Source organism: Heterodontus francisci, chromosome 15, assembly GCF_036365525.1.
Source record: "Heterodontus francisci isolate sHetFra1 chromosome 15, sHetFra1.hap1, whole genome shotgun sequence".
In the NCBI taxonomy this organism is placed as follows: Eukaryota; Metazoa; Chordata; class Chondrichthyes; order Heterodontiformes; family Heterodontidae; genus Heterodontus; species Heterodontus francisci.
Genome location: NC_090385.1, coordinates 7,560,393 through 7,632,481, shown reverse-complemented (window position 1 = coordinate 7,632,481; position 72,089 = coordinate 7,560,393). Strand labels below are relative to the sequence as shown.

Below are 72,089 nucleotides of genomic sequence, written 5' to 3'. Positions count from 1 at the left end.
ATATCAAAAAAAAGCAGTGGCCCTAACACTGAACCTTGGGGAGCACCACTGTCTCCCATCCTTCGGTGTGAAAGACAGCCATTTACCATGACTCGCTGTTTTCTGTCCTTAAGCCAATTTTTTATCCAAGCTGGCACTGACCCTCCTAATCCATGAGCTTCAATTTTTTTCACCAGCCTTTTATGTGGCACTTTGTCAAACATTTTCTTAAAATCCATACAGACAACATCTATTGTATTTCCTGCATTTAACTTCTCTGTTACTTCATCAAAAATGGAATTAGATTAGTCAAGCACAATCTGCCTTTTACAAGTCTGTGCTGGCAATTAACTCAAAACTCTCCAAGTGCCTGTTCATTTTTTTCTCCTGATAATTGTTTCTAAACCCTTACCCACCACTGATGTTAAACTGGCCAGCCTGTAGTCCTTACAAATGTCCTTAGATCCTTTCTTGAATAAGGGTGTCACATTTGCCACTCTCCAATCCTCTGGCATGCTTCCATTGAGAAATAAAAACGCCATGAGAAAAGTGGTACATCCACGGCGAACTAAAGAGATTAAGGATAGTATTAGATTAAAAGAAGAGACTTATGATGTTGCCAAGAAGAGTTGTAAACTTAACAATTAGGAGAGTTTTAGAAGCCAGCAGACAATGATCAAACCATTGATAAAAAGGGAGAGAATAGAATACAGGAGTAAACTAGCCAGAAATATCAAACAGATTGTAAGAGCTTTGACTGCGTGTGAAAAGGAAAAGAGTAGTGAAAGTAGATGTTAGTCCCTTAGAAGTGCTACACTAGAAATTATAATGGTAAATAGGGAAATAGCAAAGATGCTAAACAAATATTTTGTATCTGTCTTCACAGGAGAATACACAAAAATTATACTGGAAATAGTGGGGAGCCAAGGGTCTAATGAGAGTAGATAGAGAACTTAAAGTAATTAATATTAGTAAAGAAAAAGTACTGAAGAAATTATTGGGACTGAAAGATGACAAATTCCCTGGATCGGATGGCCTACATCCTAGGGATCTGAAAGAGGTGGCTGCAGAGGTAGTGGATGCACTAGCAAATGTAACATCACTATTCAAGAAAGAAGGGAAAGAGAAAACAGGGAAATACAGGCCTGTTAGCCTGGCATCAGTTGTTGGGAAAATGCTGGAATCAATTATTAAGAAAGTAGTAACAGGGCAGTTAGGAATTCATAATATGCTTAGGCAGAGTCAACATGGATTTATGAAAGAGAAATTATGTTTGACAAATCCATTAGCGTTTTTGACAATATAGCGGGTGGGCTAGATAGAGGGGATCCAGTGGACGTAATATACCTGTATTTTCAAAAGGTATTCGATAAGGTGTCATATGAAACATTGTTGCACAAGATAAGGGCTCATGGGGTTGGGGGTAATATATCTTCATGGCTAGAGGATTGGTAAATGAGCAGAAAACAGAGAGTAGGAATAAACGGCTCATTTTCAGGTTGGCAGACTGTTACTAATGGGTTGCCGCAAGGATCAGTCTGGGTCTTTAGTTGTTTACAAACTATATTAATGAATTAGATGAAGGAACTGAGCGTACTATATCCAAATTTGCTGACGATACAGAGTTTGGTGGGAAAGTAAGCTGTGAAGAGGACACAAAGAACCTGTAAAGGGATACAGACAGGCTAAATGGATGGAAAACAAGATGGCACATGGAATATAATGTGGGGAAATATGAGATTATTCACTTTGGTAGTAAGAATAAAAAAAACTGAAAATATTTTAAATCATAAGAAAATATTGAATGTTGGTGTTCAAAGGAATTTGGGTGTCCAAGTACATGAAAAACAGAAAGTTAACATGTAAGTACAGCAAACAATTAGGAAAGCAAATGATATGTTGGCCTTTATTGCAAAGGGATTGGAGCACAAGAGTAAGGAAGTCTTGCTACAATTGTACGGGGCTTTGGTGAGATCACATCTGGAGTACTATGTACAGTTTTGGACTCTGTACCTAAGGAAGGATATACTTGCCTTAGAATGGATGCAACAAAGGTTCACTAGATTGATTCCTGAGATGAGATGAGGAGAGACTGAGTAGAATGGGCCTATACTGTCTGCAGTTTAGAAGAATGAGAGATGATCTCATTGAAACATGAGAAGGCTTGACAGAGTAGATACTGAGAGGCTAGGTTTTCCCTGGCTAGAACGTCTAGACTCGGACTCATAGTCTCCGAATAAGGGGTCAACCATATAGAACTGAGATGAGGAGAGATGTTTTCACCCAGAAGATAGTGAATCATAGGAATTCTTTACCCAGAGAGCTGTGTAGGTTCAGTCATTGAGGATATTCATACAGAGATTGATAGAGTCTTGGGTACTAATGGATTTAAGGGATATGGGGCAATGCAGGAAGATGGAGTTGGGGTAGAAGATTAGCCATGATCTTATTGAATGGCTGAGCATGCTCGAGGAGCCGTATGGTATCTTTGGTTCCTATTTATTATGTTCTTTTTCCAACAGTGACCACACTTCAAAGGTACTTAATTGGCTGCAAAGCATTTTGGGCTTCCTGAGGTCAGAAAAGTGCTATATGAATGCAGTTGTTTTTTCTTTTATCCCTTCAATAGCAAGTGGAGTAACTGCACCGCAGCCAAGAGGTTACAAAGTCGAAGGGTAGCATTGCCTCCATGATCAACTCGCTCTGTTGTCTATGCATATTATATATAATATCTAATTGCAAAGCAGCACTCCCTCAGAACTGCCTTTAAGTGTTGTCCTGAAATGTTGAAGTGGGACTTGAACTGAAAAAAACCTCCAATGGAGTTACAGATATACCAACTAAACCAGACTGTCACACACAGGAGGTATTCTACCCCCAGCACGTTCAAGTGCATTGGAATAGAACTAGTCTCTTTTCCATTGGGTCCGTCTTCATTGACTCTCATTCCCATCCAACTAAACCTCATTACATCATCCTCAAAATCTTTCTGACGACAGTGTTGACCTGCTCTTCTTGACATGTTTGTATTTTGAAGTTTGAGATGGTTGTATTTGTTTCAGATCCTTGTAAAAATGATGGATTTCAGCAATTTCTTCTCCATCCATGTATTTGCAGGGGAATCGATTATAACTGGGACTCCTGCTGTAGGCGCTATTGCTCCCCCAAGTGTAGAGCATAAATGCCAGCATAGACCAGTTGGGCTGAATGGCCTTTTTTGGCATTGTGCTACAGTTACCATGTAATCACCTGCAACAATGGCGGTAGATATTGAGAATGCCCTCAAAGGGATAGTTACCAAACCTCCCTGGAGGCTCCAGGAATTACACATCAATCTCAGGAATAAAAGGGCTAAATTATGAGGACAGGTTGCATAGATGAGGCTTGTATTCCCTTGAGAATAGAAGATTAAGGGGTGATCTGATTGAGGTGAAAAAAAAAGAAAATGCAGAAGAGCACATCTTAGGCATTGAAAGTGCATGACTCGTGCATTTATTTAGTGCTTTTAATGTAGTAAAATGGCCCAAGTACTTCACGGGAGCAATATCAAACAAAATTTGACACTAAACCACATAAAGAAATATAAAGACAGATGACCAAAAGCTTTGTCAAAATGTTAGGTTTTAAGAAGTGCTTTAAAGGAGGAGTCAGAAATGGACAGTCACCAAGTCCCGTTCCCCTTTCAACCCTGTGCTTGCTGACTTACATTGGCTCCCAGTCAAGCAACGTTTTGATTTTAAAATTCTCATCCTTGTTTTCAAATCTCTCCATGGCCTCACACCTCCCTATCTCTGTAATCTCCTACAGCCCCACATCCCTCCGAGATCTCTGCTCTCCTCTAATTCTAGCCTCTTGTGCATCACTGATTTTAATCGCTCCACTGCTGGTGGCAGCACCTTCAGCTGCTTTGGCTTTAAGCTCTGCAATACCCTCCCTAAAACTCTCTGCCTCTCCACCTTGTTTTCCTCCTTTAAGACACTCCTTAACACCTAAAATAAAAGCCAAATACTGTAGATGTTGGAAATCTGAAATGAAAACAGAAAGTGTTAGAAATATTCAGCAGGTCAGGCAGCATCTGTGGACAGAGAAACAGAGTTGATGTTTCCAGTCTGCTCCTTTCATCAGAACCTGAAACATTAACTCTGCTTTTCTCTCCACAGATGCTGCCAGACCTGCTGAGTATTTCCAGCACTTTCTGTTTTTATTTACTCCTTAAAACCTAGCTCTTTGACCAAGCTTTTGGTCATTTCCTTTTCCGTTTCATACTTTGTTTTATAATGCTCCTGTGAAACACCTTGGGATGCTTTATTTATGTTAAAGGTGCTATATAAATATAAGTTGTTGTTGAGAGGCAAAGAATTTTAAGGAAGGAATTTCAGTGCTTAGGGCCTAGGCGGCTGAAGGCATGAAGGCCGAAGAAAATCAGGGATGTGCAAGAGGTGGGAATTTGAGGAACACTAAGAGGGCTGGAGGGCAAAGCCCGGCTCGGGTCTGCAAATGAAACCCGACCCGAGCCCGACAGAATCCCACCCGGCCCGAGTCTTTCATTTTTTCTCGCGCCCGACCTGACCCAACCACCAGAATATAATCAACTTTATTGGAGAGGTTGTGGATGGAATTGCTCACTGCAGACTAGCGTAGAGTGTTTCCTGCCTTGACGTCCTGGTTGCCACTGTGTCTGACCCGGCCCGAGCCGAGCCAGAATGCCGGACCCGGAAGAGCGACCCAACCCGACCAGAACCCAATGGTCTCGTTGGGTTCGGGTCGGGTAGCCATGCTCTACTGGTGGGGAGTTATGGAGATAGGTTAGGGGCAAGTCCGTGGAGGGATTTGAACACGAGGGTGAGAATTTTAAGATTGAGGCTGGGAACTTGCCTCGCAGGAAGGTGCTACAGGAAAATACTTTTTTCATAGCTTCTCCATATAACAGGAATGTCTGGCACTTGAGTAACACACAACTCATTACTCACGTGTTGATGTCCAATCAATCAAGTTTATTTTTAATGGTAAATAATTATCACTTCTAGGTAGCTACTCATCAAGCACAAATGTGATTATATTGCAGATGCTTTGTTTACTCTTGCACTTAGCAAGATAATAGATTAAGAACTGGTTCGCCCAGGTCATTTGAAATGAACAAAATGTTTCTTCGACCCTTTGCTGCTGCAATGGATTAAGATATTTCAATGGGCATGGGAATTTCAAATATTTAAGTGTGTTTATCTTATGTGCGCTGGTCTATATGTGCAAATGGATATATAAAATTGCCCATTTCAACACAATATAAAGGAATATTTGCAAGAAAATATTCTAACACATGATTACAGGAAACAGGTTGTTTAGCTATCAGAAAGGTTTAGGGTGACTGACTAAAGATTATCTTTCTTTCATATCCAGACTTATCCAAACATAGCCTAGCATGACCTTTGCATTTTGCAGGGATGCTAATGCTCTCAAACAGTCTGTTAGTTGTAATCCCCCATCAAAGTTAATGCTATGCAGCAGTCAGGAACATATGTTGTAGCAGATAGTTCGCTGATAAGAGCCGATGGGTTGTTTGGTACGGAAGAGGGGAAGCTTTTAATCCATTGCGTTTGAAGTACCTGGTCTGCTTTCTGCAATTTTGTGGAGTTGCTATTTTCAAACCTTGTGCGTTAGCTCAATCTATATAATCTGAAGCATAACATAATACCTCATAATACATAACATTGCACCTTAGTGATCATTGGTACTTGCTGCAAACACAGCACATTGAAACAAGAAGGGTGTCGGTGAGCGATCTCTTATACTTTCCATCTGCATGTGTCAATCACTGTGACAGCTTCTGTGTTGAGGTGCCACTATGAGGAAAATGGGTGAGCAGTAAGAAGCTGCCCCAACGAGTGAGGCACTCAACCCAACATTAAGGCACAAAGGTGATCTGCAACATTCACCTCGGGAAGTGATCACCAAACCCAGTGGTGCCCAAACAGCAAGCCAAAGAAAGAACTTGTTTTTATACAGCGCCTTCCATGATCTCAAGCTGTCCCAAAGTGTTCGACAGCCAATGAAGTACTTCTGAAGTATAATCACTGTTGTAATGTAGGAAACGCAGCAGCAAGATCACATACATTGAGCAATGTGATAATGACCAGATAATCTGTTTTTGTGGTGTTCGTTCAAGGATAAATATTGGCCAGGACACCGGGGAGAGCTCCCCTGCTCTTCTTCGAAATATTGCTCTGGTATCCTTTATGCCCACCTCAGAGGGCAGACGAAGCATCAGTGTCCGTGTCCTAACTAGCACCAAGTTTCGTTTCCCTATCACCGCTGTGCTTGCTGACCTACATTGGCTCCCTGTAAAGCAACATCTTGATTTAAAAATTCTCATCCTTGCTTCCAAATCCCTCCACAGCCTCACCTCATCTCTGTAATCTCCTCCAGCCCCACAACTCTCCAAGACATCTGCGCTCCTCTAATTCTGGCCTCTTGTGCATCCCTGATTTTAATTGCTCTACCATGGTGGCCGCATCTTCAATTGCCTAGGCCACAAGCTCTGGAATATCTTCCCTACACCTCTCCACCTCACTTTCCTCCTTTAAGACACTCCTTAAAACCTATATCTTTGACCAAGCCTTTGGTCATCTGACCTAATATCTCCTTTTGTGGCTCAGTGTCATACTTTATTTTATAACCATAAAACCATAGAAAATTAACACGTCTGTGAAGCACCTTGGGACGTTTTATTATGTTAAAGGTGCTATATAAATGTAAGACGTTTATTAACATCTCATCCTCCAACAGTGCAGCACTCCTGTCAAACTGCACTGGGAGTGTTAGCCTGGATTTGGTATTCATGTCTCTGCAGTGGGGCTGAACCCACAACCTTCTGACTGAGAGGCAAATTGCATTACCCACTGAGATATGGCAAGCCAGAACACAGCTGGGTTAGAAAAGAATTATCTTCAAAATGCTGTAGAATGGACAATACAAAGACAGTACACTCCAACCAGGAGACCTGAGGGTCACCCTAAATTGGGCCTCGGGCATGAATTGATTACTTTGACTGAGCTGTCTCTGCCCATTGTGCCTCTAGAGGCAACAGGCTCATTTGCCTAAATGTGGATCAATAACTGATCATAGGGGCAATTAGTAACTGACCACAGGAGGAATCAATAACTGACCATAGGGGGGATCCAGTAACTAACCATAATGGAATCAGTAATTGACCATACGGGGAAGGGGGAAGGGGCATCGGCAGCAGGGTGGACATAAATCAATAACTAACCATAAGTAATAGGCTCCAGCTAGGGGGTTATATTTGACCCCTATGACAGCATTTGGACATTGGATGTAGACAGGATAAGACTCAGCCCTGATGCAGACAATGTTGACCATCTCAAAAACACTGATGGTCGAGGCTCAGGTGTGATCGAACACTTGGAGGAAGATCTGGAAACTTTAGGAACATAGGAACAGGAGGAGACTATTTAGCCCCTCAAGTCTGTTCTGCCATTCAATGAGATCATGGCTGATCTGTGACCTAACTCCATATACCTGCCTTTGCCCCATATCCATTAATACCTTTGGATAACAAAAATCTATCAATCTCACTAATGTCCTTCCCAGGTCTGGCCTACATGTGACTCCAGACCCACAGCAATGTGGTTGACTCTTAAGTGGCCTAGCAAGCCACTCAGTTGTATCAAACCACTACAAAGCCTAAGAAAAGGAATGAAACTGGACGGACCACCTGTCATTAACCTAGGCACCAGAAAAGACAACAGCAAACCCAGCCCTGACGACCCTGCAAAAGGAAAAAATCAACTTGACCTCGTCCTCACTAATCTACGTGTCGCAGGTGCATCTGTCCATGACAGTATTGGTAGCAGTGACCACCGCACAGTCCTTCACACTAAGGATACCCTCCATCGTGTTGTGTGACACGACCAGTGTACTAAATGGGATAGATTTTGAACAGAACAACTCAAAACTGGACATCCATGAGGAGCCGTGGGCCATCAGCAGCAGCAAAATTGTACTCAATGACAATCATGGCCCGGCATATCCCCCACACTACCATTACCATCAAGCCGGGGGACCAATGCTGTTTCAATGAAGACTGTAGGAGGGCATGCCAGAAGCAGCACCAGGCACACCTAAAAATGAGGTGTCAGCCTGGTGAAGCTACAACACAGGACTACTTGCATGTCAAACAGCAGAAGCAGCATGCAATAGACAGGGCTAAGCGATCCCACAACCAACAGATCAGATTTAAGCTCTGCAGTCCTGCCACATCCAGTCGTGAATGGTAGTGGACAATTAAACAACTAACAGAAGGAGGTGGCCCCACATATATTCTCATCCTCAAAGATGGAGGAACCCAGCACATCAGTGCAAAAGACAAGGCTGAAGCATTTGCATCCATCTTCACCCAGAAGTTCCAAATGGATGATCCATCTCGGCCTCCTCCTGAAGTCTTCAGCCTCACAGATGCCAGTCTTCAGCCAATCCGATTCACTCCATGTGATATCAAGAAACGACTGAAGGCATTGGATACTGCACAGGCTATGGGCCCTGACCGCATTCCAGCAATAGTACTGAAGACTTCTGCTCTACACCTAGCTGCACCCCTAGTCAAGCTGTTCCAGTAAAGCTACAACACTGGCACCTGCCCAGCAATGTGGAAAATTGCCCAGGTATGTCCTGTGCACAAAAAGCAGGACAAATGCAACCAGGCCAATTACTGCCCTATCAGTCTACTCTCGATCATCACCAAAGTGATGGAAGGGGTCGTTGACAGTGCTATCAAGCGGCAATTGCTCAGCAATAACCTGCTCAGTTTAGTTTCTGCCAGGGCCATTCAGCTCCTGACCTCATTACAGCCTTGGTCCAAAGATGGACAAAATAGCTGAACTCCGGAGGTGAGGTGAGAGTGACTGTCCTTGACATCAAGGCAGCATTTGATTAAATATGGCATCCAGGAGCCCTAGCAAAAATGGAATCAGGGGGAAAACTCTCCGTTGGTTGGAATCATACCTAGCACAAAGGAAGATGGTTGTGGTTGTTGGAGGTCAATCATCTCAATCCCAGGACATCATTGTAGGAATATCCTAGGCCCAACCATCTTCAGCTGCTTCGTCAGTGACCTTCTCTCCATCATAAGGTCAGAAGTGGGGATGTTCGCTAATGATTGCATAATGTTCAGCACCATTTGTGACTCCTCAGGTACTGAAGCAACCCAAGCCCATATGCAGCAAGACCTGGACAACATCCAGGCTTGGGCTGATAAGTGGCAAGTAACATTCGCGCCACACAAGTGCCAGGCAATGACTGTCTCTAACAAGAGAGAATCTAACCATCTCCCCTTGACAATCAATGGCATTACCATCGCTGAATATCCCACTATCAACATCCTGGGGGTCACCATTGACCAGAAACTGAACTGTATCAGCTACATAAATGCTGTGGCTGCAAGAGCAGATCAGAGGCTAGGAATTCTGCGATGAGTAACTCACCTCTTGACTCCCCAAAGCCTGTCCACCATCTACAAGGCACAAGTCAGGAGTGTGATAGAATACTGTCCACTTGCCTGGATGGGTGCAGCTCCAACAACATTCAAAAAGCTTGACACCATCCAGGGCAAAGGCACCCTATCCAAAGCTTTAAACATTCATTCCCTCCACCACCGACACACAGTGGCAGCAGTGTGTACCATCTATAAGATGCACTGCAGCAACTCACCGAGGCTCCATCGACAGCACCTTCCGAACCCATGAATTCAACTACCTAGAAGGACAAGGACAGCGGATGCATGGGAACACCATCACTGGCAAGTTCTGCTCCAAGCCACACACCATCCTGACTTGGAACTATATCACTGTACCTTCACTGTCATTGAGTCAAAGTCCTGGAACTCCCTTGAAGAGCACTGTAGGTGTACCTACACCCCAAGGACTGCAGCGGTTCAAGAAGGCAGCTCACCACCACCTTCTCAAGGGCAATTAGGGATGGACAATAAATGCTGGCCTAGCCAGCGACTCCCACATCCCCCGAACAAATAAAAAAAAAATCTCTCTTCATAATTTAACCCTTGGAGTTCAGGTGTCATTCTGGTAAATCTACACTGTACTCCCTCCAAGGCCAATATATTCTTCCTAAGGTGTGGCGCCCAGAACAGCTCACAGTAACTCCAGGTGTGGTTTAACCATGGCTTTGTGTAGCTGAATCATGACTTCTACTAGCTTGTATTCTAGTCTTCTCGATATAAAGGTCAGTCTTCCATTAGCCTTTTTGATTATTTTCTGTACCTGCTCATGACATTTTAATGATCTGTGTGCCTGGACCCCCAAGTCTCTTTGGACCTTCACTGTTTCTAGCTCTTCCCCCTTTAGAAAATACGCTGTTCTATCCTTTTAGGTCCAAAGTGGATGGTGTCACACTTGCCTACATTAAAATCAATTTGCCAGGTTTTGCCCATTCACTTAATCTATATCTCTGTAATTTTATGCTTCCATCTACAGTGCTTACAATGCCGCCTATCTTTTTGTCATCGGCAAGTTTGGTTATGTGGCTTTTTATTCCATCATCTAAGTTGTTAATAAATGTGGTGAATAGTTGAGGCCCTAACACAGATCTTTGTGGGACACCAATAGTTACAATCCGCCAGTTACAGTACCTGACCATTATCCCTACTCTTTGTCTCCTTCCATTCAGCTAATTTCCTGGCAAGTCAGCAATTTACCTTCAATTCCATGGGCTTCGACTTTAGCCAACAGTTTCTTAAGAGGGACTTTATCAAATGTCTTCAGAAAATCCATATAAATAACATCCCTATCCACTACTTTAGTCTCCTCTTTGTCTTCCTCTTCCACCCAAGTGAGAGTCCGCAACTCCAAGAGAGCAGGAGAAACTGACATAGAAGCAAACTTTAGTGGTGGAGGGGAGGAGCGTTATTGAAAAGAAAAGGACCAACCTCCACCTCCAACTCATCCCACCCACCCACCCATTATCCCCAATGTTTCGAAAGCAAAGTTTTTCCTAAGTAATTGTGTCTGGTCGGCATCCTTCCATCTGTGAAAGATGATGGACAGGCAGCAAACAATCCATTTAGGTGGGTTGTCTTCTCTTGATACACCTTTGCTGATGACTGTGAAGGCCAATCCTTGAGAGGCAGGTTCTGCCACAAGTGCCACACTTGAAGCTGCCAAGTGACGCTGAGAGTTGTTGTTTTTGACGTTGGCGCCTGTTGCCAAGCTGTTGTAGCCACTGGTCATCGTGGTAGTGCACACCAGTCCACAGGATGTGTTGCCATTTCCTTCTTTCGCCAGCTAGTGACTCCCAAGTGTGATTGGCCTGCCAGGATATACCCATAATGTGCCACAGACAGCAAAGAAGGAAATGATTGATCTTCAATTATTGTGTCTATTAATTAGAAAATAGAAAGTAAATTTTCTTCACTATCCTGTACGTGGAAATGACTTCTGGGATCATTACCATGGAGATGAAGTTTATATTGGAGATATAAACCACCCCAAAATCATACAGCACAGAAGGAGGCCATTCAGCCCATTGTGCCTGTGTTGGCTCTTTGAAAGAGCTATCCAATTAATCTCACTCCCCTGCTCATTTCCTGTAGTCCTGAAAATTTATCCTTTTCAAATATTTGTCTAATTCCATTTTGAAAGTTACTATTGAATCTGCTTCCATTGCCCTTTCAGGCAGCGCATTCCAGTTTACAATAACTCACTGCATAAAAGAACTTTCTCCTCACCTCCCCTCAAGTCTTTTGCCAATTGTATTAAATCTGTGTCCTCTGGCTGCTGACCGTTCTGTCAGTAGAAACAATCTGCCCTGAATAAATCTATCAAAATGCTACATTAGTTTGAACACCTCTATTAAATCTCCTCTGATCCCTCTCATACAGATAAAACACAAATACACTGCACAAATACTGCAATGCACTTCACAGATAGTATCCTCTTGTTAGTATTTCTCCCAATTCATCTTGATGGTTGTTGAGTTTTATTCCTCCTATTTATTCTTGGCTGTAGGCTATGCACATAAGCCAGTAATTCTGTGAATTCATTACTCCTCAACTTCAAAGTCAGTAAATGTGCCTTGGGCCCAATGGCAAATGATCTTTAGATCATCTATTTGGTTCAACATTTATGACATGAAGGGACATAAAGGCCACTTCAGTTTGCCGCATTATTTATTAGTAGAAGCCCTCCCACAGGTTTCTAATCTCTGAATATCAGAAGACTGGTTCACTGTGAAACTGCTCTGCTCTTATTGTTCCCTTTTGAAGGGGCAAAACAAAAGTTGCTCAACCTCCAAAATTCACAGTTATTGAGTGTTGATTTAAGGGGTGTTGTAATTTAAGATGATTAAAGGATTTATAGAGTAGATTGAGAAAAACGATTTCCTCTTGTGGGGGCATCTAGAACAAAGGAGTATAACATTAAAATTAGAGCTAAGCCATTGTTGGAAAATCATGGGCAGTGTGCCTCAGTCTCTTAGAGATTGATCCCCCCCCCCCCAACCCCTGTATTTACCACTGCAAAATTAGAAAGGCACTCTGTTAATCAGAACAGTCAAACTTAGTTTGATTACACTCTTGTGAACACCTTAGCATCTTTTCCCATGTTGAAGGCGCTATATAAATTCAAGTTATTGTTAGGGTTGTTGAAGTGGATACATTGAGGGTTAAATTGGCCTTGGACCATCAGCGTCTACATCTTTGTTACCTCCATACTTGACCATTCAACGCTTTGTTCGGCCTTTGTAAACCTTAACTCATTCAAAACTCTGTTTTCCGTATCTTAAATTGCACCAAGTCCTGTTCATCCGTCACACACTCTGTGACCGACATTGGCTCCTGATGACAATGCCTCAATTTTAAAATTATCATCCATGCTTTCAAATCCTTCCATGACCTCGCCCCTCCCTGTCTCTGTAACCTCTGCCAGCCCAGCAGCACTCCAAAATCACTGCATTCCTCCAATTCAGACCTCTTGCATATCCCCTATTTCATCGCTGCACCATTGGTGGTCATGCCTTCAGCTGTGTGCGTCCTAAGCTCTGGAATTTCCTCCCTAAACATTGCTGCCTCTCCTTCTTTAAGACATTTCCAACCTATTTCTCCCATCCTAATAGCTCCTTATTTGCATCTGTGAAGCGCCTTGGAATGTTTTACTACATTAAAGCTGCTATATAAATGCAAGTTGTTGCTGGGCAGCAATGCAAAACAGGAGCGAGCGAATTGGCAGCCTGCTTTACTCTGCAGTGTCAGTGGAAAAGAAAACTTGGCCTTCAGAACATTGCCATGGGACCTTTACATCCACCTGAGGAGGTAGGCGGGGCCTCAGTTTAATGCCTCAACTGTAAGATGTATAAAATGTACAAATGAAGTTCTGATGTTAATATTGCATGAGTGCACCAACACTGTTACTTCTACCACCTTAAGCCCGAGGCTGAATGAAAGTATACAGCCCACAACTTAGCAACTTGGGTAGGGGAATAAACTGGCTATAGTTCACTGAAATTGGAGCCATGCAGAGAGGAAGTTGCAGTTTGAAAAGTACCTTGGGATCCCTTGTGTACTTTGCTACAGCAGGAGGCTAGTCCGTGGTCAGTTGTGGCTCAATGGATGGCACTATCACCTCTGAGTCAGAAGCTTGTGTGTTCAAGTTGCACTCCAGAAAAACTTCTGTGAAACAATCTAGGTTGACAATCCAGTGCAGTACCGAGCTCATGTGCAGTGCCACCAAAGGTTTGATGATATTGTCAGTGCTGAACGGGATTGGATAGACTTCAATTTAAATGACATGCTTTTAAGATTTTGAATGCCTCAAATTGTTAAAGCATTAAACACATCCTTGGGCAGTGAAAATGCTCCTGTCTTATCAATTATTTGCCACTTTCATCTTTCCAAAGATGTTCACATTGTGAAGTTTCAGTTGAATTTGGCTGTGAAAATGACCTCCAAGAAGGTTCACACTGGAACAAGAATAAAGGGAGGGAGAAAGTGAAAGAGAGAGAGCGAAAGAGTGTGAGACAGAGAGAAAAAACAACAACTTATATTTATAAAGTGCCTTTAACCTAATAAAACATCTCAAAGTGCTTCACAGGAGTGTTATAAAGCAAAATTTCACACCCAGCCTCTTAAGGCAATATCAGGACAGATGGCCAAAATCTTGGTCACAGAGGTAGATTTCAAGGAATGTCTTAAAAGAGGAGAGAGGTAGAGCGGCGGAGAGGCTTAGGGAGGGAATTCCAGAGCTTAGAGCCTAGGCAGCTGAAGCAAAGCCACCAAAGGTGAAGCGATTAAAATCGGGGATGCTCAAGAGGCCAGAATTAGATGAGCACAGATATGTCAGAGGGTTGTGGGACTGGAGGAGATAACAGAGATAGGGAGGGGCGAGGCCATGGAGGGATTTGAAAATGAAGATAAAAAGAGTATATGAGAGAGAAAGGCAGAGAGAAAAAGAGTGTGAAAGAGAGAGACAGGGCAGGCATGAAGGTAGCAACTCAAGACAGAGTGTGAGCTGGGGAATTTGGTAGGTGTGGGAATTCGATGCTTTGAGAGAGGAGGTACTGCTCTGACCTTTTACAAGAAAGGAGGGTTCTGAAAAAGGGAGCCGGAGACCAGCAATGAGACATGGAAGCATTAATTAGCTGAGCAGGCATCTGAGTGGTTGCTGAGCTTTAAGTTGTTTTTTATTTCTCTAAAAAGAGGCAGTAGTTTATCTGGGACTGGGGAGACATAGTATTGCATTAAATTTATAGCTTAACTAGTTAAAACAACTGATATAACTACAGATAATTGTTGAGTGATATTTCTAAACCTAATTTGTTAATGAAAACACAGTAAAGATGGCAGGGCAGGAGATGTGTTGCAGCTGTCGCTTATGGGAGCTGGTGGAACACAGAGTAAGGGGCGCACGGAGAGGAGACTTTGCCTGAGTGAGACATAGTCAGAGTGTAAAGGTGGAAATTTGGTTTATGTGGGAATTCAGTGCAGAGGGGGAAAGAGGTGCTCCTTTTTCAGCCTCCAGTAGCTGTAGAAGATGCAAGTTGCTTCCCAGAAGTAGACAGCAACCTTGAGACAGTGCCATCACAGGAAAGCTATAAGGTGATTGGTTGGTGAGTAACAGCTGTTAGGGAGTATCTGTAAGTAGCTAGGTAAGTACACTGCTGTTAGGGTGCATGTGTTAATAGCTCAAAATTAGAAAAACATAAAATTAAAATAACGAGGTATCGCAACTTGAGTACTGTGTGCCGTTCTGGTCACCTCATTACAGAAAGCATGTAATTGCACTAGAGAGGGTACAGAGGAGATTTACGAGGATGTTGTCGGGACTGGAAAATTGCAGATATGAGGAAAGATTGGATAGGCTGGGGTTGTTCTCCTTGGAACAGAGGAGGCTGAGGGGAGATTTAATTGAGATGTACAAAATTGTGAGGGGTCTGGAGAAAGTGGAAGGGCCTATTTACCTTAACAGAGAGCTCAGTGACCAGGGGACATAGATTAAATGTGAATGGTAGAAGGATTAGAGGGGAGATGAGGAAAAGATTTTTCATCCAGAGGGAAGTGGGGGTCTGGAACCCACTGCCTGAAAGAGTGGTAGAGGCAGAAACCCTCAACTCATTTAAAAGGTGTCTGGATGTGCACCTGAAGTGTCATAACCTGCAGGGCTATAGAACAAATACTGGAAAGTGGGATTAGGCTGGGTGGCTCTTTTTTCCAGCGAGCGCAGACACAATGGGCCAAGTGGCCTCTTTCTGTGCCATTAACTTTCTATGATGTACCACAACAGTCATGGGTGAATTTAATCTACATGTAGATTGGGCGAATCAGATTAGCAAAGGTAGCCTGTAAAATGAGTTCATAGAGAGTATTCGGGACAATTTCTTAGAGCAGTGCATTCTAGAGCCAACTAGGGAGCAGGCTATTCCAGATCTGCTAATGTGAAATGAGACAGGATTAATCAATAGTCTCATGTTAAAGGAGCCTCGAGGCAACAGCAATCATAACATGATAGAATTTCACATTCAGTTTTTTAAGTGGAGAAGTGTGGATCTAAGACTAGTGTTTTAAACCTAAATAAAGGTAATTACAAGGGTATGAAGCTAGCTAAAATGAACTGGGAAACTAGATTAAAAGGTGGGACAGTCGAGGTGCAGTGGCAGATTTTTAAGGAGATATTTAATAACTCTGAGCAAAGATTTATCCCAGTGAGGAAGAAAGATTCTTTGAGAAGGATGCATCAACCATAGCTAAATAAGGATGTTTAGTAGCAAATTAAAAGAAGCACTGTACAAATCTGCAAAGATTAGTGGTAGGTCAGAAGATTGGACAGATTTTAAGAACCAGCAAAGAATGATGAAAAAGAGTACGACAGAAAACTAGCTAGTAATATAAAAACAGTTAGTAAGCATTTCTACAAGTATTTAAACAGGAAAAGAGTAACTAAAGCTAGTGCTGGTCCTTTAGAGAGCTGGGGAATTGATAATGGAGAACAAGGACATGGTGGAGGCATTGAACAGGTATTTTATGTCTGTTTTCAGAATAGAGATGAGAAAAACTGGTTTTAAAAAGAAAAACCAAAATCATCAATAAGATGTGACGATACAAAAAAATGGAAGACATTGGAATAACAGCAAGATAATACAGTACAGTACAGTAGAAGACTTAGAAAATCTGCCAAAGATACTTGAAAATCAAGAGGTGAAAGGAGGAACTTAAAACAATCACTATCACCAGGGAAAAGTTGCTGGGAAAACTATGAGACCTAAAGGTTGACAAGGCATCAGGACCAGATGGCCTGCTTCCTAGGATCTTAAAAGAAGTGGCTGCAGAGATAGTAGAGGCTTTGGTTATAATCTTCCATAATTCCTGAGATTGTGGAAGGGTCTTAGCGGATTGGACAGTAGCAAACTGAACACCTTTATTCAAGAAAGGATGGAGACCGAAAGCAGGAAACTATAGACCAGTTAGCCTAACATCTGTCATACAGAAATTGCTAGAATCCATTCTTAAGAAGGTTATAGCAGGATACTAATAAAATCATAATAGGATCAGACAGAGTCAATATGGTTTTGTGAAAGGGAAATCGTGTTTAACTAATTTATTAGAGTTCTTTGAGAAAGTAACAAGCAAGGTGAATAAAGAGGAACTTGTAGGTGTGGTGTACTTCCAAAAGGCATTTGCTAAGGTGCCACATCAAAGGTGTGATCAAACACAAGATAAGAGCACATGATGCAGAGGGTAACATATTATCATGGATAAAGGACTGGTTAGCTACCAGGAAGCAGAGAGTAGGGATAAATGGGTTTTTTTGGGGGTTGGAAAGTAGTAACTAGTGGAGTGCCACAGGGATCAGTGCTGGGCCTCAACTATTTACAATTTATATCAATGACTTGGATGAAGGGACTGAATGTACGGTAGCGAAATTTGCTGATGACACCAAGATAGGATAGAAGGTAAGTTGTAAAGAGCAGGTAAAGAGTCTACAAAAGGATATAGATAGGTTAAGTGAGGGGGCAAAAATTTGGCAGATGGAGTATAATGTGGGAAAATGTGAACGTATCCACTTTGGCAGGAAGAATGAAAAGCTGTAAACTATTTAAATGGAAAAAGATTGCAGAACTCGGCGGTACAGAGGGATCTGAGTATCCTGGTACATGAATCACAATAGGTTAGTGTGCAGGTACAGCAAGTGATTAGGAAGGCAAATGGAACATTGGTGTTTATTGCAAAGGGAATCGAGTATAAAAGTAGGGAGGTTTTACTGCAGCTATACAGAAGCTTGATGAGACCACATCTGGAGTACTGTTTAGATTTAGTTTAGAGATACAGCACTGAAACAGGCCCTTCGGCCCACCGAGTCTGTGCCGACCATCAACCACCCATTTATACTAATCCTACACTAATCCCATATTCCTACCACATCCCCACCTGTCCCTATATATTTCCCTACCACCTACCTATACTAGGGGCAATTTATAATGGCCAATTAACCTATCAACCTGCAAGTCTTTGGCATGTGGAAGGAAACCGGAGCACCCGGAGGAAACCCACGCAGACACAGGGAGAACTTGCAAACTCCACACAGGCAGTACCCAGAATTGAACCCGGGTCGCTGGAGCTGTGAGGCTGCGGTGCTAACCATTGCGCCACTGTGCCGCCCCTTTTAAAAAAACTGTGTACAGTTTTGGTCTCCTTACTTAAAAAAAGGATATAATTGCATTAGAAGCAGTTCAGAGAACATTCACTCAATTAATTCCAAGGATGAGGCTTAATCTTATGATGAAAGATGAACAGGTTGGGCCTATACTCATTGGAGTTTAGAAGAATGAGAGGCGATCTTATTGAAATATGTAAAATCCTGAGGGGACTTGATAGAGCAGATACTGGGAGGATGTTTCCTCTTGTGGGGGAGACTAGAACTCGGAACACAGTTTAAAAATAAGAGATCTCCCTTTTAAGATGGAGATGAGGAGAATTTTTTTTGTTAAAGGGTCATTACTCTGTGGAATTCTCATCCTCAGAAAGCAGTGGAGTCTGGGTCATTGAATTTATCCAAGGCTAAGTTAGATAGATTCTTGATAGACAAGTGAGTCAAGTGTTAAGGAAGGCAGACAGGAAAGTGGAGTTGAGACCACATTCAGATCAGCCATGATCTTATCGAATGGTGCAGCAGGCTCAAAGGGCTGAATGGCCTACTCCTGTTCCTAAGTTCTATGTTCCTAAAGGTAATAATCTCTGTATTACTACCTGAGCCACAAGTAGATTGGCACAGGGTAAATAAGATTAGGGAGTTAAATGCAGTGGCTGAAAGATTGGCTTGGGAGAAATGGGTTTTGATTCATGGGGCAATGGCACCAGTACTGAGGAAAGAGGAAGCTGTACCACTGGGATGGCCTTCACCTGAACTGCGCTGGGACCAGTGTCCTGGTGAATCATATAACTAGGGTGGTACAGAAGGCTTTAAACTAACTAGTAGTGGGGGCGGGTTTAGGTGAGGGGTGATTTGGAAAATTAAAGAGAAAGGACAAGGAAATAGTGCAGGGTAATGATATGGGTAATGAGAACAAGAGTGTAATAGGAAGTAACAGAGCTTGCAAACATAAGAGTGCATTAGCAAATAAGGTCAGAATAGGCAAAAAGGGTGAGAAGACAGAATTAAAGAATTTTTATCGAAATGCTCAAAACATCAGAACAATATGGATGAATTGATAGCACAAATAGAAATAAATGAGTATGATACGATCGCCATTACAGAGATATGGTTGCAAGGTGACCAAGGCTGGAACCTGAATATTCAAGAGTATTTGACATTTCAGAAGGACAGGAGGAAAGGAAAAGGAGGTGGGGTAGCTCTGTTAATAAAGGATGAGATCAGTACAATATGAGAAAAGATTTTCGTTCAGAAGATCATGATGTGGAATCAGTTTGGGTGGAGATAAGAAACAGCAAAGGAAGCAAGTCACTATTGGGAGCAATTTATAGCCCCCTTAACAGTAATTACAAAGTAGGACAGTACACATCAAGAAATAATAGGGACTCGCAAGAAAGTTACGGCAATAATCGTGGGTGATTTTTAATCTTCACATCGATCGGACAAATAAAATTGACAAAGGTAGCATGCAGATGAGTTCATAGAGTGTATTCAGGACAGTTTCTTAGAACAGTATGTTCTACAATCTACCAGGGACCAGGCTATTTTGGATCTGGTAATGTGTAATGAGACAGAATTAATTAAAGACCTCATTGTAGATGAGGGCGGCGCAGTGGTTAGCACCGCAGTCTCACAGCTCCAGCGACCCAGGTTCGGTTCTGGGTACTGCCTGTGTGGAGTTTGCAAATTCTCCCTGTGACCGTGTGGATTTCCTCTGGGTGCTCTGGTTTCTTCCCACATGCCAAAGACTTTTGGGTTGATAGGTAAATTGGTCATTGTAAAAATAAAATTGCCCCTAGTGTAGGTAAGTGGTAGGAGAATTAAGGGAAGGTGGGGATGTGAGAGGGAAAATGGGATTAATGTAGGATTAGTATAAATGGGTGGTTGATGGTCACTGTGGACTCGGTGGGCCGAAGGGCCTGTTTCGGTGCTGTATCTCTCTATGATCCTCTAGGCAAGAGTGATCATAGCATGAGAGAATTTCACATTCAGTTTCAGGGTGAGAAATGTGGGTCCAAAACTAGTGTCTTAAACTTAAATAAAGGCACTTACAAAGGCATGAAGACAGAGTTGGCTAAAGTGGACTTTGAAAATAGGTTAAAAGTTATCATAGTAGAGAAGCATTGGCAGACATTTAAGGAGATATTTAATAACTCTCAACAAAGATATATTCCATTGAGGAAGAAAGACTCTACCAGAAGGATGTACCATCCATGGCTAACTAAGGAAGTTAAAGGTGGAATCACATTGAAAGAAAAGGTGTCCAATGCTACAAAGATTAGTTGTAGACCAGAAGATTGGGAACATTTTAGAAACCAACAAAGGATGATTGGGAAAAAAATAGAGGGAGACATTGGAATATGAGAGAAAACTAGCAAGAAATATTTTTTAAAAACAGTAAAAGCTTCTAAAAATATATAAAAAGGAAAAAAGTAGCTGAAGTGAGCTTTGGTCTCTTAAAGGGTGAGACTGGGGAATTCATAATCGGAAACGAGAAAATGGCAGATACTTTGAACAAGTATTTTGTATCTGTCTTCACAGTAGAAGACACAAAAAGCATTCCAAGAATAGTAGAAATCAGGAAAACAAAAGGGAAGGAGGAACTTAAAACATTCACTATCACTATGGGAAAAGTAATGGGTATACTAGTGGGACTAAAAGGCTGAAACGTCCCCTGAGCCTGATGGCCTGCATTTTAAAAATTCTTTCATGGGATGTGGGCATCGCTGGCAAGGCCAGAATTTGTTTCTCAACCCTATTGGCACTTGACAACTGAATGGCTTGCTAGGCCATTTCAGAGGGCAGTTAAGAGTCAACCACATTGCTGTGGGTCTGGAGTCACATGTAGGCCAGACCAGGTAAGGATGGCAGATTTCCTTCCCTAAAAGGCATTAGTGAATCAGATGATTTTTATGACAATTGATGATAGTTTCATGGCACCATTACTGAGAGTAGCTTTCAATTCCAGATTTATTATTAATTAATTGAATTTATTAGTTAATTAAATTTAAATTCCACCAGCTGCTGTGGTGGGGTTTCAACCCATGTCCCCAGGGCATTCACCTGGCCCCCTGGATTACTAGTTCAGTGATGTAACCACTACACCAGTGTCCTTAAAGGAAGCGGCTACCAAGATAGTGGATGCATTGGTTGTAATCTTTCAAAATGCCCTAGATTCTGGAAAGGTCCCAGTGGATTCAAAAACTGCAAAATATAACACTTCTGTTCTCAAAATGAGGGAGACAGAAAGCAAGATACTATAAGCCAGTTAGCCGAACGTCTGTCATTAGGAAAATGTTAGAATCTATTATTAAAGAAGTAGTAGCAAGGCATCTGCTCAGGCAGAGTCAACAAGTTTTGTGAAAGGGAAATAGTGTTTGACAAATTTTATCAGAGTTCTTCAAGGATGTAAGAAGCAGGATGGATAAAGGGGAACCTTTAAAGATGTAGTGTATTCCAAAAGGCATTCGAAAAGGTGCCACATAAAAGGTTACTACACAAGCTAAGAGCTCATGGGGTTGGGGGTGATATGTTAGCATGGATAGAGGACTGGCTAACGAACAGGAAACAGAGAGTTGGGATAAATGGGTCATTTTCAGGTTGGCAAACTGTAACTCTGGAGTGCCACAGGTATCAGTGCTGGGGCCTTAACTATTTACAATCTATGTTAATGACTTGGATGAAGGGACTGAATGTATTGTAGCCAAAATTGCTGACGATACAAAGATAGGTAGGAAAGCAAGTTGGGAGGAGGATACAAAGATTCTGCAAAAGGCTATAGATAGGTGAAATGAGTGGGAAAAGATTTTGCAGATGGAGTATAATGTGGGAAAATGTAAGGTTGTCCACTTCGGCAGGAAGAATAGAAAAGCAGAATATTATTTACACGAGAGACTGCAGAAAGGGCAGGAAAAATGTACCCAACATCGCCCTCGTCCTGATGACTACCTTTGTGTGCGGCGGCATCAGGCTGTGTGTAGACTTCCAGTACGCAAACTCCAAGTGTCACTACGTGCCGAGGTTCTATCTGTCCCCGGTGTTGCGAAGGATGGGCCTGGTCACATTGCAGTGGAACGCTTCATCCAGTTGGACTGTGCCGTACCACCTATCCTTCGTGGAAAAGTTTCTGCAGAAAAACACCTTTGACCACCAATCCATCAGGCAGTGGTCTGCACGGAATGTCCTCAAGGCCCAACGGGAAAAGGAGATGGTGGATCCTGTTGGATGGTTCCCCGAGCAGACTGTCAAAGTCATTTGGCGGAATGCCTCATCACGAGAACTTTCAAACAAGCACCAAGATGTAGCTTGGCTGGTGGTGAGAAGAGCCCTCCCCGTCAGATCCTTCCTGCACGCCCGAAGTCTCACCCCCTCCGCACACTGCCCTCGAGGTGTCTGTGGTGGGGAAGAGATGGTTGCCCACCTCCCTCTGGAATGTGTCTTTACAAAGCAGGTGTGGAAAGAGATGCAGTGGTTTTTGTCGAGGTTCATCCCAAGCAGCTCTGCAACACAGGAGTCTGTGCTCTACAGGCTGTTCCCAGGGATGCACACTGAGATAAGCATCAACTGCTGCTGGAGGACCATCAATTCGGTGAAAGACGCCCTTTGGTCTGCCCGAAACTTGCTGTTCTTCCAGCGCAAAGAGTTGTCCCCGACCGAATATTGCAGACTGGCACATTCCAAGGTCCAGGACCACGTGTTAAGGGACGCACTAAAGCTTGGGGCAGCCGCAGCAAAGGCTCAATGGGGAAAGACCACTGTGTAAGGTTCCTCCACCAAGCTGAACTGAGGGGCTGGATCCATGGGAAACCCCTCGAACTGGATGTGGAAAATTTTGGTTTGCTGTAAAATGTATATGGCATGAAAAATGAAATGGAAGGGTTGTGAGGCAACTTACTCCTGTATTGAAGGAAACTGACCTCCTTTGCACTATTTTGTATTTTTTGACTTGGTGCTGTTTGGAACTGTTTTGTAATGCAATTTTTTACAGATTTTTATGAATAAAGTATATTTTGGAAATTAAAAAAAGCGGTACAGAGGAATCTGGGTGTCCTTGTACATGAATCAGAAAAAAATCAGCATGCACGTACAGCAAGTAATTTGGAAGGCAAATGGAATGTTGGCCTTTATTGTAAGGGGGATGGAATATAAAAATAGGGAAGTCTTGCTACAACTGTACAGGGCTTTGGTAAGACCACACCTAGAGTACTGTATACAGGTTTGGACACCTTATTTAAGGAGGCACATACTTGATTTGGAAGCAGTTCCGAGAAGGTTCGTTAGGAGGATTCCTGGGATGTTCTGATTCCTGTTTATGAAGAAGACACTGAGACTCGGATGCTTTGATGGAGACTGTTTATTGCTTGCCACAGAGCTTAATTCTCCACTCCAAACAACACCAAACACCTGTTCACCCTATTACCTTCAACTACTAGGTATTTAACATCCATCAACAGAACGTATTAGACACTAACACATTCCCCTCTTTTCTTTAAATTAAATACATATATATAACTAAAAAGAGAGACAAAATGATGATCCATTCGACTTTATCTTACATTACACCATCAACCTTCAACAGTACCAACCATTAACATACTGTATATGTTGCCCTTTATTTTAAACAAAAAAAAAACTTGTTTAAAGAATTATAAAGTGATCTTAACATAAAACTTTCCATGGTCTATCAATTCATTATAACACAAGACAGCCCTCTTCAAGGACATCCAGCAATTTCTTTGAACAAGCACTTCTTTTCGTAAAACAATCCGACAACTGATAACTCGCATCTTTGGGCTTCCTTATATCGAGAGACAATGGATATGCGCCTGGAGGTGGTCAGTGGTTTGTGAAGCAGCGCCTGGAGTGGCTATAAAGGCCAATTCTAGAGTGACAGGCTTTTCCACAGGTGCTGCAGAGAAATTTGTTTGTCGGGGCTGTTGCACAGTTGGCTCTCCCCTTGCGACTCTGTCTTTTTTCCTGCCAACTACTAAGTCTCTTCGACTCGCCACATTTTAGCCCCGTCTTTATGGCTGCCCGCCAGCTCTGGCGAACGCTGGCAACTGACTCCCACGACTTGTGATCAATGTCACAGGATTTCATGTCGCGTTTGCAGACGTCTTTATAGCGGAGACATGGACGGCCGGTGGGTCTGATACCAGTGGCGAGCTCGCTGTACAATGTGTCTTTGGGGATCCTGCCATCTTCCATGCGGCTCACATGGCCAAGCCTTCTCAAGCGCCGCTGACTCAGTAGTGTGTACAAGCTGGGGATGTTGGCCGCCTCGAGGACTTCTGTGTTGGAGATACGGTCCTGCCACCTGATGCCAAGTATTCTCCGGAGGCAGCGAAGATGGAATGAATTGAGACGTCGCTCTTGGCTGACATACGTTGTCCAGGCCTCGCTGCCATAGAGCAAGGTACTGAGGACACAGGCCTGATACACTCGGACTTTTGTGTTCTGTGTCAGTGCGCCATTTTCCCACACTCTCTTGGCCAGTCTGGACATAGCAGTGGAAGCCTTTCCCACACGCTTGTTGATTTCTGCATCGAGAGACAGGTTACTGGTGATAGTTGAGCCTAGGTAGGTGAACTCTTGAACCACTTCCAGAGCGTGGTCGCCAATATTGATGGATGGAGCATTTCTGACGTCCTGCCCCGTGATGTTTGTTTTCTTGAGGCTGATGGTTAGGCCAAATTCATTGCAGGCAGCCGCAGACCTGTCGATGAGACTCTGCAGGCACTCTTCAGTGTGAGATGTTAAAGCAGCATCGTCAGCAAAGAGGGGTTCCCTGATGAGGACTTTCCGTACTTTGGACTTCGCTCTTAGACGGGCAAGGTTGAACAACCTGCCCCCTGATCTTGTGTGGAGGACAATTACTTCTTCAGAGGACTTGAACGCATGTGAAAGCAGCAGGGAGAAGAAAATCCCAAAAGGTGTGGGTGCGAGAACACAGCCCTGTTTCACGCCACTCAGGATAGGAAAGGGCTCTGAGGAGGAGCCACCATGTTGAATTGTGCCTTTCATATTGTCATGGAATGAGGTGATGATACTTAGTAGCTTTGGTGGGCATCCAATCTTTTCTAGTAGTCTGAAGAGACCACGTCTGCTGACGAGGTCAAAGGTTTTGGTGAGATCAATGAAAGCAATGTAGAGGGGCATCTGTTGTTTACGGCATTTCTCCTGTATCTGACGAAGGGAGAACAGCATGTCAACGGTCGATCTCTCTGCACGAAAGCCACACTGTGCCTCAGGGTAGACGCGCTCGGCCAGCTTCTGGAGCCTGTTCAGAGTGACTCGAGCAAAGACTTTTCCCACTATGCTGAGCAGGGAGATTCCACGGTAGTTGTTGCAGTCACCGCGGTCACCTTTGTTTTTATAGAGGGTGATGATATTGGCATCGCGCATGTCCTGTGGTACTGCTCCCTCGTCCCAGCACAGGCAAAGCAGTTCATGTAGTGCTGACAGTATAGCAGGCTTGGCACTCTTGATTATTTCAGGGGTAATGTTGTCCTTCCAGGGGCTTTTCCACTGGCTAGAGAATCAATGGCATCACTGAGTTCTGATTTGGTTGGCTGTATGCCCAGCTCATCCATGACTGGGAGAGGCTGGGCTGCATTGAGGGCAGTCTCAGTGACAGCATTCTCCCTGGAGTACAGTTCTAGGTAGTGCCCAACCCAGCGGTCCATTTGTTTGTGTTGGTCAGTGATTATGTCCCCTTATTTAGCTTTGAGGGGGGCGATCTTCTTGATGGTTGGCCTAAGAGCTCTCTTCATGCCATCATACATTCCTCTGATGTTTCCGGTGTCTGAGGCCAGCTGAATATGACTGCATAGGTGTTGCCAGTAGTCGTTTGCGCAATGCCTGGCTGTTCTTTGTGCAGTGCTTCTGGCTGCTTTAAGTGCTGTGGATGTTAAATCGCTGGGGGCTTTCTTGTAGTTCAACAGTGCAATGCGCTTAGCGGCTATGACAGGTTCCAGCTCTTCATTATGAGATTGAAACCAGTCTGCATTTCTCTTCGCACTTTTGCCGTAGGTGGTCAAAGCTGACTCATAGATGGCGTCTCTGATGTGGGCCCACTTGGTCTCAGCATCCCCTGAAGGAGTGTTTTGAAGGGCTCTTACAAGTGAATTTAGAAATTTTTGTAACAGCTGTGGGTGAGAAAATCAACCCATTTTATATTGGAAATTTCGTTTGGTTCCAACATTTTTTATACTCGCGAGATCAATCCTCAAGCTCTTTTCCGTGACATTTTTTGTAGAATGGATATCGTCCCAGAGAGATTGGTTATCTATATAGCATTCTATCTTCTATGTATTTTATATTTGCAGAAAAAACTCAACTGTACGCTGATACCGGCGACATGAGAAGTTTCTATAAAGCACTAAAATCTGTTTATGGACCAGCATATCAAACACAAAACCCCTTGAGGAGTGCCGATGGCATGACCCTACACACAACAGGAGTCAGTCCAGGATAGCTGGTCGGAGCACTTTGAAACTCTCTTCAGCGCCAAGTGCACAGTGCATGATACTGCCATCAATCACATGCAACAACAGCCTGTCAAAGAAGAACTGGATGAGAATCCAACTCTGGAGGAAACTGTGACCGCCATCAACCAGATAAAGAGCAACAAAGCCCCCGGAGTCGACGGAATTCCACCCGAAGCCTTGAAGCATGGTGGCCCTGTCCTATACACTAAGCTCCATGTGTTTTTCACGGCCTGCTGGGAACTGGGAACTGGGAACAGGGCAGAATTTCACAGGATCTTCGTGATGACATTATCATCACCTTGTACAAAAACAAACGAGAAATATCAGACTACTCCAACTACCATGGGATCACCCTCCTTTCTATTGTTGGGAAGATCCTGGCTAGAATACTTCTGAACAGGCTTGTGCTTATCATTGCGGAAGAAAACCTCCCAGAGAGCCAGTGTGGTTTCAGAGTAAACAGAGGCACCACAGACATGGTATTTGCATTCAGACAATTACAAGAAAAGTGCCGTGAGCAAAACAAAGGTCTGTACATCACTTTCGTAGACCTCACCAAAGGATTCGACACTGTGAGCAGAGATGGACTTTGGAAAATCCTTGAAAAACTTTGATGCCCACCCAGGTTCCTGGCCATGGTGAAGCAGTTTCATGAAAATCAGTACAGACAAGTCAAGCAAAACAGCAATCTCTCGAGTCCCTTCCAAATCTCCAATGGTGTGAAGCAGGGATGTGTGCTGGCCCCGACCTTATTCGCCATCTTTTTCAGCATGATGCTGCAGCAGGTAATGGAAGACCTTAAGGAGGAAGTTTACGTACGCTTCCGGACTGATGGAAGCCTTTTCAACCTCAGGCGTCTTCAGGCTCACACAAAGACACAAGAGAAACTCATCCGTGAACTTCTTTTTGCCGATGACTGTGCTCTCCTGGCCCACAGACAGTCAGACCTGCAACGTATAACAACACGTTTTTCTGAGGCAGCACAACTCTTCAGACTAAAAATCAGTTTAAAGAAAACTGAAGTCCTGCATCAGCCTGCACCCCAAGAAGAATATAGACCACCAAGCATTGTCATCGAGGGAACCGAGCTGAATGCCGTCAAGCAATTTACTTATTTGGGAAGCATCATCTCTTTTGATGTCACCATAGACAAGGAAGTGGACAATTAGCTCTCAAAAGCAAACAGTACATTCAGCAGACTGTCACAAGAGTTTTTTTTTTATTTGAAAGCTTGGAGTTCTGTGTGTTTTTAAAAGACTGAGAAAAGGATTTTCTGTGAACATTGAATGCTGAAACTTGGTGTTTGAACTGAGTGGGACAGACTGCAAGACATCTGTTCCAAACAACAGCAAGGGAAATGACAGGTCACATGACTTGATTGTTGGAGTTTCAGTTTCATTTTTGCATTGTGGAGACCAGTGCTTGACAGGCAAGGCAGAACAAACTGGCTGGGATCTGTTTTTTGCAGACCAGATAAAAAGGCCTATCCCTGAAAAAGAAGGCTTGTCTCTTTTGTAAAAAGAAATTCTAGATTTGATGTGGTGGCTGTGGTCTGCCTGGAGAGAGAAAAAGACCCCTGGAGAGGAAAAGATCCAGGAAAAGAGGAGTTACTGCTCTCTGTGGAGGAAGGATGCTTTGCTAAGAGGAAGCCTGTATTTCTAAAGGAAGCAGATTCCTATTGCCCCCAGTCTCTGAAAAGTCTCTGCCTCAGGAATGATTCCTGTTGTCTATTATGTTTTGGGAGATCCTGAAAGCTCAAGAAAGCTTCTATTGCTAGACTGCTATTTCAAAACCCAAGTAGACCTGTTGCTGCACCCTTAGCTGAAAGATCTGCATGATGCCTGCTGCAGACGAAGTGCCATGAATGCTTACCCATCACAAACTGTTCATCAACCTCATCTGGAGAGACTTCGAGTGGCATCTGACTGTTGGACTCTGGGACACCTCACGACCCAGAAATATCCTACCAGAATGTTACAACCCAGCAGTTTTATTATTTCTAAGAAACAGTTGTAATCCAAAGCATCCTTTTAAAACTGGTTAACCATTTCTTTTGAATGTATATATGTGTGCATGAGGGTGAGGAAGACTAAGAAGTTTGAAAAGAATCCTTTAACATATAGAGTTATCTCATTATTGTTTAAGACATAGTTTATGAATAAATAATTAATTTAGTTGTTTTCATTTTATTATTTATTTTATTTAGAGATACAGCACTGAAACAGGCCCTTCGGCCCACCGAGTCTGTGCCGACCAACAACCACCCATTTATACTAACCCTACAGTAATCCCATATTCCCTACCACCTACCTACATTAGGGGCAATTTATAATGGCCAATTTACCTATCAACTTGCAAGTCTTTGGCTGTGGGAGGAAACCGGAGCACCCAATGAAAACCCACGCGGTCACAGGGAGAACTTGCAAACTCCACACAGGCAGTACCCAGAATCAAACCGGGTCCCTGGAGCTGTGAGGCTGCGGTGCTAACCGCTGTGCCACTGTGCCGCCCAAACAACTGTGTTGTTTAAAGAAACCCGGTTTTGTGAGACTTATTCTGGGAGAGAGTGTTTAATTAGGCTATTTTCCGGTAGGTGTGGAACTTTACTAATAGTGCTATGACCTGTGGAGTAGTGGGACTGAATTAACAGTGCATTATTTCCGCCTTGGTTGTAACACTACATTCGGCAGACTCTACAACCGAGTATGCAGCAACCACCGCCTCAGAGCACAGACCAAACTCAACATGTACAAAGCCGCAGTCCTCACCATCCTTCTGTATGGCACCGATTCATGGGTCCTATACCTCCGTCATGTACGCCTTCTAGAGTACTTCCATCAGCACTACCTCTGCAGCATCAAGATCCGCTGGCAGGACCGCATCACAAACATTGAAGTCCAGGAAACAGCCAACATCACCAGCATCGAGGCCATCCTCCTGCAATGCTAACTGCGTTAGGCGGGTCACGTTGCCCAGTTGGATGACAGTCACCTGCCCAAGATCGTATTATATGGAGAGCTGACCACGGGTAAAAGGAACAGAGGGGCCCCATGCTAACGTTTCAAGGACTCCCTGAAGAAGTCCCTCTCTGTGTGCCACATTTACCATCGCCAGTGGGAAGCGCAGGCCATAGATCGTGATGCCTGGAGATGCTACATCAGGAGGGCTACAGACACCTTTGAGACTGAGCAAAGAACCAGCATGAAAGAGAAAAGGAGGAGAAGGATAGAAGCAATTGCCTCCAGCAGCTTCACTTGTACCCGCTGTGGGAGAATCTGCCGGTCACGATAGGCCTGACTAGACACACCAGGCTTGCAATCGATGAGTACAACCTTCCCAAATGCCAAGAGAAACTATAGGAAAACTTTTCTCTCATTGCCCCTTTTATGAGTTCCTTTAAAATACTCGATAAATACATACCCATATGTATCACTTCTATCAGTGCAAGTGTCTCAGCAGCTAAGGTGCTTTTAACTATCCTCTTTATTTTCTTCGATTCCCAGGCTAACGGACAACATTTATCATTTCTTCCCACCAAAAATGTAATGAACCCTGCTGTGCTCGAATAACCATCGGGAAGATTAGCGTGTGAGGCGTCACTAAAAATGACCAATTTCATTTCTTCTGGGTCACCCAATGCTGGAAACTTGAGAGTACATTTATCAAGACTCAATCTCTTCAATGTCTTATTTGCTTTCAGCACTTTCCCAACAGTAGCATGTTTCAGCATGGTGCTCAATTCTAATACATCATAGCAAGCACCTGGCCTAGTTAGTGCGCACAACCAGTTCAACTGCCCGATTAAGCTCCTTAACTGGTCTACTTCTTCCTTGTGTACAGAGTCTTCCTTTTGTGAGGTTCTGGCCCGATTTGTTGGGATCCTATTAACATTCTGTAGGTAAGACTGTTGATTTAGGGTTACTCCCAACCAAGTCTGCCTAATGTCCAACCCTATATATTTAAAAGCTCCAGAAGCCTGACTTCCAATTTTAAATTCCTTTCTAACTTTATCCACCACAAATGCCTCAGATCCTCCCCACAGAAAATCGTCCACGTGCATCAAGAAAACGCCTGCTAGTTTTTCTTCAAAGTACCAATAAAACACTGCTGGATCTGCTTTTAGCTGAATATAACCAGCTTTTAAAAGGACGGACCTAACTGAAAATACCACACTCCGGATGCATCGTTGAGCCCATAAACACACTTGTTTAGCTTCCATAATTTCCCCTCTATGGATGGGATTTTAAGGGGGCGAAGGGAACAGGGTCAAATTAACGTCATGGGTGTAGGGGATGGCGGGAAGGGTTGTAGTTTAAACTTTGTGTAGTTTTTGCGGGGTGTAGGTCAGATGGTAAAGGTAAGTGTTTTGGGGGATGGGCAAATAATTAATTTAATTGCTATTGTGGAGGGTGGGAGAGGGGCAAAATAACTGTATTCATTTCATTTTATGCCATATATCTTTAAATATTAAAAAAAAAACAGCAGGACTGACAGCCCTTTTAAAATGGTGTCATTGCCCAGGGACGGACAGCCCACCCCCTCCACGTGATTGGGTGGGGGGAGTGAGGGCAGCCCACCTCAGCTATTTAAATGAGCCGCTGCACTTCAGATCACGGTGGTTCTTTGGTATGTGGCCCGCACAGGCGGGCAGCCATTTCTGAAACTTGCTGCCGAGCTTATAAAATCCAGCCCTATATCTCCAGCTTCTTTTGGTGACTTTAAAAATACTTCTCTTTGAAATTTTCCCCTTGCAAAAATGCTGCTTTGATGTCAATAGATTTACATTCCCATGAATGTGTTGCTAAAAAGGGCTAGGAAAATCCTCAAACTTGCTTTTCCTGCTGTTGGGGAGTCCACTCTAACTTCCTGGTCGCCTAGTTGTTCCTCAAATCCCCGAGCTACAAGACTGGCCTTTGCTTTATATGTACCGTCGGGAAGTAATTTTCTGTACAAATCCATCTATGGGACAATGCTGGTTGTCCTCTATCTGGCACCTCCGTGTGTATGACAAACTCTCTCTTTAACTGTCAAGCTCTTTTTATCTTGCATCCTTTACCAACTTACCACCTAACCTGTTAGTAGCCACTGGAGTTTCTCTATTGTAAGGGCTCCTACATCTTGAGGAGCTCCTCGCCTGCTCTCTGGTCCTTGCTCTAGTGAAACCACATCTCCTACGAGAGTTCCTATCCCTTTCTGGACTGCTACTTCTCGACCTGTCCCTCCTATGACCAGACTTTCTCTCACAAGTTTGTGACTTTTTCATTGAACCTAAGATCATCGTCAGGCCCACGGTCTGAACTTACACGACGTTTTCTGGCTTTCCACAGTTTTACCTCCTTCTGCCAATCTATCGGTCTGATATCCTGTCCCTTTGTCTTGCACATTCAGCCAATGTTTGTATTTCCCTGTGGCGTTTCCTGCTCTTCCTATAATGGTGGCTTCCCTCCATTCACTAGTCCCTTTTGGCATATATGTCACTCTAGTGCCAACTTTCAGTAGTTGACCTTTGGGATAAATGGTCTTATCTGGATCTTCACTATCACTTTGTCCACTCTCAGTTAGCCAGTTTTTTGCCACAATCTGTTTCTCGTAAAAGTCCAACACATGTGTATACAAAGTACATGGTGCATCATCTGCTTCCACCATTTGTTCAGATTCTGTCAATGTATAATCAATGCCAATAAGCCGTGAAGAATGTACTCGAACTGTTTGGTTTCCATGTTGCAAAATCACCGTTTTGCCATCAGTGCCTATATCTTTTCCTGGGTCTCTCCATTCTTTCTGCCCTTCTCTTTTCAATTTACCATGTCCCCGGTATCAAAATCTTTTTCCGATGGCCTGATCTGATGGGCTGAATTTTACTCACCTTCCGGTGTCGGGGATTGTAGCGGGGGCACCTGGAGAATTCTTCCAGGAGAGGCCCGATGCGACCCCCCCAATGCCAAGAAGGTCCTGCCACATTTTACCGTCGGAGGCGAGGCCTTGGTGCGGCACACCCCGCGCACCCCCCCACCTTCATTTTAATATTAAAATTAATTTTAAAACATACAAATAAACTTACCTGGTCCTGACAGGCATCACATGCCGATATTCCAGCTACTGGCCGGAACTCCCACACCTTCGGATGTCCACACGGACATCTTTGGCGTGACACTGGTGGGGAGGGGGGAGCAGTGAAATTCTCAGGGAGGAGGGAGAAATTGGAGCAGTGAAAACTGATTCCATTGGCTGAGGGGATGGTGGGAAAGGGTTGAAGGGCAAAGAGTTCAAGGTTTGGAGGTGAAAGGTCGGGACCGGCAAAAATGTTTTTTTGAGGGTGAGAGGGAAATAAATATATTATTTCATCATTGTGGGGGTGGAAGAGGGGCCTTGATGTGTAATGAACTGATTGTGTTCAAATAAAAGGTGATGGTGGCTTTAAAAATGCAAATAATCTGTCAGGGCTTGAAGCCCTTTAAAAATGGCGCCGGTGCCTGCGCGATGACACCGGACGCCGTTGCCGGGGATCGAGCAGCCGCAGCATCTGCGTCATCATGGGCTGCTGCTCCGCGCCCTCAGTTTAAATGAGTCCCCACGCAAAACATCGCAGGGGTTCAGTGACGGCTGCTCCACGCGGGCGGGCTGCCAAGATCAGAGCCCACCGCCACGATTTCCAGTGTGACAGTAAAATTCAGCCCGATACCTCAAAGCTGTCCTGATTTTGTCTGAAACCTCCACCTTAATCAATGCTCTTCCCCTGCATGCATAGTATTCAAATGTTCTGCAAAAATTGAACTAATTGTAGTCCCCTCTAAAGCGACTTTGGATGATCCCACATTACTGAAGGTATTTTCGGGTTCCTGCCATAAACTAATTGATGGGGGCTGTTGTTCCCAACCATTTGAAGCCTGTTTTTGACATGCAGTGCCCAGCCAGTGCAGTTGTCAATTTACAGTTTGTTTGGTCAGCTAAGACTTTTCGGAGAATCTCATCAATTACGGCATGATGTCTCTCACAAATCCCATTATTAAAAGGACTTCCTGCTGTCTTGTGCATTGCTACAATATTCATATTTTCACACATACTCCTGAACCCATCATTGGCAAATTCTCCTCCATTGTCAGTTAGAAACCTAGCCGGTGCTCCCAATCCCATTCCTATCCATCTTTCCATTATCTTGTCCACTGTTACTTTTTTGTCTTTACTATAAATCACCGTTGACAGACTGAATCTAGTGGCTATGTCTATAAAGTGTAGAAGAAAAATGTTTATGTCTTTATCCCATACCTTCAATTCCATCGCTACGGTTTCATTAAAGTCTCTTGCTAAGAGGAGACTCACTATGGGTCACGATAGTGTCCTCCTGTATTTATTTTACAGATCTCACATTTTTCATTCACATCCTTGATAAGTTTAGTGTAGTCAGCATCTATTACCCCTGCAGCTTTTAACAGAATCTTCAACATTTGACAAGATGGATGTGCAAACTGTCGATGTAGTTTTGAAATAATTTGCCTTTTCTCCTTTAAATCCCTACCCCCGGATGCCTTTAAAACCTCTTCAACATTTTGTTTAGAGAGGTTAGGTCTTGTTAAAGGAATAGAATAATGTCCCGACTGTCTAAACTGCAAATCTATAGATCTCGCAAAGACAAAGACCTTATCATGTTCCATATCCAATTTCATCCGAGCCTTCTTCATAGATGGTTTACTTAACAGCAAAGGTATTTCACTGGATACCACATCTGTACTAATAAAATGGTTTACCCCTGCTATTTTACACAGAATTACCACTCTTTTTAGTGATTTCAATGTGTTGTCATCCCCAAGCCTGAAACAGGTAGAACTGTTGTATTCTTTGACCTTATTTTGGTCTTCCTTACTTAAAGAATCCAGGTAACACCTTAACCAGTCTACTCCACATACTGTGGATGTACACCTACTGTCTCGTATTGAACAACTGAACAAATCTGTGACTAGGACACTCATTACCAGACTGAAGCTTCTCGTGACGAATGCAATTCCTTCTGATTGATCAGTAGCGTGATCCTCACCTTCCGAACCTTCCATGTCATGTGTCATCTCAAAAACCCTGTTATTCCTTTTTGGACAATGCAACACATAATGATACTTTAAGTCATATCAGAAACACCTGTTGACCACCCCTTGGTTGTTCCTGAGGTTCATCCTTCTGCCATAATTTCCCAATTCCTGCCGTCTGTTATAGCTGCCAGGAGGGTCTCCATCCTCATTCATTTTACGTGTGTTTCTCCTTTCGTACTGATGTCTGGGCCCCATATTTGAACGGCCTCGAAATGCTGCGAGCATTGTATCCTCCACCTTCGACGTCACTGCAGAGGAGCCCATCTGTGCCATGAAAACGGCCAGAAAGGACTGTTATCCCCCAAATGTTTTCAGTATGTCGGACATCTGATCAAAAAGCCTATCTCTTTCTTTGGATCCCACTCCGGTTAATACCAAGAGCCTATCCATGTTCGATATCCTAGCACAATCCAACAATTTGAAGGGAAGTACTGATTTAGGAATTTCCAAGTAGAATCGCTACAACCTTGCATATAATCGGTTAAACTCCAGAATATATTCTTCTATGGAAGAACCATCCATTTTTCTAAATTTATCAAAGTCCGACCACGCCTCATAGGCATTCAATAAGTCATCTTTCATATAAATTTTATCCATAAATTTTAAGAGATTGTCCAAACCTTCCTCATTGTCCAAATGATGAGCTTCTAGCTCCGAGAACACTTTACCCCTGATCTTCCTTCTGGCGGGAAGTGAAAGTGCAAGGGCTATTCCTTACTTCCTTTTTGGTAAAGACGTAACCTGTGTCCATAGATCAACTTCATTCTTCCATTGATTGTAAGGTTCAACTTCACATAACAGTGGTGGAAATTCATATCCCGACACCTTACACCTGGTTTCAGTCATCATTCCTCAAAAAACAACTCCAATTACAATCTTCTGAAAAAAAATTAACTCCAATTCTAATCTCCTGTTTAAAACAAAGCTAGTCTCCAATCTTCACTTTTCGGCAACTATCCTCTGCTACCAATGTTAGAGAAACTTCCAAGCCTGTTTGTGAAGAAGACACTGAGACTCGGATGCTTTGGTGGAGACTGTTTATTGCTTGTCACAGAGCTTACTTCTCCACTCCTAACAAAACCTGTCACCCTATTACCTTCAATTACTAGGTATTTAACATCCATCAACAGAACTTAATAGACATTAACAATGAGGGGTTTGTTTTCTGAGGAAAGGTTGAGCAGGTTGGGCCTGTGCTCATTGGAGTTTAAAAGGTTGAGACGTGATCTTATTGAAATGTTTAAGATCCTGAGGGGGCTTCACAGGGTAGATGCTGAGAGGAAGTTTCCCCTTGTAGGAGAATCTAGAACTGGGGGGCACAGTCTCAAAATAAGGGGTCCCTCATTTAAGATGGAGATGAGGAAGAATTTCTTCTGTTGGAGGCTCGTTAGTGTTTGGAATTCTCTTCCCCAGCGAGTAGTGGAGGCTGGGTCATTGAATATATTCAAGGCTGAGTTAGACAGATTTTTGATCGACAAGAGGGTCATGAGTTTGGGGTGGGGGGTGGGCAGGCAGGAAAGTTAAGGCCACAATCAGATCAGCCATGCTCTTATTGATGGAGGAGCAGGCTTGACGGGCCGAATGGCCTACTCCTGCTCCTAGTTCTTATGTTCTTATTTTGACTTCAAGCGATCATGAAAAACGACCTGTTATGCATCCCTCTCTATCAACGTCAATTGAAATTAAAATGGACAGAGATGTTAAACATGCTGCCGATTATCACCAGTTTTACGCCAGTGCACAGTCAAGTTCTACCCCAGTGCGTGGGAGGCCCAAAGTCAACTCAGCCCCCCAAAAAAAACAGTTGCTTTTAATCCCAAATAAAATGTTTCAAATGTTGGACAAGGGGCGCTTCAGAACTGGGTAAAATATTGCTGCAGTAATGAAGTTGCCCAGCGAAGCCTTTGCTGTAGTGTCTGCTCAGGAGCTGAGAAAATGAATCACTGAAAGGGACACAAGGAGAGAGGTTTGAAGATGGATGCCCAGTCGCCCCTCACCCCTATTAGATGCTTCAGGGCTGAGATAATCTTGGATGATATGTAGGATTGAGTGGCATTAATAATACCTTGTGAAGTGCTGGTTTGAAGGATTTTTAGTGTTTGTCTTTAAAAATAATTGTGGCACACACATTTATAAAGACTATAATTTGAAATTACAGCTGTGACTCTTTGAGTTTATAAGAAGCCCTGAAATAACACAGTGACAAGTCCTTTATTTTACTGAAAGGAAAGCTGCCTGCTTTCAGTGTAACCATGGAAACTACCTGTATTTTTTCTCTCTCTCTCATCAGCCTTCTGCTGAGTTCCACTATAAGGCCAGACCCAATTATCAAGAGAAAATACTTTTAAAAATGCACCTGTAATAACCAATTGCGATATAGGTATTGATTTTTTTTTTTAAAAAAGATGGATCGCAATCAAGGACTTATTTGTATTATAAGTAAATTACTTACACATAGTCAATCAAGGCTTTTTTGCTTCTGTTCAAATATTATTTTCGCTGAAGGTCAGTTTGATATCTGCAGTACCCTTCGAATTTTCTTTTACATTGAGGGGAGTGGGAAGAACATTTCATTTTTACAATGAATTTCTTCCCCTTCAATTTTCTCCCCACCTTTACTTTCGGATGAGGCGTTAAACCGAAGCCACATCTTGTCTCTCAGTCGGACATAAAAGATCCCCGGCACAATTTCGAAGTAAAAAAGGGAAGTTTTCCCCATGTCCTGGCCAACATTTATCCCTTGAGCCACATCACTTAAAACAAATGCAAATGATCTGGTTGTTGATGTCACTGTTGTTTGTGGGATCTTGCTGTGTGCAAATTGGCTGCCTCGTTTCCTACATTACATGTGACTACATTTCAAAAGTTGGCTGTAAAGCACTTTGGGGTATCCTAAGGTTACAAAAGCACTCTAGAAATGCAAGCCTTTTCTTTCTTTTACTGAACGGTATTTATGTAAGCACCCTTAACATGGAGAAATGTCCCAAGGTGCTTCACAGAGAAGGTGAAGGCATGAAATGCAGGAATTAGTGAATAAATTGAGAGAAGGGTTGAAGAGGGAGATTTTGAAGAGGCTTCTAAAGTTGGCATATTCTTTGGGAAGGACTGGTCAGAGAGTCCGTTTGAGATGTCTCATGTCCTGTCACCAACAGTGAATCAGAGGCAAAGGGAGAATGCACATGAGGCCAGAGACAGAGGACATAAGGCTTGACATAAGCAGGTTGTGCAGTTAGGGTAGGTCAAGGTCATGTAATGTATTAACATATGAAGATGGCGAGCAGGAAAAGACCAGCTGGTCCATCAAGCCTGCCCCACAATCATAATGGCTGGAGCATCAGGACCTGATACTTCCTATTCCCGTAACCTCTGCCCACTCGCCCTCCACCCCCTCAGCAGCTGTGTCACCTCCAGGGAGAGGCAAAAAAACAGAGAAGAAACCCAGGGCTAATAAGAAAAACAATACCCTGGAAAATTCCTCTCCAACCCCTCAGGCAATCAAAACCAATCCGGACCGAGTATAACTTAGAAAAAACACTTACTTTCTATATGATGTGATCTCTGTCCCAGTCAGGAACCGATCCAGCTCCCTCTTGAAGGGAAAGAGTCAGCACCCATTGCGCCAGCTGGAAAGACATTCCAGAGAATCACTAGTCTCTGGAAAAAGATAAACTGCCCAACATCCAGTCTATTCCTACTCTTACACAGTTTATACTCATGTTCCCTGTTCCTCCCCAATCTGTTAAACTGGGATAATCTGTCAATAGGCACACGATCCAGCCCTTTCATTAGTATATAAACCTCTAACAGCTGTAGATGTGGACAAGGATTTTAAATTTGGTTCACTGGGGGCTGGTTGGAGGTCCCTGATCTAGGTCAGTGAAGGCAGTGCTCCAGCTATAAGGTGTTACTTTGGATCAGTTGTTCTCCCATTCCAGGGACTTGAGCACCAGGTTGATGCTTCAATGCGGTACTGAAGGAATGCTGCACTGTCAGAGGTATTATAGGTGGTGTCCATACATAACACCGGGAAACCTTAACCCCGCCCCCCCCCCCCCCCTCCATTGTTTTCTGCTTGACAAATGCACACAACAAAGATGAATTTCTACCCTGGGGGTTTCAAAGTGGGGTCCACATATTCTGGAGGTCCATGAGGATATTTCAGGGGAAATCTGTGCGGTGTGAATTTCTTGACTTACTATTGTATTATATTTCTGCCTGTCCGGTAATAAAATCCATTGCCTGCAGTATGGCGCTGTTTTACTTTGAACGGCCGTCCTTCAAAACTGAAGGGTTCACAAGAGTGAGACAGCATTTCCAGAGAAAACCCAGGAGTAGGCCAATATTTGTAGAGGTCCCCAGGACTGAGGCTACAATCATGGCAGGTGGGTGCCCAGGGGTGATATTATAACTGCAGGGGTAGCCCAAGAGTGAGTGTATATTTGAGGGTGAGTCCAGGAGTGAGGCCACAATCACAGGGTCCCCAGGAGAGATTTTATATTTGCAGGGGGTACCCAGAAGTGATGTTATAAACACAGGGGGCCCCAGGAGTGAGTCTCTATTCAGCGGGAGTCCCCAAGAATGATGTTATAAACACAGTGGGGGGGGATCCCAGGAGTGAAGCTATAGTCAAAGGAATTCCTGGGAATGTGGCTATATTAGTTGAGAGTTCTTGGCTGCATGTTAATATTGATTGGTAGTCCTCAGAAATGAGGCGACACTTTATTTTCCAACATCCCCTACACAACCAAGTTTGTGAAAACGTTATCCCTTCTGAGTCTTCGATGCTTCAAGCGGTGGCTTGCATCGGGGGAAAAAAGGGACAAGATAGTTTAATTCTCCAATGTGATATTTTAGAGTGTAAACAGACATCATATTTACTGGGGAGTGGAGATTCGTGGAGTGGAGATTCGTGAGTCAGGACATTGTGGTTCAAGAGCACTGTTAACAGGCCTGTGACTTAGACATGTTAGTAAACAGTAGCTTCCAATCAGATAGCCTTTATCTGCATCACTGTCAGCTCAGTGACATGGCTGAAGAATTGCAGAAGGCACTATCACACTGGTGACTGTCTCTCATTTACTTAGCCCCATCTTAAGCATTCAGCTCGCACAATCTACTTTCCTACTTTACACCGCTCCCCCTGTTCAATTCTTCCTTTACCCTTTCCCTTTTCATTTCACTCCCTTACCTCTCTATTACCTCGTTATGTAGTCTTATCTGAGCTTTTACAGCTTCTCATTAATATTCAGCCTGAGCTGGAGTGTTCTCTCGACCATTGTCTGGTTAATGGGGTGCGCAATCAGTCACTTGGTTATCATTTGGTCAGCAGAAACTAGGCATTCAGCCCTGACAGCAACGAATCATGGAGGATCAGGCAAGGTTAAACGAGGCTGACAGATGCGATCTACAGATTATTATATAATTTATGGCGTGAATAATAACGCCAGATCGAAGATACAAAGCGGAGGGTGTATGGTGGAGTGCTGGGAGCATTCCCAGTTTAACTTGTTCTTATCATCCCAGCCCAATGATTCACTTCAAGGTAAGGAAAAGAGGACAGGAACGAATAATCAGGGCCTGAGTAATATATGAACACATTATAAATACTTGGGAACATTTCTGACATAACTGGCTTCTAAAAGGTGTGTAATCTCTTGAATGTTGGCAAAGTCGTCATGTTACCATGTCAATGGCCCTTCTGCCAGCCATTTGTGAAAAGTAATTTTCTTCCCTCGTTTTGGGGGCTCTGGTTTCTCCCTGTTCTGAGGGCTGAGCTTCCCCGCCAGATTGGAAGTGCTCTGCTGCAATGTATCTCTCAGGAGACACTTGTATCTCAATTGACTGATCGGTACGGAGATAGAGTTTGAAGCAGGCAAGAGTTTTCGGTAAAGGAACAGCCGTTTCTTGCACCCAATAAACTTGGAGCTCACAGAGGATTAAAGTGTAATATGTACAGTCTGAGTTTGAGCCAGTTCTGATGAAGGGTCACTGACCTGAAACGTTAACTCTGCTTCTCTCTCCACAGATGCTGCCAGACCTGCTGAGTTTTTCCAGCACTTTCTGTTTTTATTTCAGATTTCCAGCATCCGCAGGATTTTGCTTTTATCTGAGTTTGAGCCCGACAGGTAGAAAGGGTACAGTGGTGTAGTATGCTGGATATTGGAAAAGTTAAAGGATTAACTGTCAGCCTCCTTCATATTATGGTGCAATAGATTTTCCAATATAAACAAAATGGCTTTGAAGTGTCGTGCCAGGAAAGCATAGCTTGTCTTCTGAAGTGAAAAGAGCTTGTGTAAGGAAATAGAATCAAAGAGTCATAGAATCCCCAAAAGTTTCCGGCACATAAAGAGGCCACTTGGCCCATCGTGTCTGTGCCGACTGAAAAACGATCCCCCCCATTCTAATCCCACCTTCCAGCATTTGGTCCGTAGCCCGACAGATTACGGCACTTGAGGTGCATATCCGACTCCTTTCGAATGAGTTGAGGATCTCTGCCTTAACTACCCTTTCAGGCAGCGAATTCCAGACCCCCAACACCCTCTGGGTGAAAACATTTTCCTCATCTCCCCTCTAATCTTTCTACCAATCACTTTAAATCTATGCCCCCCGGTCACTGACCTCTCTGTTAAGGTGAATAGGCCCTTCACCTCCACTCCATCCAGGCCCCTCAACAGTTTGTACATTTCAATCAGATCTCCCCTCAGCCTTCTCTGTTCCAAGGAGAACCACCCCAGTCTATCCAATCTTACCTCAGAGCTGCATTTTTCCAGTCCCGGCAACATCCTCGTAAATCTCCTCTGTACTCTCTAGTGCAATTACATCCTTTCTGTAATGAGGTGATCAGAAATAGGTAACAGTAACAGCATCAGCTGTGAATGATTAAAATATAACTTTAGGGGCTAGCGTAATAAACACAGTTAGATGGACCCATTAATGATAGTTTAGCAAGATAATGGTTAATAAAGCTTATTCTTCACAAAGGGTAAGAACTGCTACATCAGGAAGTCTTTTTTGAGGGAACTAGCTTTGGAGTAAACCCCAAGTACTTACATGAATAGATTTATTTTATTTTTTATTTATTTAGAGATACAGCACTGAAACAGGCCGTTCGGCCCACCGAGTCTGTGCCGACCAACAACCACCCATTTATACTAACCCTACAGTAATCCCATATTCCCTACCACCTACCTACACTAGGGGCAATTTACAACAGCCAATTTACCTATCACCTGCAAGTCTTTGGCTGTGGGAGGAAACCGGAGCACCCGGCGAAAACCTACGTGGTCACAGGGAGAACTTGCAAACTCCGCACAGGCAGTACCCAGAATCGAACCCGGGTCCCTGGAGCTGTGAGGCTGCGGTGCTAACCACTGCGCCACTGTGCCGCCCTCAAAGGACCTGGGAATTGGTATGTCAGGAGGTCTATTCTGCGTCATGTACCTTCGAGGAAAGCAAAATGTGGTATGTAAAGGAGCATGGTTTTTAACATGGCTTGGAAGAAAGAACTTGAACCGAAAAGCCACTCTCTGATCTGGGTTGCATTGATCCCTCATCCTAGACATCAATAAAGTCTGTTCCGTGTACTACACCACAAAATATCTCATGTTTACTGGAAGCGCATTGTTGTGAACTTTGGAAAGAAGGAGGTTGACTGGTAACATAGTGATGTTACTGCACTTGGAAGCCAAGAGACCTGAAATAAATATTGCTGAGAATGTGAGTTCAGATCCCTTCCTGGAGTCAGCTGTGGCTCAGTGGGCAGCAATCTTGTTTGAGTCAGAAGATTATGGGTTTAAGCGCCATGTCGGAGACTTACGCACAAAATCCAGACTGGTACTTCCAGTGCAGTACTGTGGGGATGCTGCATGGTTGAAGATGATGTCTTTTAGATGAAACATTAAACCAAGACCCTGATAGCCCTCTCAGGTGGGTGCAAACACTCCCTCAGCACTATTTGAAGAAGAACAGAGGAGTTCTTCCCAGTCTCCTGGACAATATTTATCCCTCGACGAACATCATTAAAATGGATGATCTTGTAATGTATTTCATTGTGTTGGTGGGAGCTTGCTGGACTCAAATTACCTACTGCATTTCCTATATTATAACAGTGACAATACTTTTCAAGTATTTCATTGTCTGGGTAACACTTTGGGACATCCTGAGGTCATGAAAGGTGCAAGTTTTTCATGGTAGTTTTAGTTGGAAAAAATCTAGAGATAAAAAGCTGGAATTGGTGATAACTGGGAACTTGTACACACATTGGCTGCTGCATTTGCCGATACGATAACAGAACTTCAGAAATAGTTTGTGCAAATCATTTTGAGACATTTCTGTGGGGTTTGATAAACATCTTTACTATGTTAAAGGTGCTATATAAATGCAACGTTTCATTCACATTTGCCAAAGGTGGTCATTGCAGAGTCATAGATGGCATCTCTGATGTGGGCACACTTGGTCTCTGCATCCCCTGCAGGAATGTTTTGAAGGGCTTTTTCAAGTGAACTGAGAAACTTTTGTGACAGCTGTGGGTAAAAGTTGCTCAATTCGCTTGAAAAAGCCCTTCAAAACACTCCTGCAGGGGATGCAGAGACCAAGTGGGCCCACATCAGAGACGCCATCTATAACTCAGCAATGACAACCTTTGGCAAACGTGTGAAGCAGAATGCAGACTGGTTTCAAACTCTCGTTGAAGAGCTGGAACCTGTCAAAGCCCCAAACACACTGCACTGTTGAGCTACAAGAAAGCCCCCAGCGAGTTAACATCCGTAGCACTTAAAGCTGCCAGAAGCACTGCACAAAGAACAGCCAGGCGCTGCGCAACTGACTATTGGCAACACCTATGCAGTCATATTCAGCTGGCCTCCAACACCGGACACATCAGAGGAATGTATGACAGCATTAAGAGAGCTTTTGGGCCAACCATCAAGAAGATCGCCCCCCCTTCAAGTCTAAATCAGGGGAAACGATCACAGACCCAAGCAAACAAATGGATCGCTGGGTGGAGCACTACCTGGAACTGTACTCCAGGGAAAATGTTGTCACTGAGACCGCCCTCAGTACAGCCCATTCTCTGCCAGTCATGGATGAGCTGGACGAACAGCCAACAAAATCGGAGCTCAGTAATGCCATTGAATCTCTAGCCAGTGGAAAAGCCCCTGGAAAGGACGGCATTACCCCTGAAATAATCAAGAGTGCCAAGCCTGCTATACTCTCAGCACTCCTTGAACTGCTTTGCCTGTGCTGGGATGGGGGAGCAGTACCACAGGACATGTGCGATGCCAATATTATCACCCTCTATAAGAACAAGGGTGACTGCAACAACCACCATGGAATCTCCCTGCTCAGCAGAGTGGGGAAAGTCTTCACTAGAGTCGTTTTCAAGAGACTCCTGAAGCTGACTGAGTGTGTCTACCCTGAGGCACAGTGTGGCTTTCGAGCAGAGAAATCCACCATTGACATGCTGTTCTCTCTTCGCCAGCTACAGGAGAAATGCCATGAACAATGGATGCCCCTCTATGTTGCCTTCATAGATCTCACCAAAGCCTTTGACCACGTCAGCAGATGTGGTCTCTTCAGAATACTAGCAAAGATCGGATGTCCACCAAAGCTACTAAGTATCATCACCTCATTCCATGACAATATGAAAGGCACAATTCAGCATAGCGGCGCTTCATCAGACCCCTTTCCTATCCTGAGTGGCGTGAAACAGGGCTGCATTCTTGCACCTACACTGTTTGGGATCTTCTTCTCCCTGCTGCTCTCACATGCGTTCAAGTCTTAAGAAAGAATATTCCTCCACACAAGATCAGATGGCAGGTTGTTCAACCTTGCTCGTCTTAGAGCGAAGACCAAAGTACGGAAAGTCCTCATCAGGGAACTCCTCTTTGCTGACGATGCTACATTAACATCCCACACGGAAGAATGTCTGCAGAGACTCATCGACAGGATTGTGGCTGCCTGCAACGAATGTGGCCTAACCATCAGCCTCAAGAAAACGAATATCATGGGACAGGACGTCAGAAATGCTCCATCTATCAATATCGGCAACCATGCTCTGGAAGTGGTTAAAGAGTTCACCTACCTAGGCTCAACTATCACCAGTAACCTGTCTCTAGATGCAGAATTAAACAAGCGCATGGGAAAGGTGTCTGCTGCTATGTCCAGACTGGCCAAGAGAGTGTGGGAAAATGGCGCACTGACACAGAACACAAAAGTCCGAGTGTATCAAGCCCGTGTCCTCAGTACCTTGCTCTCTGGCAGCAAGGCCTGGACAACATATGTCAGCCAACAGCGACGTCTCAACGCATTCCATCTTCGCTGTCTCCGGAGAATCCTTGGCTGGTGGCAGGACTGTATCTCCAATGCAGAAGTCCTCGAGGCAGCCAACATCCCCAGCATGTATGCCCTACGGAGCCAGCAGCACTTGAGCTGGCTTGGCCATGTAAGTGGCATGGAAGATGGCAGGATCCCCAAGGGCACATTGTACAGCGAGCTCGTGACTGGTATTGGAACCACCAGCCGTCCATGTCTCCGCTTTAAAGACGTCTGCAAACGCGACATGAAGTCCTGCGACATTGACCACAAGTTGTGGGAGCCAGTTGCCAGCGATCGCCAGAGCTGGCGGACAGCTATAAAGGTGGGGCTGAAGAGAGGCAAGTTGAAGAGACACTTGCAGTTGGCAGGAAAAGAGTCAGCAGTGTAAGAAGAGCCAACTGTGTAACAGCCCCGACGACCAACTTTACCTGGAGCGCCTGTGGAAGAGTCTGTCACTCTAGAATTGGCCTTTATAGCCACTCCAGGCGCTGCTCCACAAACCACTGACCACCTCTAGGGGCTTACCCATTGTCTCTCGAGACAAGGAGGCCAAAAGGCAAGAAGGAAGAATAAATGCAAGTTGTTGCTTACAGAAAAGCATATTTTTTTTACATCCAGGGTGAATGAATCTGGTGGTATTTAACCACTGCTCCTGGCTTGTTCCATTAAGCTATGATGATCACTGGCTCTCAACACATCCACTCGGCTCTTAAGCTTCATCCAACTGCTAATAGGAAAGACCAAAACCCCTTGATAACTCCCATAAAATCCACATATTTCTCAACCACTTGTTCAGGTTGAGCCAGGTTTTCTGAAACCTCAGCATCCTGACTAACCCAGAACTGAGCTTCAAGCCCCACCATCTATCCATTGCCACAACCAAAGCAACCTTAGCCCTTCTGCTGCTGAAACCCTTACCTATTCATAAGCCATGTCTAAAAGCAGTTCCTTTTGTGCATTACCCCTTCCTATCATACCCCCTTACATCCCATCATTGATGGCAGCTATCTCAGCTCCAGTCTCTGGAAATCCATGTTGAAACACCTTGGTCTTCTATTTCAGTCCTCAAAGCTCATCTTTGTGATATGACCTACAGTCAATTCTCCAAATCCTCACCCACCATTTGAAACCTGCACCTCCTGTCATTCTCATTAAGAAAGAAAGACTTGTATATATTGTTATGAGAGGCTTCTATTTTTTCAAAATATTGTTACTACTGAGGCGGGAGCAATGCAGTGTCAATTTAGTCCCATCATTCCACAGGTCGCAGTATATTATTAAAGATTTCCCACCCAACCGGAAAACAGCCAAATTAAACACTCTAGTAACCCCCGGAATAAGACAGACCAAACCAGGTATCTTTAGACAACAACAAATTTACTATTTATTTAAAAAAAACTAAATCTTAAACACTATTAAGGTATCTTATAACTTCTTATTTTAACCTAACTCCCCCATTCACACACATACACTCAAAAAACACGCTTTTAAAAATCTTCTTTTTCTATGGCCTCCTTGTCTCGAGAGACAATGGGTAAGCGCCTGGAGGTGGTCAGTGGTTTGTGAAGCAGCGCCTGGAGTGGCTATAAAGGCCGATTCTAGAGTGACAGACTCTTATATTTATATTTAGAGATACAGCACTGAAACAGGCCCTTCGGCCCACTGAGTCTGTGCCGACCATCAACCACCCATTTATACTAATCCTACACTAATCCCAGACGTCTGCAAACGCGACATGAAGTCCTGTGACATTGATCACAAGTTGTGGGAGTCAGTTGCCAGCATTCGCCAGAGCTGGCGGGCAGTCATAAAGGCGGGGCTAAAGTGTGGCGAGTCGAAGAGACTTAGCAGTTGGCAGGAAAAAAGACAAAAGCGCAAGGGGAGAGCCAACTGTGTAACAGCCCCAACAAACAAATTTTTCTGCAGCACCTGTGGAAGAGCCTGTCACTCTAGAATTGGCCTTTATAGCCACTCCAGGCGCTGCTCCACACACCACTGACCACCTCCAGGCGCTTACCCATTGTCTCTCGAGATAAGGAGGCCAAAGAATAAGAAGAAGAAGACACTAATCCCATATCCCCACCTTCCCTATATTCCCCTACCCATACTAGGGGCAATTTATAATGGCCAATTTACCTATCAACCTGCAAGTCTTTGGCTGTGGGAGGAAACCGGAGCACCCGGTGAAAACCCACACGGTCACAGGGAGAACTTGCAAACTCCGCACGGGCAGTACCCAGAATCGAACCCTGGTCGCTGGAGCTGTGAGGCTGCAGTGCTAACGACTGCGTCACTGTGCCGCCCTAATATTTTAAGCACCGCCCCTTATACTATGCAGCCATTAATCATTACTTGTACTCCGCCTGAAAGGTGGAATTGAACCACTCTGTTGTTAGACAGCTGTAGGTTTGAAGCCTAGACCCCAGACCACTGAGACTCATCCAGGCAATTCCACAGGTGCTGCAGATAAAATTGGTTGTAGGGTCTGTTACACAGTTGGCTCTCCCCTTGCGCTTCTGTCTTTTTTCCTGCCAACTGCTAAGTCTCTTCTACTCGCCACTCTTTAGCCCTGCCTTTATGGCTGTCCGCCAGCTCTGGCGATCACTGGCAACTGACTCCCACGACTTGTGATCAATGTCACAGGACTTCATGTCGCGTTTGCAGACGTCTTTAAAGCGGAGACATGGACGGCTGGTGGGTCTGATACCAGTGACGAGTTCGCTGTACAATGTGCCCTTGGGGATCCTAGCATTTTCCATGCAGTTCACATGGCCAAGCCATCTCAAGCGCCGTTGGCTCAGTAGGGTGCATATGCTGGGGGTGTTCGCCGCCTCGAGGACTTCTGTGTTGGAGGTACGGTCCTGCCACCTGATGCCAAGGATATTCCGGAGGCAGCGAAGATGGAATGAATTGAGATGTCGCTCTTGGCTGACATACGTTGTCCAGGCCTCGCTGCCATAGAGGACACAGGTTTGATACACTCGGACTTGTGTTCCGTGTCAGTGCGCCATTTTCCAATTCTCTTGGCCAGTCTGGACATAGCAGCAGACACCTTTCCCATGTGCTTGTTGATTTCTGCATCGAGAGACAGGTTACTGGTGATAGTTGAGCCTAGGTAGGTGAACTCTTGAACCACTTCCAGAGCGTGGTCGCCGATATTGGTGGATGGAGCATTTCTGACGTCCTGTCCCATGATGTTCGTTTTCTTGAGGCTGATGGTTAGGCCAAATTCATTGCAGGCAGCCGCAATCCTGTCGATGAGTCTCTGCAGACACTCTTCTGTGTGGGAGGTTACTGCAGCATCGTCAGCAAAGAGGAGTTCCCTGATGAGGACCTTCCGTAATTTGGTCTTTGCTCTTAGACGGGCAAGGTTGAACAACCTGCCATCTGATCTTGTGTGGAGGAAAATTCTTTCTTCCGAAGACTTGAACGCATGTGAGAGCAGCAGGGAGAGGAAAATCCCAAACAGTGTAGGTGCGAGAACACAGCCCAGTTTCATGCCACTCAGGATAGGGAAGGGGTCTGATGAGGCACTGCTATGCTGAATTGTGCCTTTCATATTGTCATGGAATGAGGTGATGATACTTAGTAGCTTTGGTGGACATCCGATCTTTGCTAGTAGTCTGAAGAGATCACGTCTGCTGACGAGGTCAAAGGCTTTGGTGAGATCTATGAAAGCAACATAGAGGGGCGTCTGTTGTTCGCAGCATCTCTCCTGTAGCTGGCGAAGGAAGAACAGCATGTCAATGGTGGATCTCTGTGCTCGAAAGCCACACTGTGCCTCAGGGTAGACACGCTCGGCCAGCTTCTGGAGCCTGTTTAAAACAACTCGAGTGCTGAACAGGGAGATTCCACGGTAGTTGTTGCGGTCACCGCGGTCACCCTTGTTCTTATAGTGGGTGATGATATTGGCATTGCGCATGTCCTGTGGTACTGCTCCCTCGTCCCAGCACAGGCAAAGCAGTTTAAGGAGTGCTGAGAATATAGAAGGCTTGGCACTCTTGATTATTTCAGGGGTAATGCCGTCCTTCCCAGGGGCTTTTCCACTGGCTGGAGAATCAATGGCATCACTGAGTTCTGATTTTGTTGGCTGTTTGTCCAGCTCCTCCATGACTAGCAGAGACCGGGCTGCATTGAGGGTGGTCTCAGTGACAACATTTTCCCTGGAGTACAGTTCTAGGTAGTGCTCCACCCAGCGGTCCATTTGTTTGCTTGTGTCAGTGATCGTGTCCCCTGATTTAGACTTTAGGGGGCGATTTTCCTGATGTTTGGCCTAAAAGCTCTCTTAATGCCATCATACAGTCCTCTGATGACTGCTAGAGTTATGTACCTATCACACCCTCTGCATCACCGACTCGTTCTTTCATACTAAACCATGCCACCAGGTTTAATGGAGGCGCCCAAGATCACGTCGTTGGCACCAGCTGGACCTCATCGTCACAAAGCGAGCCTCTATAAACAGCGTCCAAATCACACACAGCTTCCACAGTGCGGACCGCGACACCGACCACTCCCTGGTGTGCAGCAAGGTTAGACTCAGACCAAAGGAGCTGCATCACTCCAAGCAGAAGGGCTGCCGCGCATTAACACTAACAAAATTTCTTATCCACAGCTGTTACATAGGTTTCTATATGGACTTGTAAAAGCCCTTCAAAACACTCCTGCAGGGGATGCAGAGACCAAGTGGGCCCACATCGGAGACACCATCTATGACTCAGCAATGACCACCTATGCAAACGTGAGAAGCGAAATGCAGACTGGTTTCAATCTCACTTTGAAGAGCTGGAACCTGTCATAGCCGCTAAGTGCACTGCATTGTTTAACTACAAGAAAGTCCCCAGCGAGTTAACATCCATAGCACTTAAAGCAGCCAGAAGCGCTGCACAAAGAACAGCCAGGCGCTGCGCAAATGACAACTGGCAACACCTATGCAGTCGTATTCAGCTGGCCTCCGACACCGGAAACATCAGAGGAATGTATGATGGCATTAAAAAATGATGTTTTAAAAATTAGCTGTTTCTTAAGAATAAATAAATAATTAAGTCTTTGTGGGTTACTTTCCCGATGGGTGAGGTATCCTAGTGTGAAAATAATCAAATGCCTCTCAAAGTCTTCACACGGATTTGATGAAAGAGTCCTTCAGTAGATAGGCATTTAAAACACTTTGGGTGCAGCAGGCACCAAGACCACCAGCGAATTCCAGTAAATACAATCAGTCAAGAGAGATTCAATCTTGAAGCAAATACTTCCTGGCTTGGAAGTAAAGAAAAAGGGTTTTGCTACCTCCAGCAATACAAATGGTCTCTTCAAAAAAAAAAAGGCTTTTTTACTCCTTAGGCAATTAACATGGCCTGTAGCTCCTCATAGAATTTCTGCTGAGAGAGAATAGCCAACTCTTTTCTTCAGTAGCACACCTTGGCTGGAGAGTCTCTCAAAACTGGTTTCAGCCGGTTTTTACACAGTTAAGGGGAAACATTATACCATGAGAACACTCTCTCTCTCTCTCCTGCTGTCACCTAGGTAACAAAATGCAGCTGGCACACTGTGCCTCAGAAATCCAAAAGTTTCTCTCCCTCTCTTAAAGGTACACTGTTTTTAAAGGCTGTTTTAATCCGAGGGGAAAATAAATACAGTTCCGTGACAATATATTTTTAAGGACTCATATTTAAATTGTGGAAATGGACTCATTTGGAAGCCTGAAGAAACACAGGACTTTGTTTTTTTTCACTGGGGTCATTGAAAGGATATTTGACTGAAAACACTTACTGGAAGAATTAAAGAGTACTAAAACAACCTGTACTGGAGACCACCTGCCTTAAGATAAATAAACAACAGGAACCTTGGACTAAGGGGAGATGTCTACAGAGAAGCCACATGTCAATTGGCTCTGAAGCGCTTTGGGATGTCCTGAAGTCAGGAAAGGGACTACATTTTGTTAATACTGAGGTGGGAGGAGTGCACTATCTTTTCTAGTCCTACTTCTCCACAGGTCACAACATGTATGCGGGGAGCTGCAAAGTGCTTTTTTAAAGTTGGAAAAATTTTTGCCACCAGGGGTTTCGCTGCAGTACCATTTGCCTGATCATTTGGCTGATTCTCTGAGCGCTGATGCACTGTCAAGAGGTGCTGTCTTTTTCGATGAGGTGTTAAATTTGCTCTCTTGGGTGGATGTAAATGATCCCATGGCACTACTTTGAAGAGCAGGGAGTGTACTGGTCAATATTTATCCGTCAACTAACATCACCAAAACAGAATATCTGGTCATTATCACATTGCTGTTTTGGGGACCTTACTGTGTGTTTCTTATATTAACACAATGACTACATTTCAAAAGTGCTTGAAATCCCAAACTATGCGTCTATACCAAGAGAGAGAAGGGGATAACAATAATGAAAGAGAGAGAATAGAAGAGTGGAATTCGCAAGTTCAGAGTTAGTCCCTTCTAGTGCTATATGGACCTTAAACAGCGAGGTTTCATTTTCAGATTAAGAAAGAAAGATTTGCATTTCTACAGCATCTACAGCACCTTGAGCAGGGCAGCATCCTGCAGCACTACAATGGGAGGGTCAATCTAGGCTACGTACTCAAGTCTCTGAAGCGGGATACGACCCCATGATTATCTGATTCAAAGGTGAGAGTGCTACCACTGAACCACAGCTGACACTGACCCTATGCCCATGCTTTCATCAGGGAGCCACAGTTCAGCAACATGAGTTGGGGATAAGGCTACAATACTGTAGCACAAACTGACCAGAAGTTTACAATTGGTGCATAGGCACAACAGTAGGTAATTCAGCCCCTCCAGCCTGTAGGGCCAGTTAATTAGATCATGACTGATCTGTATCTCAGCTCTGTTAACCCAATTTATCTCCATATCCGTTGATGTCCTGACCCAATGAAAGGATTGCTGAAATTTTTCTTATGATATTACAACCAGTAGCAATAATGAAGAAGAACATTTTCAAAAGACTTGTCAGATTTGCCTCCAGCACTCAGCGCTTTGTTCCTGAAAGGGTTAATACATGCAAATTATGTAAGGTGCTATGAATGCAGCCAATGGGTGACTGAAGATTCAAGGTTGCAAATTGGAACAAAAGTGCTTTTCAATAAAGATTCATTCTCTGCAAACCCAATGTGTAGTTTGATCCTGACACAGCTCCATTGTGGGAATAATGTCAACGGAATGGAAATGCGCGTTCGATATTTAATGATGTGAATTTAACAGTTATCATAATGTCATTTTATCCATGAAATGCGATTACTTCCACTAAAGGAGCTTACATTTTTGATTGCAGCAATTGCTATTTAAAATCACATTAGAGCAAAAGAATTGTGTTTTGGAAAAAAATTTTTTAATCTGAATCTTTTGGAAATTCAGAACGATATCCCCAATGCTCAGCAGGGTACAGATGAGCCACGTGATGTAGTGATGAGATGTTAAGACAAGAAAGCTTCAAGGCTTGATCCCCAGTCTAAGCTGAGTTATCCATTCTCAAGCCAAAGCAGCATTGAGCACCGGCAGTGTTATAAACTGGGATTTTATCCAGGCAGCGGGGGTCTTGACTTCTGGCAAAAGCTCCACCAAGAACCCCGCGTCACCCATTCTGTGGGAGGCATGCCGAATCAAGTGCCAAATTGGCACTTAAGTGGACAGCAGCGAGGGCTTCCATGGGATCAAGGACCCTGCGATGGAAGTCCCACCCTCTGAAAGCTGCCAGCCAATCAGAGGCCAGCAGCTGTTTAAGCAGCAACACTACGGAGGTGGTTGGCTGCTGCTGGTAGAGCACCAACCCGAGGCTCAGGAGCAGCGCTGGACCCAGGCCACAGGTAGGTCAGGGTGGGAGGGGCCCTTGGGGTGGGGTTCGCGGGGAAGGGGGTGTAGGGGGGTCGGCAGCAAGGGTGGGGGGTGGCTCTCAGCGGCCCCCTCCTTCCTGGTGCCGGGTCCCTCATTCAGGCACTAGGCGACTTATAACGAGGGACCTCCCACCCCAGGCCGGTAAGCAACTCACAGTTTTTCCTGCCGTGCTTCACTTAAGGGCCTCAACTGGCGGTGGAAGGGAAAGACATTCACAGACCTTCCCGGTCCGGACTTAATTTCGGCGGAAGCAGGAAAGTGGCAGGGTTTCCCCCTCACTACCATCCCGCCCGATTATATGCTCTGCCCGCCACCAAACCCGCCCCAGGGAAAAGCATAAAACTCCCCCCATAGTCTCCCAGCCCTTGGACATTGAGAGGACAAAATTTAGTCAATTGTTTCTCACTGACAAAAGAAAGACTTGCATATATATCATGCCTTTTACAACCACCAAACCTCTCAAAGTGCTTTACAGCCAATGAAGTACTTTTTGAAGTCTAGTCAGTGTTGCAATGCAGGAAATGCGACAGTCAATTTGCACACAGCAAACTCCCTCAAAAAGCAATGTGATAATGACCAGATGATCTGTTTTTCAGATGTTGATTGAGGGATAAATATTGGCCAGGACACCAGGGAGAACCCCCCCTGCTCTTTTTCAAAATAGTGCCACGAGATCTTTTACAGCAACCTGAGCAAGCAGATGGGGCCTTGGTTTAACGTCTCATCCGAAAGATGGCACCTCAGACAGTGCAGCACTCCCTCAGTACTGCACTGGATTGTCAGCCTTGATCACATGATCACTAGTGAGTATGTGTTAGTGTGTGTTTATCCATATGTGAGTATTTATGTGCATTTGTGTGTTTGTGTAGACACAGGGTGAGAACAGCAGAAGGTACAATTTTGATTGCACTTTTAAAACATTAATGTCTTTTCACATCTCTCAGAAACATCCCAAACAGCTTTATGGACAATATAACTATGTGCTCAAGCAAAGCCCAACATACTTCAGTGAGGTGAAATGGGCAGACACATGGTTGAAGAAATTTAACTCAGGCAAGTGCAAAATGATGCATTTTGGTCAGAAGAATGAGTTGAGGTAATATAAACTAAATTATATAATTCTAAACAGGTGCAGGAACAGAGGCACTTGGGGGTTCACGTTGCAGATTAACTTGGTACAGTTGTTAATAAAACATATGGTATCCTGGGCTTTATAAATTGAGAAATAGAGTACAGGAGCAGGGAAGTCATGCTAAACCTTTATAAAACACTGGTTAGGCCTCAGCTGAGTTATTGTATCCAATTCTGCGAACCACACTTTAGGAAAGATGTCAAGGCTTTGGAGATGGTGCTGTACTGTTAGAGCTGCCACCTTTCAGATAAGATGTTAAACCATGCTAATGATAGGTGCCATATAAATGCAAGGCAATATTTTATAAGGCCTGATAACGGGCTCAGGGATCATCATGCGTGATTAATCTGCGCCCGTTGTATGTAATGTAGACAGCATTCAATCAACACTCAGCAGGGGACTCAAGTCCGTGCGAGGCAAGCACCAATTAAAGCGAGCTTGCACTTCTTAATGAAGAAGTGCATTCAGGCTGCAGCAGTTCATTTATCTGGCTGGGAAATACATTAGGAGCGGGAAGATAGGGATAAATTTCAAGAGGACATAGACAGGCTGGTGGAATGGGCAGACACGTGGCAGATGAAATTTAATGCAGAAAAATGTGAAGTGATTCATTATGGAAGGAAGAACGAGGAGAGACAATATAAAATAAAGGGTACAATTCTAAAGGGGGTGCAGGAGCAGAGGGACCTGGGGGTATATGTGCACAAATCACTGAAGGTGGCAGGGCAGGTTGAGAAAGCGGTTAATAAAGCATATGGGATCCTGGGCTTTATATATAGGGGCATAGAGTACAAAAACAAGGAAGTTATAAAACACTGGTTTGGCCTCAACTGGAATATTGTGTCCAGTTCTGGGCAGCACACATTAGGAAGGATGTGAAGGCATTAGAGAAAGTGCAGAAAAGATTCACAAGAATGGTTCCAGGGATGAAGAACATCAATTACAAGGATAGATTGGAGAAGCTGGGTCTGGTCTCCTTGGAGAAGAGTTGATTGAGGAGATTTGATGAAGGTGTTTAAAATGATAAGGGGTCTGGATAGAGTAGATGGGGAGAAACTATTCTCAATGGCAGGAGGATCCAAAAACATCACAGCCACCCAACATCTAAGTGCAGCAGTGGAAGTTCAGTATGGGGTCATGAGATCGATGCTTTTTGCCATGAAAGCCCAGATTGGTGCCATGCAGGCTCAGATTGCTACCATTATAGTTGCAGATAGGAGCATTCAAAGGGGTTTGCAGGTTCTCACAGCAGTCCAGCAATCTGTAGATTACTAGGATTGCTGAGGTGCTGCCCTGCGGAAGAGGTAGTGGTTTCAATGAAGATGAACCTGCTGTCCTCTCTCAGGATGACAGCGTTTGTGCTCCCAACACTGCCACCCCACCCTTGCTGTTGCCTCTCAGTCAGCCAACCCAGACTACTGCCACCCATGCCCAGGTGGTGCAATCCGAAGCCAGGCCCTCAAGGCGCAGAGCTGCTCAAGGGCATTCTCCAATGAAATTTATACTCTACCCTAGTGAAAGTCACCAGCCTTCCGCCAGCCATGCTGCAGTAACTGTGGTAGCACTGCAGAGGAGCATTAAGACAGGTAAAGACACCCATAAGGCAGGCACAAAGGGAATGCACATGGCTTATTTGGTAGCACTCTTGCATTTGACTCAAAAGGTTGTGGGTTTAAGTCCTATGCCAGGACCTAAGCACAAAATCCAGGCTGACTTCAGGAGCGGAGAGCAGTCAGAGCTGTGTGAGAGCATCTAGAACTGGGTGCAAATAAATTCAGCAACAAGCTCGGGGCCTTCACTTACCTTCAGGACCAGAGAGCAGTTGGACCTCTTCAGGAGTTGGCACGCACTGACTGACTTTGACAAAGAAAATTCAAGCAGTGACATCACAGGAAAGCTACAAGGTGATTGGTTGGTGACTAACTGCTTTAGGGAGCATCAGTAAATAGCTGGGTTAGTAAGTAAAGAGGAAGGTAAGGTCGACAGTTTTTTTTATATAGTAAGTAGTGTTGTTTAGGGAATCAAGGTCCCTAGTGAAAATAATCTCTAATTTTTGAATAATTTAAGGGCGTAAATTAAGGGTAAGTCATGGCAGGGCAACTTGGCAGTGTGGAGTGTTCCTCCTGTGCAATGTGGGAAGTCAGGGACACTTCCAGTGTCCAGGGTGAACACGTGTGCAGGAAGTGTCTCCAGCTGCAGCTACTTGAAATCCGCGTTTTGGATCTGGAGCGGCGGCTGGAGACACTGTGGGGCATCCGCAAGGCTGAGATCATCGTGGATAGCACATACAGGGAGTTGGTCACACCGCAGGTAAAGACTGCTCAGACAGAAAGGGAATGGGTGACTGCCAGGCAGAGCAGAAGAACTAGGAAGGTAGTGCCCCTGAGTCCGTCTCCCTCTCTAACAGATTTTCTGCTTTGAATCTTGTTGGGGGAGATAGCTACTCAGGGGAATGCAGCAAGAGCCAAGCGTGGCACCACAGGTGGCTCAACTGCACAGAAGCGGAGGAAAAAGAGTGGGAGAGCTATAGTGATAGGGGTTTCTATCGTAAGGGGTACAGAGAGGCGTTTCTGTGGCCGCAATCGTGACTGCAGGATGGTATGTTGCCTCCCTGGTGCTAGGGTCAAGGATGTCACAGAGCGGCTGCAGGACATTCTAAAGGGGGAGGGTGAACAGTCGGAGGTCGAGGTTAACATTGGTACCAATGACATAGGTAGAAAGAGGGATGAGGTCCAGCAACAAGAATGTAGGGAGCGAGCTGGCAGATTAAAAAGTAGGACCTCAAAGGTTGTAATCTCTGGATTACTCCCACTGCCACGTGCTAGTTGAGTATAGGAATAGGAGAATACAGCAGATGAATGCGTGGCTGAATAGATGGTGCAGGAGGGAGGGCTTTAGTTTCCTGAACCACTGGGTCTGTTTCTCGTGAAGATGGAACCTGTACAAATCAGATGGATTGCACCTGAACCGGAGCGGGACCAACATCCGTGCTGGGAGGTTTGCTAGTGCTGTTGGGGAGGGTGGTTTAAACTAATTTGGCAGGGGGAGGGGATACAGAATGGAGGTACAGTAGGGGGTGATCCACAGCCAAAAAAAGAAGAGAAACTAAGTAAGTCTGGAAGACAGAGCAAATATAGACCTGTTAAGGCACAAGTGAATAATGCAAGGCTGGATTGCACCTATTTTAACGCAGGCAGATGAATTGAGGGCATTGATTAACACATGGGAATATGATATTATTGTTGTAACAGAGATATGGTTGAGGGAAGGGCAGGACTGGCAGCTTAATATTTCAGGGTATCTTCAGGCTTAACAGGGTGGGTGGGGGGTGTAAAAGAGGAGGTGGCATTGCATGATTGACCAAGGAGTCAATTACTGCAGTAAGGAGGGATGATATTTATTTAGAGATGCAGCACTGAAACAGGCCCTTCGGCCCACCGAGTCTGTGCCGACCAAGAACCACCCATTTATACTAACCCTACAGTAATCCCATATTCCCTACCACCTACCTACACTAGGGGCAATTTACAATGGCCAATTTACCTATCAACCTGTAAGTTTTTGGCGGTGGGAGGAAACCGGAGCACCCGGCGAAAACCCACGCGATCACAGGGAGAACTTGCAAACTCCGTACAGGCAGTACCCAGAATTGAACCAGGATCCCTGGAGCTGTGAGACTGTTGTGCTAACCACTGCGCCACTGTGCCACCCAACCACTGCGCCACTGTGCCGCCCTTATATCTTAGAAGGCTCCTCAAATGACGCCATATGGGTAGAACTTAAAAACAAAAAGGGGGCAATCACTTTGCTGGGAGTGTACTTCAGGCCTCCAGACAGTCAGGGAGAGATAGAGGAGCAGATATGTAGACAAATCTCAGAGAGGTGTGAAAATAATCGGGTAATAATAGTAGGGGATTTCAACTTCCCCAATATTAACTGGGATAGTCTGAGTGCAAAAGGCTTAAAGGGGGCAGAGTTCTTAAAGTGCATCCAGGCGATCTTTTTATCGGAACTTAGGAAGATAGGAACAGGAGTAGGCCATTCAGCCCCTCGAGCCTGTCCCACCATTCAATGAGATCATGGCTGATCCGCAGTCTAACTCCATATACCTGCCTTTGGCCCATATCCCTTAATATCTTTGTTTAACAAAAATCTATCTATCTCAAATTTAAAATTAACAACAGTTCTAGATTCAACTGCTGTTTGTGGGAGAGAGTTCCAAACTTCTACCACCCTTTGCGTGAAGAAGTGCTTCCTAACATCTCTCCTGAATGGTCTGGTCCTAATTTTTAGATTATGCCCCCTAGTTTTAGAATCTCCAACCAATGGAAATAGTTTATCTTTATCTAGCCTGTCTTTTCCTGTTAATATCTTGAAGACTTAGATCAGATCACCCCTTAACCTTCTAAGTTCTAGCAAAAACAGGCCTAATTTGTGTAATCTCTCCTTGTAACTTAACTCCTGTAGTCCAGGTATCATTCTTGTAAACCTACGTTGCATTCCCTCCAAGGCCAATATAGCCTTCCTAAGGTGTGGTGCCCAGAACTGCTCACAGTACTCCAAGTGGTGTCTAACCAGGGTTTTGTACAGCTGCAGCATAACCTCTGTGTCTTTATACTCCAATCCTCTAGATATAAAAGCTAGCATTCCATTAGCCTTTTCGATTATTTTCTGCACTTGCTCGTGGCATTTTAAAGATCTATGCAGCTGAACCCCCAAGTCTCTTTGGACATCCACTGTAGTTAACCTCTTCCCTTTTAGAAAGTACCCTGCTCTATTCTTTTTTGTTCCAAAATGAATAACCTCACACTTGCCCACATTGAAATCCATCTGCCATAGTTTTGCCTACTCACCTAGTCTGTCAATATCTCTTTGCAATTTTATGCTCTCATCTACACTGTCTACAATGCGGCTCAACATTGTATCATCAGCAAATTTGGATATATGACTTACTATGCCATCATCCAAGTCGTTAATGAATAATCTGAATAATTGAGGCCCCAACACAGATCCCTGTGGGACACCACTAGTCACATCCTGCCAATCGGAGTACTTACCCATTATCCCCACTCTCTGTCGCCTACCACTCAACCAACTTCCGAACCATGTCAATAATTTGCCCTCAACTCCATGGGCTTTTACCTTAGTTAACTATCTCTTATGTGGGACTTTATCAAATGCCTTCTGGAAGTCCATATAAATAACATCCATAGACATTCCCCTGTCCACTACCTTAGTCACCTCTTCAAAAAATTCAATGAGATTTGTCAGGCATGACCTTCCCATCATGAATCCATGCTGGCTGTCCCTGATTAACTGAAATTTTTCTAGGTGTTCAGTCATCCTATCCTTGATTATGGACTCCAGCAACTTCCCCACCACAGATGTCAGGCTAACTGCTCTGAAATTTCATTGGTTCCCCCTTTTACACTTCTTAAAAAGTGGAGTGACATGTGCAACTTTCCAATCCAGAGGGACCACTCCTGAATCTAGGGAACTCTGAAAGACTATAGTTAGGGTATCTACAATGTGCTCCCCTACTTCCTTTAACACCCTCGGATGGAAACTGTCAGGTCCTGGAGATTTCTCACTCTTTAGTTCCATTAATTTCCTTATTACTGATGTTTTACTTACATTAATTATATTAAGTCGCTGTCCCCTATCGGCTATTAATTTTTTCGAGACTTCCGGCAAGTTATCCTCCTTTTCAACTGTAAATACTGAGGCAAAGTAATTGTTCAACATGTCTGCCATTTCCCCATTATCAATGACAATATGTCCAGTTTCAGCTTTTCGTGGGCCTACATTGCTCTTGACCACCCGTTTTCCCTTTATGTTACTATAAAATTTCTTATTGATTTTGATGTCCCTTGCAAGTTTTCTTTCACAAGCCCTTTTAGTAGCTCTTATAAGCTGCTTTGTGACCCTTTGCTGGTCTTTGTATCTCTCCCATTCGTCCAGATCTGTGCTGCATTTTGCATTTTTGTAAGCCCTTTCTTTTAGTTTTATTCTTTCCATAATCTCTTTAGTTGTCCATGGCTGTTTTTTCTGTGAAGTGGAGCTTTTTCCTCTCAGGGGTATATACTTGCTCTGTATTACGTTAAATGTTTCTTTAAATATTCTCCACTGTTCTTCGGTCGTTTGACCCATTAACAGATCTTCCCAGTTTACCGTGGACAGTCTCTGTCTCATCCCGGTAAAGTCAGCCTTACCTAAGTCTAAAATTCTAGTAGCTGATTTGTGCTTTTCACTCTCAAACACTACCTTGAATTCGATCATGTTGTGATCACTATTTGATAAATGTTCATGCACAATTAGGCTACTAATTAAATTTGGCTCATTACTCATAACTAAATTTAATATTGCCTGTCCCCTTGTTACATCTCGGACATATTGCTGTAGGAAACTATCCCGGACACTTTCCAGAAATTCACTACCATTCTGACAGGTGCTAGTCTGCCTCTCCCAATCTATGTGTAACTTAAAATCCCCCATTAATACTACACTGCCTTTGTTACACACTTGCCTAATTTGTGCATTTATACAATCTAACACCTCAGAACTGCTACCAGGGGGTCTATACACAACACCTATTACAGTTTTAGATCCTTTTCTGATCTTCAGTTCCACCCATAAGGTCTCCACTGGATGCTTTCCCATCATTATATCCTCCCTCACCAATGAGGTGATATTATTTCTAATCAGTAAGGCTACTCCATCCCCTCTGCCATTTTTCCCTGTCCCTCCTGTAAACTTTATAACCAGGTATACTCAGTTCCCAGTCCCAACCATCCTGCAGCCACGTCTCTGCAATGGCCACCACATCATTATCTTCCATTTGAATTTGCGCCTGCAGCTCATCCAGTTTATTCCTTACACTCTGTGCATTTGTATATAGAACTCTTATTTGGGCTATACCCCTAACCTGTCCCTCAGCACTGATGCTTTATTCGCCTGTTTCTTATTTCTCTCTTCTGGTTTGACCAGTACGCTTCTTACAGTTTTGCCATTACCTGCAGTTTCTGAAGTCAGGTTCCTGACTGTTTCTCTACTCTCTGCCCTGTTACTTGTTTTTGAAACTGTATTGACTTCCCCTGAGGCCTCCCCCTCCCCCCCCATTTGCTCATTTAAACTCCTTGTGACCACCCTATTTATCCTTTCCGCTAGGACACTGGTCCCAGTTCGGTTCAGGTGGAGCCCTTCCCAATGGGGGAGCACGTAGAAAGTCCGATAAGAGAAGGGGCGGTACTGGACCTAATCTTAGGGAATGAAGCCGGACAAGTGGTAGAAGTGTCAGTGGGGGAGCAATTTGGGGATGGTGACCATAACTCTGTAAGATTTAAGGTATTTATGGAGAAGGACAAAGATGGACCGGAAATAAAGGTACTGAATTGGGGGAAGGCCGATTTCACTATGATAAAACAGGTTCTGGCCAAAGTGGACTGGGAGCAGCTACTTGTAGGAAAGTCTACATCAGACCAGTGGGAGTCATTCAAAGAGGAAATAGTGAGAATTCAGGGCCGACATTTACCCATCAAGGTGAAGGGTAGGACCAACAGGTCCAGGGAACCCTGGATGTCAAAGGATATACAGGAGTGGATAAGGAAATCAAAGGAGGCTTATGGCAGATTAAGAGGGCTGAAAACAGTGGAGGCCGTAGAGGAGAATAGAAAGTGTAGGGCGGTACTTAAAAACGTAATTAGAAGAGCCAAGAGGGGGCATGAGAAAACATTGGTGGGTGAGACAAAGGAAAGTGCCAAGGCATTTTATAAGTATATTAAGGGCAAGAAGATAACCAGGGGAAGAGTAGGGCCCATTAAGGACCAAAGTGACAATCTGTGTGTGGAGCCAGATGATGTAGGTGAGGGTTTAAATTATTACTTTTCATCTGTGTTCACTATGGAGAAGGACGATGTAGCTGTAGAGGTCAGGGAGCGGCATTGTGATATCCGAACAAATTAGCATTGAAAGGAAGGAGGTATTAGCAGTTTTAGCAGGCTTAAAATTGGATAAATCCTCAGGCCCAGATGAGGTGTATCCGAGGCTGCTATGTGAGACAAGGGAGGAGATTGCAGGGGCTCTGACACAAATTTTGAAATCCTCTCTGGCCACAGGAGAAGTGCCAGAGGACTGGAGGACAGCGAATGTGGTACCATTATTCAAGAAGGGTTCTGATGAAGGGTCACTGTCCTGAAACGTTAACTGTGCTTCTCTCTCCACAGATGCTGCCAGACCTGCTGAGTATTTCCAGCATTTCATGTTTTTATTTCAAGAAGGGTAGTTGGGGTACAGCAGGTAATTACAGGCCAGTGAGTCTAACATCAGTGGCAGGGAAACTATTGGAAAAAATTCTGAGGGACAGGATTAATCTCCACTTGGAGAGGCAGGGATTAATCAAGGATAGTCAGCATGGCTTTGTCAGGGGCAAATCATGTCGAACAAATTTGGTTAAAGTTTCTGAGGAGGAGCAGTGGCAAATGGAATTTAATCTTGAGAAGTGTGAGGTGATGCATTTTGGGAGGACTAACAAGGCAAAGGAATATACAATGGATGGTAGCACCCTAGGAAGTTCAGAGGGTCAGAGGAACCTTGGTGTGCTTGTCCATAGATCACTGAAGGCAGCAGCACAGGTAGATAAGGTGATTAAGAAGGCATATGGGATACTTGCCTTCATTAGCTGAGGCATAGACTATAAGAGCAGGGAGGTTATGATGGAGCTGTATAAAACGTTAGTTGGGCCACAGCTGGAGTACTGTGTACAGTTCTGTGCACCATACTATAGAGAGGATGTGATTGCACTGGAGAGGGTGCAGAGGAGATTCACCAGGATGTTGCCTCGGCTGAAGCATTTCAGCTATAAAGAGAGACTGGATAGGCTAGGATTGTTTTCCTTCGAGCAGCGAAGGCTGAGGGGGGACCTGATTGAGGTATACAAAATTATGAGGGGCATATATAGGGTAGATAGGAAGAAAATTTTTCCCTTAGCGGAGGGATCAATAACCAGGGGCATAGATTTAAGGTAAATTTGAGGAAAATGTTTTTCACCCAGAGGGTGGTTGAAATCTGGAACACACCACCTGAAGGGGTGGTAGAGGCAGGAACCCTCACAAGGGTATTTAAGAAATATTTAGATGAGCACTTGAAATGCCATAACATACAAGGCTAGGGGCCAAGTGCTGGAAAATGGGATTAGAATAGGCTTGATGGTCAATGTGGACACAGTGGGCCAAAGCGCCTGTTTCTGTGCTGTGTAACTCTATGACTCTATGACTCTCTAGTGCAGTACTGAGGGATTGCTGCACTGTTGGTGGTGCTGCCTTTCAGGTGAGATGTTAAACTGAGGCCCTATCTGCCCTCTCAGGTGGATGTCAAAGATCCCATAATGATCTTAAAGAAGAGTTAGCCCTGCTGTTCCAGCCAATATTCATCCCTCCATCAACACCACTTAATGACAGATTATCTGGTATTATCGCATTGCTGTTTATGGGAGCTTGCTATATGCAAATTGACTGCTGCATTTCCTACATTTCAACAGTGACTACACTTCAAAAGCATTTCATTGGCTGTAAAGCACTGTGGGATATCTGGTCATGTTGAAAAACTCTATATAAATGCAAGTCATCTTCTTCATAACAACTCTTGACCATATTATAACCTTGGTCCAAACATGGCCAAGTGAGGTGAGCATGATTGCTTTTGATATCAAGGCAGCATTTGACCGAGTGTCGTATCAAGGAGCTCAAGTCAATGCGAATCAGGAGGAAACCCTTCGCTAGAGTCATACCTAGTACGAAGGAAGATGGTTGTGGTTGTTAGAGGTCAGTCATCTCGGCCCCAGGAGATCACTGCAGGAGTTTCTCAGGGTAGTGTCCCAGACCCAACCATCTTCAGCTGCTTCATCAATGATCTTCCCTTCATCATAAGATCAGAAGTGGGGATGTTCACTGCTAATTGTACAATATTCAATACCATTTGCAACTCCTCAATTACTGAAGCAGTCCGTCTCCATATACAGCAAGACCAGGACAACATCCAGGCTTGAGCTGATAAGTGGCAAATTGCATTCATGCCACACAAGTGCCAGGCAATGATGATATCGAACAAGAGAGAACCTAACCATCTCCCCTCGACATTCAATGGCATTTACCATAGCTGAAACCCCCACTATCAACATCCTGGTGGTTACCATTGACCAGAAACTGAACTGGAGTAGTCACATAATTACTGTGGCTACAAGAGCGGTCAGAGGCTGGGAATTCTGCAGCATGTACACATCAAGAGTGTGATGGAATACTGTCCATTTGCCTGGATGAGTGCAGATCCAACAACACACAGGAAGCTCATCGCCATCCAGGATAAAGCAGCCCGCTTGATTGACATCCCTTTCATCACCTTCAATATTCACTCTTTCCACCACTGGTGCACTGTGGCAGCAGTGTGTACCATATACAGGATGCACTGCAGCAACTCGCCAATCCTCCTTTGAGAGCACCTTCCAAATCCGCACCCTCTACCACCGAGAAGGACAGGGCAAACAGACGTATGGGAACATCATCAGCTGCAAGTACCCCTCCAAGCCACCTGACTTGGAACTATATCGCCATTCCTTCGCTGTCGCTGGGTCAAAATCCTGGAACTCCCTTCCTAACAGCACTGTGGGTGTACCAACACTACATGGACTGCAGCGGTTCAAGAGGGCAGCTCAACTTTCTCAAGGGCAATTAGGGATGGGCAACAAATGCTGGCCTTACCAGCAACACCCACATGAAATGAATTTTTAAAAAATTCTCCTTATCTCCCCTCTGGTTCTTTTGAGATATTAGTGCAGGTGACAAAAAGCTTGGTCAAAAAGGTAGGCTTTAAGGAGTGTCTTAAAGTAGGAGAGAGAGGCAGAGAGGTTTAGGGAGGGAATTCTAGAACTTAGGGCCTAGGCAGCTGAAGGCATGGCCGCCAATGGTGGAGCAATTAAAACTGGGGATGCTCAAGAAACCAGAATTAGAGGTGCGCAGATATCTCACAGGATTTGGGGAATGGAGGAGATCGGAAAGAGCAAGGTCATGGAGGGATTTGAAAACAAGGATGAGAATTTTTTAAATCAAGATGTTGCTTAACTCGGAGTCAATCAGAAAGCACAGGAGTGAGGTGAATAGGACTTTGTGCAAGTTGCAGCAGAGTTTTAAGGAGTGACTGAAAGGTGCATCTTAAACATACCCTGACAATAAACAAGGTACTTGTATCTGAATGGTGTTGCATGTCTCCTCCCTCAATCCCATGATCAGAAACAGGAGCTGAATTCTGTGGTTATTACATCAAAACCAGCTGGACCAATTTCTCCAAGTGAACTTGGTTTTTAACCATCCTATGTACAAAGACCAAAAGAAAGAAACCAACATTATACTATACAGTTACATAAAGCTCTAGTTAGACCCCATGGAGCACTGATTTCAGTTCTGGGCACATATCTTAGGAAGGATATGTTAGCATTGGAGGTAGTTGTTGTGGTTGTTGATTATTTACAACAACAACTGGTATTTGTATAGTATTATGAAGTAAAATGTCCCAAGGCTTTTCACAGGAGCAGTACCAAACAAAATTTGACACTGAGCCACATAAGGAGATGTGACGACAGGAGACCAAAAACTCAGCCAATGGCTTAAATTTTAAGGATCGTCTTAAGGTAGGAGAGAGAAGTGGAGAGGCAGAGAAGCTGAGGGAGGGATTTCCAGAGTGGAGGCCCTTGGCAGCTGAAGGCACAATGGATGGTCTATGGCACCCACACATGAATGCTGTCACACATAGATCATGGCAAGTTGCTGGGAGCCCACGAGAATGTATCCCAGCCTGTTGTTAGAAAGGAACAGTTCTTTTTTTCAAAACAAAGATCTTTCTTGCACCACATTTTGTTAAAAATTTTGTAATTTCCACGTGAAAACTGGATCCATTCGATTTCCCTGCTGCTATTTTTACTGTAACATACATAAGCAGCTGGGTACATAACCTGCACACATTTGCTGATCAAAAATCCCTTTCATCACCTTCAGCATTTAATTCGTATTGCAGGCCGAGGTCAGTGATCCAGCTCCCTTCCGCTGTTTATCTTGCAGAGTCCAGTTTCCGTTGACCAGCAGCAACGAACTGGATCTGCAAGTCCTGCTGCATCTAGGGAAATACTACAGACACCTCTTATATAAAAGCAAAATACTGCAGATGCTGGAAATCTGAAACAAAAACAAGAAATGCTGGAACCACTCAGCAGGTCTGGCAGCATCTGTGGAAAGAGAAGCAGAGTTAACGTTTCGGGTCAGTTCCGAAGAAGGGTCAATGACCCGAAACGTTAACTCTGCTTCTCTTTCCACAGATGCTGCCAGACCTGCTGAGTGATTCCAGCATTTCTTGTTTTGGTACAGACACCTCTTGTTGGCTCACAGACAAAGGAACAGGGGAGTGGCGGGGACAGGGGAATAATTTTAACCTAACGTGCCAGAAAAATGACGGGATCGGATGCAACACTGGTTTAAAATCCTGCTGGATTTTCCTTCAGTGGAGTGGAATATTGGGCGGGATGTAAAATAGGTGTTTTCCCTAATACCACAGGTTTCCCACCCAGTGACCTAGGTTAAAATTAATCTCGTCCTTCCCAGAATCCAAGCCTTCCCTCCAGCCCCTGTCGTCTATTAATTTTTACTTGCAAGGCAAAAGATAAGATATCCATTTTGTTTTTTGAATTTGATGCAGAAAGGTATTTACTTTTCAATGCTAATACATATCAACGTACAAATACAAACATGCAAATTAGGAGCAGGAGTAGGCCACTCAGCTCCTCGAGTCTGCTCTGCCATTCAATAAGATCACGGCTGATTTGATTGTAAACTCGACTCCATATTCCCTCCTACTCCCAATAATCTTTCACCCTCTTGCTTATCATGAATCTATCTACCTCTGCCTTAAAAATATTCAAAGACTCTGCTTCCACTGCCTTTTGAGGAAGAGAGTTCCAAAGATTCATGACCCTCTGAGAGAAAAGAATTTCTCTTCATCTCTGTCTTAAATGGGTGATCCCTTATTTTTAAACAGTGACACCTAGTTCCAGATTCTCCCACAAGGGGAAATATCCTTTCCACATCCGCCCTGTCAAGACCCCTCAGGATCTTATATGTTTCAATCAAGTCACCTGTTACACTTCTAAACTCCAGCAGATACAAGCCTACCCTGTCCAACCTTTCCTCAAAAGACAACCTGCCCATTCCAGGTATTAGTCTAGTAAACCTTCTCTGAACTGCTTCCAACATATTCACATCCTTCCTTAAATAAGGAGACCATACTGTACACAGTTCGCCAGATGCGGTCTCACCAATGCCCTGTATAACTGAAGCATAACTTCCCTACTTTTGTATTCAAATCCCCTCGCAGTAAGCAATAACATAAGAACAGAAGAACTAGGAGCAGGAGTAGGCAATTCAGCCCCTTGAGCCTGCACCGTCATTTAATACGATCATAACTGATCTCATCTTGGCCTCAACTCCACTTTCCTGCCCGTTCTCCATAACCCTTCAACCCATTACTAATTAAAAATCTGTCTATCTCCTCCTTAAATTTACTCAATATCCCAGCATCCACCGCACTCTTTGATAGAAGTAATTTCTCCTCTTCTCTGTTTTAAATCTGCTACCCCTTATCCTAAAACTATGACCTCTTGTTTTAGATTGCCCCACCAGAGGAAACATCCTCTCTACGTCTACTTTGTCAATCCCCTTAATCATCTAAGATACCTCAATTAGATCTCCTCTCATTCTTCTAAACTCTAGAGAGTAAAGGCCTAAACTGCTCAATCTCTCTTCATAAGATAAACCCCTGATCTCTGGAATCAATCTAGTGAACCTCCTCTAAACTGCCTCCAATGCAACTACATCCGTCCTCAAGTAAGGGGACCAAAACTGTACGCAATATTCCAGGTGCAGTCTCACTAATGCCTTGTACAGTTGCAGCAACACTTCCCTACTTGAGCAATAAATGCCAAAATTTCATTTGCCTTCCTTATTACCTGCTGTACCTGCAAACTAGTTTTCCGCGATTCATGCACGAGGACACCCAGATCCCTCTGCACCGAAGCACTCTGAAGTTTCTCTCCATTTAGATAATAATTTGCCTTTCTATTCTTCCAACCAAAATAGATAACCTCACACTTTTCCATGTTAAACTCCATCTGCCAAATTTTGGCCCATGCACCGAACCTATCCATATCCATTTGTAAATTTCTTATTTCTTTATTGCAATTTACTATGCCACCTATTTTAGTGTCATCTGCAGATTTGGCTATAGTACCTTCCATCCCTGCATCCAAGTCATGAATATATATTGTAAATAGTTGGGGCCCAAGGACCAAACCCTATGGCACCCCACTAGTTACATCTTGCCAACAAGAAAAGGACCCATTTATCCCGACTCTCTGTTTGCTGTTGGTGGGTAAGATGCCGTTACGGGGTCGTGTCAGAGCCGGAGTCACAGTGCCCAGACTCGGGTGACGATGAGTGCATGCCAAAGGCCCAGCGAGGGCTCGGCCCCCCCGCTGGACTCGTACGGAAAATCCTTGATCATATCCGAGGAGATAAAGCTCCACAGCGCGGCCGGCCATAGCACTGACGCCCCACCCTCTTCCCCCCTCGCACCCCCTTCCCCCCCCCGCACCCCCTTCCCTTCCCCCTCCCCCTTCCCCCCCCGCACCCCCTTCCCCCCTCGCACCCCCACACCCCCTTCCCCCCTCGCACCCTGTTCCCACTCACACCCCCTTCCCCCTCGCACCCCTTCCCTCCTCTCCCCTCGCACCCCTCTGCACCCCCTTCCCCCCGCACCCCCTCTCCCTCGCATCCCCTTCCCCCCACCCGCTCCCCCCTCGCACCCCCTCCCTCCACGAACCCCCTCCCCCCTCCCTCCATGTAATCGCAATGTTTACTTATTAGGGCCCCTGCTCAGGGATAGCAGCTAACAACCCCACTGCCTTGTGGGCGTCTCGAGAGTTACCAAGGCTATGGGAGTAAACCCTAACAGAAAATCCGGAGCGGAACCCCTAAGACAGTCATATGTCACCTTTGGCATGTTTCCGGCAGTTCCTGCAGCCATACCAGTGCCAAACATCGTGCTCTGCACTCCTTTGGACCCCACCAGGAAGGCTGAGAGGGATTTTTGACCCGTGGGCAACTCACAGCCTCCATACATTCCGCCCAGGCATGCGCCATGGAGAGGTCACTCCATAGTCGCCTCACAGCGACCAAAACAGCAGTTGCAGGTTATAAGTCCAGCTCAATTGGTGCAGAGATTGAGCGCCATGGGTTGCCTTTATCAGTGGGAGAGGTCATCGCATCTCACTGGACAGCTACCGCCCGCCTCAAACCGGGCAGTTCCCGGTCAGAAAGGTTCTGTCCCACCACAGTCCACCTGCTTCAATGGGTGCTTGGAGCTCAGGGTCATTGCCTGACAAGTGCGGCACAGTGGCGCAGTGGTTAGCACCGCAGCCTCACAGCTCCAGGGACCCGGGTTCGATTCCGGGTACTGCCTGTGTGGAGTTTGCAAGTTCTCCCTGTGTCTGCGTGGGTTTTCTCCGGGTGCTCCGGTTTCCTCCCACAAGCCAAAAGACTTGCAGGTTGATAGGTAAATTGGCCATTATAAATTGTCACTAGTATAGGTAGGTGGTAGGGAAATATCGGGACAGGTGGGGATGTTTGGTAGGAATATGGGATTAGTGTAGGATTAGTATAAATGGGTGGTTGATGTTCGGCACAGACTCGGTGGGCCGAAGGGCCTGTTTCAGTGCTGTATCTCTAATCTAAAAAAAAAGTGGATTGTAACACCGCATCAAACAGCACGACAAAAAAAGGAAAGAAGGTATCAGCCCTTCATTTTGCAAGCTGGAACGTCAGAATTATGTGTCCTGGCCTGTCGGAAGACCATACACAAATCAACGATTCTCAGAAGACCGCCATCATTAACAACGAGCTCAGTAGACTCAATGTGGACATTGCAGCATTTCTGGAGACACGCCTCCCTGCGAGTGGATCTCTAACAGAGCAAGACTCCACCTTCTTCTGGCAGGGTAGGGATCCTGAAGAACCAAGACAGCATGGAGTGGGCTTCGCCATCAGAAACTCTTTGCTCAGCATGAAAGATCCACCTTCAAATGGCTCGGAACGCATACTGTCCATCCGACTGCTCGCCGCCTCTGGTCTAGTACACCTACTCAGCATCTATGCTCCAACACTCTGCTCCCCACATGAAGTTAAAGACCAGTTCTACGAGGAACTCCATAATAGCATTAGTAGCAATCCTAATACCGAACATTTGTTCCTGCTGGGGGACTTTAATGCCAGGGTTGGGGCAGACAGTGACTCATGGCCCTCCTGCCTTGGGCATTATGGCATTGGAAGGATGAATGAGAATGGACAGAGACTGCTGGAGTTGTGTACCTATCATAACCTCTGCATCACCAACTCATTCTTTCATACTAAACCCTGTCACCAGGTTTCATGGAGACACCCAATATCACATTGTTGGCACCAGCTGGTCCTCATCGTCACAAGGCAAGCCTCCATAAACAGTGTCCAAATCACACGCAGTTTCTACAGTGCAGACTCCGACACCAACCACTCTCTGGTGTGCAGCAAATTTAGACTCAAACCAAAGAGGCTACATCACTTCAAGCAGAAGGGCCACCCGCGCACCAACATGATCAGAATTTCTTATCCACAGCTGTTACATAAGTTTCTAAATTCACTTGAAAAAGCCCTTCAAAACACTCCTGCAGGGGATGCAGAGACCAAGTGGGCCCACATCAGAGACGCCATCTAGAACTCAGCAACGACCACCTTTGGCAAACGTGAGAAGCAGAATGCAGACTGGCTTCAATTTCACTTTGAAGAGCTGGAACCTGTCATAGCCGTTAAGCGCATTGCACTGTTGAACTACAAGAAAGCCCCCAGCAAGTTAACATCCATAGCACTTAAAGTAGCCAGAGGCACTGCACAAAGAACAGCCAGGCGCTGTGCAAATGACTACTGGCAACACCTATGCAGTCATATTCAGCTGGCCTCCGACACCGGAAACATCAGAGGAATGTATGACGGTATTAAGAGAGCTTTTGGGCCAACCATCAAGAAGTTCACCCCCCTCAAGTCTAATCAGGGGAAAGGATCACTGACCAACGCAAGCAAATGGACCGTTGGGTGGAGCACTACCTAGAACTGTACTCCAGGGAAAATGTTGTCACTGAGACCGCTCTCAATGCAGCCCAGCCTCTGCCAGTCATGGATGAGCTGGACAAACAGCCAACAAAATCAGAACTCAGTGATGCCATTGATTCTCTAGCCAGCGGAAAAGCCCCTGGGAAGGACAGCATTACCCCTGAAATAATCAAGAGTGCCAAGCCTGCTATTCTCTCAGCACTGCATGAACTGCTATGCCTGTGCTGGGACGAGGGAGCAGTACCTCAGGACACGCGCGATGCCAACATCATCACCCTCTATAACAATGAGGCAGGAATCTCCCTGCTCAGCATAGTGGGGAATGTCTTCGCTTGAGTCGTTTTAAACAGACTCCAGAAGCTGGCTGAGCCTGTCTACCCTGAGGCACAGTACAGCTTTCGAGCAGAGAGATCCACTACTGATATGCTGTTCTCCCTTCGCCAGGTACAGGAGAATTGCTGCGAACAACAGAGGCCCCTCTATGTTGCTTTCATAGATCTCACCAAAGCCTTTGACCTCGTCAGCAGACGTGGTCTCTTCAGACTACTAGCAAAGATCGGATGTCCACCAAAGCTACTAAGTATCATCACCTCATTCCATGACAATATGAAAGGCACAATTCAGCATAGCGGTACCTCATCAGACCCCTTTCCTATCCTGAGTGGCGTGAAACAGGGCTATGTTCTCGCACCTACACGGTTTGGGATCTTCTTCTCCCTGCTGCTCTCACATGCGTTCAAGCCTTCAGAAGGAATTTTTCTCCCCACAAGATCAGGTGGCAGGTTGTTCAACCTTGCCCGTCTTAGAGCGAAGACCAAAGTACGGAGAGTCCTCATCAGGGAAC

General features: G+C 44.6%; 1 non-coding gene across 1 annotated transcript; it reads right to left on the bottom strand.

Moving 5' to 3' along the window:
• Positions 1-47,387: 47,387 nt before the first annotated feature.
• On the bottom strand, positions 47,388-47,474 carry trnastop-uca (transfer RNA opal suppressor (anticodon UCA)). Its single transcript has one exon. It is a non-coding gene; the product is annotated as a tRNA-Sec (tRNA).
• Positions 47,475-72,089: the final 24,615 nt, after the last annotated feature.